This window comes from Mustela erminea, chromosome 1, assembly GCF_009829155.1.
Source record: "Mustela erminea isolate mMusErm1 chromosome 1, mMusErm1.Pri, whole genome shotgun sequence".
NCBI lineage: Eukaryota > Metazoa > Chordata > Mammalia > Carnivora > Mustelidae > Mustela > Mustela erminea.
The window spans coordinates 93,168,097-93,240,185 of NC_045614.1; the positions used below are offsets into that span (position 1 = coordinate 93,168,097).

Genomic DNA, 72,089 nt, shown 5'->3' on the forward strand with positions numbered 1-72,089 from the left:
AATAAAAGAAATAAAAACAGTAGAATTAGACAAGCTAGTAATATAGAGAACTGTGGCTACAGAATGAGAGAATAAGCATGTCTAAAATAAAGCAATAAAAGATGGAAATTTCAGAAAAGATAAAAACAAGATACTAAATTTTTAAAAGAATTAAAAGGAACTTCTGGAAATGGAAAATATCATTTAATCTACAATTTTTAAATGTGTTAAACAACAAATAAGACACAGAAAAAATTAGTTAACTGGAAGACAAGCCTAAAGAAATCACCCAGAACAGCACAGAGGGACTGACAAGTGGAACTATCAGAAGTTAAAAGAAATGGAGATAAATTGAGAAGACCTAACACAGCTCTAAGAAGAGAAGTATACCTGAAAGGAGAGTATGGCAAAAAGGCAATACTCAAGGAGATCATGGTTTTAAAAGGTCTAGAACTGATTAAACACATTAAGCCTCAGATTCAGGAAGCATAATTCATCTCAAGCAAAATTTTTAAAAAATGAATCTATAGGCAGACACATCAAATAGAAAGCAAGTAGAACAAAATAAATAAAGATCTTAAGACAACCAGAAAGAGAAGACAGGTCATCTCACAAAAGCAAGTAAAAATACTCTGACATTTCCCAAAAGCAACAATAGAAGAGACAATAGATAGCATCTTCAAAGTTCTAGAGGAAAAATAACTATCAATCTAACATTTTGGACCATGTTAAATTTTGTCAACGCCCTTTAACCGAAGACCTCAGGGAACACATAAGCAGTTAAGCACACTGGGTTTATTACTTACTGAAGGAAGGGGGAAAGATAAGTGTGTTTCAGTAAGAGAGCACTAGAAATAATCTATCACAGGATTTAGGCTTTGGTTGGGTAATTTTGGAGAGGTTCTAAGGAACCAGAGGACTCGTTCTGAATGGGGTGTTATCAGAAAATAAAGCTTAGCTATAAGCATCAGATCAGTTTGTAATAATACGGTGGCCAGACTGTGAAGTCAGATCAGTCCCAGAAGTCAGAAGCTGCTTTTTCTTTTTTTTCTCAACTTCCATTCACAAATGAGGGTGAAATAAATAAGGATGAATTAGAGAGTCTGCCACTCACAATCCCTCAATGAAGGTAATTCTAAAGGGTATAACTGTGGGAGGTAGGAAATTGAACCCAGAAGGAACGGGATTTAAGAAAACAGTGAGCAAAGGAATTGATAAGCATGGCTATAAATCAAAACTCACATTAACAGTATGAAGCAATAATAATAAGTGATAGGAGGGGTTAAAAAATAAATAAAGTTCAACCACAATACTGAAAAATATGTAAAATCAGGGGGACTAGCACGCCAAAAGCATTCTATGAGCCTTGTATCAAGGAAGAAGGTAGCAATTCTGATTAACTATAAGGTTTTGCTAAAGCAAGAATGCATGTTAAAATTTAAAAGTAACCACTAAAAGTACTGAAATAGACAATTTGAATTTGGTAGGAGAAGGAATGAAAAAATTCAACACTAAATAAGAAAAACAAGGGAAACTGATGCCAAAAAATGGGATAAATAGTATGTAAAAATATATCCTAATATATCAGTCATGATACAGATGTAATCAGATTTCATTTATCAGCTAAAGGGCAAAAATTACCAAAGTGGATTTTTTAATGAGCTCTGTGTTTTCAAGTGGCACACAAAACATAAGGACAAGAAGTTTGGAAGTTTTTAAAAGGATAGAAGTGAGCAAATATCATACTACCAAAAGGAAGCTGATGTCTCTGTATAACCATCATTCTCAGAAGTATCTATGCCCTCTCTCCTCATCCCTGTCACTGCCTACTGCTCCATTTTATTGTTTCTGAGTTCAGAGCAGTTCTTTCTACCCATTATAACATGCCCTCAAATGGCCTCTCCAGACCCTTTTATACAATGACCTTTTAATTCCAGAAACAACCACCAATAAATTCCTGAACCCTTAAAAAAGAATACTTTACTGGTTGGAATGAAGGTTTAAGACATCAGAAATATGTGAAGCCTCTGATGAACTAAAGAAGATTGTGACTGTGTTTCATGTTCATGATAATGACATTAAGTCATCAAGAAAAGTTTAAATGATGAAAATCTCCCCATCAGAGGAATCCCATGTTGGACACAAATGGACTGGCACAATTCCGTAATTCCTGTTCCACAATTCCACATTTGATAGGAATGAGCCTGCCATGCTCATTCACTGGCTAGGACCAATACAGGAGAGGCATGGACTCAGTATTTATGGGGCAGCAGCTGGAGGTGGTCAATCAACTATATTCCCTGAAGTAAGTTCACATGAAAAAAATCTGAATGGCATGTCCCATGGCCACCATGGTTCCTGACTTATACCACTCCATGGTCCTCCTAATTCTCTATAAGACAAAACTTAGAAGAGGCAGGTTAATGGAATAAACCATAGCCCCCAACATTGCATCCTGAAGGAGGGCACCCCCTCTAGTCTACTAACTCTGGATTTATAGGAACTGAGCTCATCTATTCACACATACAGAGTTCATCACTCATCTATACTCCCCACAACAGGTTCGCTTGAAGGAGATCCAAGTGGTACACCTCCATGACCACCACCCACAAAGAAAGACCAATAGGGATTTAAAGAAGTCTTTAGGTAAACACCTAAAAACTATTTTTTAGTTTTTCCAACTATCTCTTGCTGCATAACAAATTACCCAAAACCTTAGTGGATTGACACAAGAAATATTTTATTATATTTAATGATTCTGAAGTTTAGGGATCTGGGCAGGGTTTCCTGGGTTGATCCTTCCTTCCACAGGCATTGACAGGTCTCTGGGTGGTGTCAGCTGGAGAAGGTCCTGGAGGGTCCAAGACGGTTTACTCACATTCCCTGCCACTTTGATGTAGATGGATGGAAATGGGCTTAGCCAGGACTACTAACCTGAGGGTGAACACAGGGCCAATCCCACAGGATGCTCCAGAGTAGTATGACTTATATGGTAGCTCGGGACTCCAGTGAACAGGGAAGAAAATACATGGCCCTTTCTGAGCTAGCCTCAGAAGTCACAGCATATCTACCACTGTACTCCGTAAGTTGAAGCAACTTGGCTAAAAAGGAAGGGAACGTGGAACCCATCTTTTAAGAGGAAGAGAGCCAAACAATTTGTAACCTATCACAAGGCTAAACTTACAGTTAGCTAGAGTTATTTCTTACTCAGAACACCTCAATTGCCAACACTGCCAGGAATAAAGTGTGTCACAATAATTTACAATACCTATAATTGCACAAGGCAAGAACAAAAGTATCTATTAAGTGAAAGCATGAATTAATGTTTACTATAATCTGGAAGATAAGAAAGGAATTAGCTGGAGACACTGATGCCTGCCCCTTTCATGACAAGAAACCCCTCCACCCCTTCCCCTGGTCCCGAGGGAAGGAGAGACTTGTCATACCTGGCATCATCCCAATATAGCCTGCCCTATCACACATCTCCCTTAGAAAACAGAGCTGCAGTACACTCAGGGTCTAAGCCCCTTCTGCGATTGTGTGCACAGTACAAACACAAATACAGCATGAGCCTCGGACTCCCAGTCCTCTCTCAGGAAAGGGTGCAGTCTTCAGTGACTCCAGTATTGCTTTTGAAGTACTCTTCAAATTAGCAGTCTCTTAATAATTTGAATAATTATTTAAATTATTATTTATTATTCCTGGGAAATAGGTCCTATCACCCAAAAGGCAACTGGAAAATGGGGGTGGGGAATGTTCTGGTTGTCACAATGACTAGAGGCACAACCAGCATTTCGGGTAGGTCTGGGTTGCCAAATGTCCTGCAATGCCTGGGGCAGTCCTGCACAAGAAGAGCTACTTTGCCCAAAAGGCAGATGATTCTCCCTCAGAGAAGCACCTTCTGATCTCCCACAAAGTTCTCATGGTGGGGCAGTGGGGTTGCTGTGGGGGAGATGAGAACCTCAAAATCAGCCAGTTTCCAGGTTTTTCCACTGTCTGTTCTGCCTATGGTTGACTGTGTTCAGGGAGTACATGTTCCACATTAGTATTTCTTCCCCTTTCCATCTTCAAAATGATACCAGTATGGAGATGTTAGGGATGACTCAACCTGTTGGTATATGGGAGAAGAGACATCTAAGTGAATATGCGTGAAAAACCTTGCAGGCCTTCACATGTGAACATGTCTTCATGTTGCCCTTATTGTGAATGTAGCTAAGTTGCATGTGTGTGGCTCCTCCAGGAATTGGGTGGAGGTAGTCTACTTGCCAGGTGATCCCCGGGAGGAGGATCCATTTCCTGATCTCAGGAAAATGAGGAAAGTCAATATAAGGGTGTGTTATTGAGGAAGGTCCTGAAGCCAGAGGCTCCATTCTGCCAGGACCATTTGAGAACTGCATAGAATCACCTTCTAGAATTGTCCCCCTGAAGAACACTGGGCTAGGTGTTTTTCCACCAGCTCCCATCACCAACTGATGCCCCCAAAGGCATTAACTCACCTCACTCTTGAGGCAGAGCATCAGGATGGCCATCAGAGAGGATCCTGGGGCAAAAAAAAGAAAAACTCAAAACTTGAGCTTGAAGAGGGAGGCTGTTAGTAGGAGGTCAGTGAGGTCACAGAGAAATGTCCACTGTGGCCTTGGGAAAAATTAGAGGTGGGCTGACCACAGCCACCATTTGCATAGCATAGAGCTGTAATTTCAAAATAATTTCCCCTTAAAAACTAGAAGATGATACCATTGACTTTGAGCTTCCAAGATTAGCAAAGAGGTATAATGCCCACCTGAAACTTGTTCCTTTATAGGTAAACTATTCTTTTTCTCTCCAGAAGCTTTCAGCATTTTCTTTTATTCTTGAGATCCTACAATTTTGCCAGTATCAAGTTGTGAGTTTTTGATCATTCATTTTGCATGGAGCCCTTTCTATCTGAATACTCATGAGTTTTTTCATTTCTCATGTTGTCTTTTTATTCCTTCTCTTCCACACTCTCCAGTCTCTCTTTTTCTTGTTCCTTTTTTCTTTTCTTTTTTTTTTTAACTCTCTAATTCATGAATTCATTCTTTATCAGTGTCCATTCCACTCTTCAGCACATGTATTCAATGTTCAAAAATACGTGGCAATCACGGAATCCTAATTAATTCTTCTTGATATCACTTGTTCTTAATTGATGGAGTACCAGCCCCTCGTATCTGATTAACTACACTTCTCTCATTTTTTTTTTTTAAGATTTTATTTATTTATGACAGAGAGAGATAGCGAGAGAGGGAATCCAAGCACAGAGGAGCTGGAGAGGGAGAAGCAGGCTCTCTGCTGAGCAGGAAGCCTAATACAGGGCTCGATCCCAGGACACTGGGATTACAACCTGAGCCAAAGGCAGACTCTTTTAAGACAGAGCCACCCAGGTGCCCCTTAACTACACTTTTCTTAAAGTTATTTCTCCCTTCCCAAAGACATTAGTTCTTTTATTTGTTGACTTTGGTTCTTCTTTTTAATGATGATTGTTTTCTTAAATGTTTGGACATTCTTAACTACTGTTTGCACTTGAATTTAAAACTCCTATTTGCCTGAATATGTAAGTACCCATTCCAGCTGCCTTGGGTGAGACGGGAGGGGTGTGGGGGAGAGAGAGAGAGAAGGCAGGAATTGCAAGCTAATAGCTCTCTCACCTTCCCTCCACCCACGAATGTAAGTCATCTGAAGTCACTGCTTCCCTGCTCGGACTCAACGATCCATTGGAGTTTCCTGGGTCAGGACTCCTTCTGCATCAAGACAGCTGTGTTCAGAGTTTATTCTAGCAGCAAATGCATGAATCAGGCACCCTCTTTTTTTCTGTCTTTTCTCCTTAGATGTCTGGGGTAACTTCCAGCTCTGTTCTGCCTCTCTGGGTTGTCGCTCCTCTTTTGGAGGTTTTATCCTACATCTAAACATCACCCATGCTCTCTGTTCAGTAGGTATGGGGAAGGAAAGGGACCTGGTAGGTTCTGCTGTTCCAAATACTAAGTTTTATTAATTAAGCTGGCAGTTGCCCCAAAGCCCCTCCTGATCACTATTTGTTGTTGTTTGAGCTTTAAATATTTCTGGAATTTGTATTACTTCCACAGTAGTTTCCTATTGTCCGTGTTGGGGGCTGTGGTTTTTTCTTTCCCTTATGTTTCTGTAGTCTGATCCCATCTGCTTTCCGTCTCCCAGGAATTTCTCAGAATCTGTCTAGGGATAGATCCCTTTCTTGTTTCACAGGGCTATCATGAATTCCTTTACCTCCTCCTCCTTTCATCCATGTATCTTATTAACCTTCACAATGATTCAAAGACGGAGGGAGTTACTATTACCTTATTTTTCAGAAAACTGAGTTTGGACAGGCTGACTTCTCTAAAGGGTCACAGCTTAGCATTGGGACCCTGGTTCATGAAACTCCCCACAGTGTACAAGTATTCTCTCCATTTGTCAAAGACCTTCTCTGTGTTTGCCTACTGGTTCCCTCCAGCTTGTGACCGGAGAGGTCCTTGAGGGCCCTCGTTGTGTCCCCTGCAGCACCTGCACAGTGCAGACAGCACCAAATACCAGGAGCACAGGCCAACAGCAACTTGCCCAAGTTCACATTAACTATGAAGTAGCAGGTCAGGATTTGAACCCAGAAAGTCAAGCGTGGAGGCTGGCCCCTAAAACCACCTTCTACTCAGATCTGAGGTGTCACTCACCAGCTTCTTCCCAGCACCCCCCTTCTGAGAGGAAGGCATATCACTAGGCTAATGGCCAATTTATGCCTCAGAAAGACTCCCCTTAGGGGGCTTCCACTGCTGTATTTCATTACAAGCATCATGACACTATCTGACTCTTAAAATCAAGACCAAGTATTACTTTGATGAAACAAAAGGAGAGAAGCAAAAAGAAAAGAATACCAAACATGAGCTGTTGGAGCTATCAACAGACTACGCAGGTACAACAGAGAACGGGAACATGCAAAGTGGTAGGGGCCATGTCTAAGTGCAGAAGGGAGTAGGAAAAATGGACAAAGCAAGACTAATCCATGAGGAAGCAAGCAGCTGTGGTTCGTGATCTGCCACTAATGACAGCATCACCTTCACAAGTGGACCTCTGGGACCTTCTGTTTTTCTATTTGTCAGATAAAGGCACTGCTCAGGTCCCTCTAATGTTGACATTCAAAGATTCTAAATAAACAGTAAATTCACCTCTAACAGAACTAAAAAATGAATTTATGAATATTTCTGGCCCCTCTTTCTTATATTTGTCTTGCTTGTCTTTCAGAGCTCTGAGTGCTCCTCCAATCCCACCCCTGTTATTCTTTGCCTCACACTTTTGTCCTGAGCCTGCAAACCCAGGCATAGCTTTCTTGTGTAAACAGCATTAAAGTTTCTACATCCAGATCCTTCCCTTTCTCAGGCTGCACCATCCCCTTTCTGACCACTTGTCTACCCTCCCCCTACACACACCCATTTGGAGCCAGGCCAATTGTATTTGTTACTCTTAAGACTCTGTGTAAGTATCATTTCCTCCAGGAAGACCTCTCTGATATCCTTCTGCAGGCTGAGTGAGACATCCCCCTTTTGTACTCCTCTCTGCTGCGCAGTAGCAACCCATGATACACCACATTAATCTAATTAAGACCTAACATCCAGAAAACTGAATATAAGCTCTGTTTTTACAGATGTGGAAACTAAGTCTCAGCAGGACAGAGGAATCCACTTGAAACTGCTAGGAGTCCAACCTGGTGCCACGCCATCTTTTTCAACATCCACTTCATAAGGCTGGGTCATAATTGGGGCGATGCCCCAATACCCCATGTTGGGGTGGCAGTCTTACAAAGGCCAGTGCATAGGTCATGGCAGCTAGAACAAAGCCAGGCTGGGGTACTGATGCAGGGAGCACTCAGGCCCTTGTCCCATTCTGAATGGGGAGGGGAGAACAGGGGCTGCCTGCATGCAAGTCCCACTTCCTAGGCACTGAGCTTATGTGTGACTGGCTTCTAACAATACAGGCAAAACTGGTACACAGACATCTAAGGTGTTCGTTGTTTCTTCTTCTGGTTCTTGAGGTACCAAATCACTTGGCCTATGGATCTCACACATGGTCTTGGGGGATTAACTAATGACTGGGCTGTTGCCGTGTTGATCTGTAGGTTGAAGAGTTCCACTAGAGTCTCTCCCACTCAGGACCACCAAATATAAATTAATGTAATCAGACCAGAAATATATGGCTTTCAGCCAAATGCTACTACGAAACACCCAGAGCAAAAAGTAATGTAACAAGCTTTTCCCAGTAAATTATGGAGATAGAAATAGAGCAAAATAAGTGCAAGTTTCTAAGTAAAGGACTAGGCAAAAGTTTTAGAGCAATTTTAAAAAATAGAAGCATTAGGACTATATATCTCTGTCATTTTAACTAATGTTTAGTTTAGAATTTAAGAAGTAAAGCAAATGGGTTTTCTAGTAAGTACCTTACCCTATCTGAAGATGCAATAAGAATTAAAGGTATAAATATATTATTTAAATTTGGAGAGGCTAAGACCATGGGCTCTGGAGTCAGGTTGCTTGGGTATAAATCCTGACCTTAATTCATGTGTCTATACCTCAGTTTTTCTCAACTATAAAATGGAAATAAGGGTATCTACCTACAAGATTGTGTAAAGAATAAATGAATTATGCCCACTGGAAGAAATCTTGGCATATGGTAAATACTCAATATATGCTAGTTATTAGTTACTAGGCATTCTTATTGGCAATTGAATATAATTATTAGAATAAATTAAATATTTATATTTATACTTAATTTTTAACTCTCCAAAATACTTTGTTTAATAAAATTGGCAACTTACTTTTTAAACTGTGATGGCAACTTGATTATAAAAACTCAAGTCCACAAGCAGAATTTCTAATTCTCAAGGAAACCTGTTTTGCTCTTAAGATCTTTCAACTGCTGGGAAGAGGACCATCAAGATCATCAAAAATTACCTCCTTTGCTTAAAGTCAACTTTAGTCAAATCTCCTTTACTTAAAGGATTGTAAATGTTAACCATATCTACAAAATACCTTCATAGCGAAACCTAGATTAGTTCAGTCAAAAATTAGGTACTATCACCTAGTCAAACTGACACATAAAACTAACCATTAAGTTTGAGGAAGAGAAGCTGAGTTGGAGGAATGAAAGTATATCCTAAGCAAAGGTATAGTGTGTGTAAAGGCACAGAGAAGCAATAGAACTAACCGTAGGTGTTGGGATGTTTGTGTGTGTGTGTGTGTGTGTGTGTGTGTGTGTGTGTGTGTGTGTGTGTCCTGGTAGAAGAGAAGAGGGATACAGAAGATGAGTCTACAGAGGTAGACAAGTAGAACCAGCTTACAGAGGGGTCTTTGCCTGCCATGCTGAGGAGATTTACCTTACACTATGGCCCAAATCAGGTTGATCATCAGAATCATCTAGAATCTGCTAGGCACCATTTTAGAAAGGCAGATTCTTTGGCCCCCTCCCAGACCCAATTAATCAGATTAAGCCTGAAGTTTATTTTATTAAAAAGCCGTGTTTTTGTCCTCCAATCTGATGAGCAAATTTGAGAGTCCCTTCTTCAGGCATTGGAAGTCACTTTACTGTTAAATGACAAGCTCCAAATTTTGTCATGTAACTACCTTCCTGGCTTAAGTGTTGTGATTTTCACATGAATAGGATAACTTTTCCATGGCAGCTCCAAACATTTATAAAGGTAGAATGTGCCTGGGAAAAACTTGGCTGAGATCCTGTCTGGTATGCTTATCTTAGCAGACACAGCCTAATTGGGATCAGAAGGGCCATGGAGCTGGGAGGCAGAGGGATGGAGTTCTCTGTCACTGTCAGCTCCATTTCCATGGAGATCTATTCATTCATGGAGCCCTCATTTAAGGCTTACAGAGTACCCCGTCCATGCCAGACTCAGTGGGGGACAGCAAGACAGCTGAAGCCAGCTTACAATTTTGCAGACACCTGTATCTGAAACATACAGTTTTGAAAAGAGCAGAACACAGAGCTCTTTTAAGGCAATATTTAAGACAAGCGTGAAGCAAGATGGTACAGACACAAGGCTTACAAGTCAAAGACCTAAGCTTGTTTAACACGGCAATGCACACAAAGTGCCTAATACACACCTGGCTCATAGGCAGCATTCAATGAAAGTCAGTGCCTCATCTTCCTGAGTTGTTATTAATGCCAACACTCCCTTTTCAGTAGTCATAGTCCTTGGGGTCCTGGAATAAATTTTAGAAAGGAAAAGCATGTCTGGCCTCTAGAATCATAGGAAATCTTATTAATATCATGGTGTTCATCTGGCTGACAGAGAAGACAGGGCACTACCTGTATGTAGTTTAGCTCCAAAATAGATATTACAAATAAGGTTCACATAGGAAATAGAAACACCCTTTCCTGGCGATCAGGCTTGTCAGTCCTCTCTCAATTGAAACCCCTTCAAGCACAACCAGGGAAACTCATGGCTCATCACTGCCACTTCTACTCCAACAAAAAGTGTTTTTCTGGGGGAGAGCCTCCTTGTTTGTGTACCTTCAATACCTTGTGATGCTCAGTACTAGAGCTCTAACATCCAGACTCACATTTGTCCTGCATGTCAACTAGGAGAAGAGTTACACTTCTCAGAGAATAGGCTAAAGTTTTTCCACGGGTGGTTTTTAAGATGGCAATAAAGTGCAGGAGCCAAGGATGGAAGTTGGTGTAAGCCTGCCTCAGCTCTGATCCCAGACACATCCAGGCCCAGGGTTACTCTTCCAACTCTAAAGGGAACTGAGGCCCTAAGCTGCAAAGTGACCCAATGGTATATCTCTGAATTTCTACCCCTTCATCTCCCGTGCTTAGTCCTACCACCACGTAACTAGGAAGGTCTTCACTCCTCTGTTACTGGGCAGACCAAGCATCACCTTCTCAGCCAACTGGTTTGCAGGCCCAAGACCTATACTAGCCAACCCCCATCATGTTCATGTTTACCCACCCCTCTACATAGTTGCAGTTCTCTGAGGATCCAACACAGTGAGTTGGAATCGAAAAAAAATATCTTAGAGTCCAAGGACTGAATTAAATGATTACAAATCAAGAAATGATGTCTGCTAAAATCTGACATGTAAGGAAAGAAGAGAATAAAATCTTAATAAATTTAAAATCTTGATAAATTCTAGATTGTTACTCCTGGAGAGATACACCTTGAAACACAGGAGAAGTCCCTCAGGGTGATATGTAGACATTTTGCTAAGAGGTACCCAAGCTTTGGGACGCCTGGGTGGCTCAGTTGGTTGGACGACTGCCTTCGGCTCAGGTCATGATCCCAGAATCCCCGGATGGAGTCCCGGGATCGAGTCCCGCATGGGGCTCCCAGCTCCATGGGGAGTCTGCTTCTCCCTCTGACCTTCTCCTCGCTCATGCTCTCTCTCACTGTCTCTCTCTCAAATAAATAAAAATAATAAAAAAAAAAATCTTAAAAAAAAAAAAGAGGTACCCAAGCTTTGCCTGAAGGCTGACCAAAAAGAGGACTCAGATGCTAGGCCTCTAGCACAAACCTCAAGTACAAGCTCATGTGAAACACATTCTCTTCTCAGTGAAGCAGCTCCCTCAGTGGTGTGAGTCAAGGCCTGCTCCCTGAGAAAAGCTGAGAAACATTTACTTTGAAGGGAACATAACTGGCCAACAACAAAGCTGTGGCCACCACAGAATACAGCTGGGTCCTATATTATGAGGAGTGTGTCCCTTAGCTGGGCCTCACCAGAATTCCAGGCTTTATCTTAAATCCACATTAGATTGATACTTAAAGAGACATCTGCTTCTGTCGTAGCACTGCAACACTCCTGCCAAGAACAACTGAAAAAAAAAGGGGGAGAGGAGTTCGGGGGGGGAGAAAAATCTGTTTTAAGGCACCAGAGACCCATCATACCCTAGGACTTAAAGGCCCAAGATCCTAGAATAAAGGGAAAATCACCAAGGTGAGTCCTAATATTCTATCCTGCTTTTCCCCTCAAGGCACTTGCCACTTCTTAAGTGATGCTGCAGGTCAAGCAGAAAGCAGCTGCTAAGTACTAGACAACCTGAACAGAGCCTTATGTGGTGTCATGGACATGGGGGAATAAAACTGGGGTTCAGGAATACCAAGACAGCCAGGACATCCGATTCCAGAAACCCAGAGAGAAAAGAAATGCAGAGTGAAGCCAACATCAGGCACAACTTTTCCACTCACGGCTTTGCTGCTTCCTGAAGAAGAGAAACTGGGCACTGAAAGAGGCTACAAAGCTGTGTAGAGCTCTGGGCAAGCTCATCAAGCAGAGAGAGGGAGGGAGATCAAGTACCAGGATCTCTGCACAGAGGAAGCTCCATTCAGTTGAGATATATAAAGGGCTAAGTCCAAGGATTCAATCCAGTCAGGATTAAGGTGTGCGGTGGCTTGGTTTCAGTCTTCCACCTTGGCAAAAGAAGAATTAGTAATCTAAAAGATGAATCCATTGAAAATATTCAGACAGAAACACAGAGAAATATAAATAGAAAATACAGAAAAAAATGAAATAAATATTCATTATCAGCACACTAACAGAATAAAAGAAAGCAATATTGGGATGCCTAGGGACTTCTGCCTTCATCTTAGATCATGATCCCAGGGTCCTGGGATCGAGTCCCACATCAGGTGCCTCGCTCAGCAGGGGGCCTGCTTCTCCCTCTCCCTCTGCCTGCCATTCCCCCAGCTTTGTGTGCTCTCTCTCACTCTGACAAATAAATGAATAAAATCTTTTAAAAGATCACTATAATCATCTGAACAGATACAAAAAAGCATTTGAAAAAATTGAACACTAATTCATGAGTAAATAAAAAGAAACAGACCCTTAAAGTATATCCTAAAGATCTATTGATAGAACTACCTCATTCTTCTTAACCTCTGTATAATTTTCATTGTACAGCTTTAATCTCAGTTTATGCATAAACTCCCCTATTGTACATTTAGGTTCTTTGCAGTATTATAACAAACAATACTACAATTACCATAATTGTATATGCCCTTTCTGTGCACATGAATGTCCATCTGGGGTATAAACCAAGAAATGAAAAAGCTAGATCAGAATGTGGCCATTTTTTTTCTTTACTAGATATTGTCAGATTGTTTTCCAAAATTCCCTAAAAGAGCAGGTCAATTTCATCTCAGTACTCTTCAGTGAAAATATTCCAAATCATTTCTCTTCTCCACCACGTAGAGACTTGGAATATTTAACTTTCCATGAACGCCTTGTCTAGACTTCAGCTCCTAAACCATAAATGCTACGTCTGTTATTTTTCTGTATCACACACAGCAACTAGCACTCATATAGTTATTTAATAAATACAGGTGTTTGTTGAATCAATGAGCAGATACGTTTTGTGTTAATAGTAAAAATAAGTTGGGGAAATAATCATTGTGATTATAGCAACACACAGTAAACATCAAATAAGGATGACAGTGCACAGACCAATTACTATGGGAAGAGCTCTAGGCAGTGGACATGTTTCTCTAGCCCAAATGACACAGTAATGGTGGTCATTAACTGGGAGCACAAAACGATTGGCTAAGTGCCAGTCCTCTTCAGCAGCAATATGTTACCAGTGAGAGATGGTGAAAATTGCACTAGGGAGGGGAAGATGGTTCCATTCCACATTAATGGCACTTTCAATGTTCTGATGATACACAAATATGACACATAAAGCATTGCAAAGCGAGGACAGTGGTAAGAGAAAGACTTGAGCTTGCCTCTGCTTGAGTCATCTTAAGAAGCAGTGTATTAGAACTTGATGACCAGTCTGGCTTGCTTTATGCCTAGACAGGTAGGGCTTGGACCCATTACAGTTCTCCAAAGCGGCCTCCAAAAGCCCACCATCAAATCCACCTCATCCTAATAACACTGATTCTCAGAAGCCTTAGTCTCAAAGGTGAAATAAACACTAACCATTAAAGCAAAAGAAATGTTACTGTCTCAGTTCCACAAGTGTCCATTCCTTCCAAGTTTTTCTAATCATTTTCTCATTAGCCTCACTCTCAATCTCACCATCATTAGTATTCTGCTTATGTAACATCACTCACTGAGCACCTTCCAGACTCCTTCTCACCAGCATGCACAATACATTCCAATTATGTAATTATGCCATTGTAATCAAATCATTAAGATTCATATTAAACATGTATTAAAGTTCACAAGGAAAAAATGAGCATCAGACATAGGCACCAAGAGGAAAGAAAACACACAAACATGCTTGTAATTGCAACTTGCTTTCAATGAGTCTATGACTACAGATTTAGGGTCTTCGAAGGATTTTATAACTGAGAGGAGATGGTTGATTTTTTTTTTCTTTTTTAAGATTTATTTATTTATTTGTGCAGGGGGAGAGAGAAAAGAGCAAGCATGGGGCTCCCCAGGGTTGCTAATTTCTAAAAATGAAAAGCAGAAATTCTCCCCCCCACCCTTATGACTCAAGTAAATTAATCCCTTGATTATATAATGGATTGTAAGAAAAAGCTCAAGATGAGTTGAATACATTTGGGGCACACATGCACATGTGCATGTACGTATACACACACACACACACTCACACACACACACACACACACACACACACACTCACACACACAGAGTGAATAAAACAAAAGGACTGTCCAAGAGACTTGCAATCACTCACTGGCCTGGAAAAAATAATACCATATCGATGAAAAGCCTCAAATGACTAACTGATTTGAATGGTGTATGACACCTACGTCAACTTAGACATACAAGATAAGACTTAGTGATGTTGGTTATTTACTATTGAAGATGGTTCATACAGCACTACCAGCTGATAACACACAGATGACCACAGTGTCTTGAGTCAGACATGTAAGCCCAGTGGTAGGGCCCATGATTGTCACCTCCTATTAGAGAGCCTCAGTGAAGAGGGGCTTTAAAATAATAGTACTACTACCTAGGTCCTACCCAGACCTACTAAATCAGAAACCTGGTATATAGCTACAAACCTGTTCTAACAGGCCAAGTCCTGCTAGAGATTCTTGAGTGTACTAAAGTTTGAGGATTATACCTACAAGCCTGGACAACAGAGAGAAGGCACATTTAAGGAGCATTAACCATGCTGTGGCCACTAGGCTAGACCATGCAAATGATTCAGAACACTCCTGTTAGAATACCGTTATTTTGTCTGCCTAGGATCTCTCTGAGGAACCATCCCTGTACCCTAAATAATCCTTGTGTTTCAAGTGGTACTGACACCACCTGCCCATAGCCCCCACCAGGTCAATCAGGGAATCTCAGATCCTGGCCACAGTCATAGGCACACGGCCAAGCTTCCTGATAGAAGCCAGGACTTTGGGTGAAATTGCTAGAAAGAGGCACCTGGGTGACTCAGTAGGTTAACTGTCTGCCTTCAGCTCAGGTCATGATCCCGGGATCCTGGAATCAAGCCCCACATCAGGCTCCTTGCTCAGTCTGCTTCCCCCTCTCCCTCTGCACCCTTGTTCATGCTCTATCTTTCTAATAAATAGAAAAACTCACTCCCTCTAATAAATAAATAAATTATTTTAAAAAAGAAGAGGCATTCTGTTGCTGTAATAACCAGCTATGAAAATAACATAAGCCAAGAACAATAGGTGACCATCTTTCCACCACATGGAGAGTCTGTTTAAGAATGAGGCCAACTCTGATGACAAAATGAGCCAAGAGATAGAGAAAAACAGAGTCCTGATGATGCTATTTGAATCTCTGCATCCAGGCTTACCAAAGTCCACCTATATTCCTCATAGTTACTAAACATGGGCCAATACATTCCCTGGGCCTTTTTTAAATGCTCTTCTGAATTGTTTTTCTTTTCTTTTCTTTTCTTTTTTTTTAAGATTTTATTTATTTAGAGAGAGAGAGAAAGAGAGAGCACAAGCAGTAGGGAAGGGCAGAGGCAGTGGGAGAAGCAGGCTTCCCCAAGAGCAGGGAGCCTGATGTGGGACTTGATCCCAAGACCCTGGGATCATGACCCAAACTAAAGGCAGACACTTCACCAACTAAGCCTCCCAGATGCCCTCGAATTGTTTTTCTTTCTTTTACAACCAAAAGGGTCCTAACAAATATGGGTAAGTCAGTACTAGGAGTGGGATATAATGAGTAACAGATCTACATGCAAGTGGCTGGATTTAGGTGGACTGAGAGGCAATAAGGATTCCCTCTCCCCATATTCAAGTTGGTAATCCTTTTTATGGGATTGCAAAAGAGCTGGTTAAACTGTCACGTTATATTTTTGGATTCAGCTTAGAAGAAAAAAAAAATCACGATGTTAGAGTGAGTTGTTATTTTAGTAGAGCAGAAAGGGAAGGCGATAGAACCTTGCTCAGAGACAGTGGCCAGCAATTTAAAAGGGCTAAGATCAGATATCATCTTCCCAATGCTAAAGCTAGTGTAAGAAAAGGTAGTTAAGTGGGAAGCAGAGAAATGATTAAGATCGAGATCCAGAAGAAACCACGAAAGAAGATCCAGAAGAAACCACGAAACATGAATGAAAGTGGAGTGAGCCTAAAGGCCCAGGCCCCTTCCTACACCTCTTATAGGTCACCTGCTGCTCAAAAAATACAAATTACCCCCATTGTAAAGAGCTTCAGAGTGAAGGCACATTAGCCTTGCCTCAACCCGTTGTTTGAAAGGACAAGATGGAAGCAGTTAACCCAGGGCTAGGAGCTTGCACAGAGCTCTTGAGCCTGTTGCTAAGAGACAGATACTATAAAAACAGGGTCAAAATTCATGGACCATGACTCCATAAGATCTCTGGCTTTGGTTAATATCCCTTGAAGGTTCTGGAAAGCTAACTGACTGGCTAATTGGTCCAACTTCCAATTCCTGAAAAAAAGGCCTGTGATTACTCAGTCCCTAAGGTCAACCCCAGTTCTCCAGACACCCTACAACAGGAAGTAAGCTATGACAATAAATACAAGTCCTGGGGGGAAAAAAAAAACACAACAACATCCCACGTCCATCTCATATGTGGTAATAGAGAACAGAAGATACAGGGAATGCTTCTGAAACAGAACAAGGATAGAGCCATTTCTTCCCAACAGAGAACTCCCTCCACTATCACATAGGGCATCCTGATGGCGCACCCAGGAGGGTATGGGACATGACGTTCACTAGTGCCAACAGCATTTTTTCCCCTATTCCCTATTTTCCTTTTCCAAAAAGAAGTATCTTATTGTGGCTATATTCATTTGCCTCCACATTTCCTTCCTGGTATGCTGGGAGTGATTAAATGTATGATTTGGCCTTTGTTTGCATCTGAAGAGACAGCACATCACACAGACACAGCAAAGGGAGGATACAGGTTAGGACTGATATATAAATGGGGCTACAAGAGATCTGTAATACATTATTTCTTTTTTAAAAAATCGTAGGAAAAAAATGGGGGGGATTTCTTTGTTCATAGTAAAAAATTAAATGTATTGGTTCACAGAGAGTCCATATGGAATACTTTTAGTATTTTACTGGTTTAAGAGTCAGACCTAGATTTAAATCAAGTCGTTTGCCTTCCCTCCCACATAAAAGGAAACCACTTTTCTTAGATTGACATGTTTTTTTCTGTTTTTATTCTTTTACTACCTTTGCGCATGATCATAAATAATATATAATATTTATTTATATTTTTAAAATTTACATAAGTGGTATGCTATACTTAGCCTTGAAAAACTTGGCTTTCTCACTTAACATCATGTTTTTAAGATTTATACATTTGGATATGTTCATTCATTTTAATGAATTGATAGTATTCTAATATATGAATAAATCATCCTTTACTTATTCATTCCCATTCTGATTCACTATTTGGATTTTTTTTTTAGTCATCATTATAATTTGCTTTTATAAGCACTAAGGCAGTTAAGATCTTTGGGCACATCTCATATACATGTGACAATTTTCTAGAGCATATACCTATACATGAGCTTTCTGGGTATAGTGTTGGCTCATCTTCAGATGTAGTAGATCTTGCTAAATTGCTCCCTGGTGTAGTTTTACCATTTGACATTCTTGCCAGTAGTGAACAAGGATTCCTGTTTGTGATATCTCCTGACCCTGATGTGTGATGGTTTGATTCATGAGGCTTGTCTGTTTTTTATTGTGAGCCTCTCTTCATCAGGGGTAATAGGTCTATGGAATTCTGTATGCCCTGGATTGTGAAAGGATTCCTGCTGAGAAGTTTTATATTTGCTTTTACTGGAGCCTATAGGGTTTCAATGGTCCTTGACCGGGTTTATGATAAATTCTTGGGTGTCCCACACCAGACAGGTAGTGTAAATTTGGATCACATACCTCTACATAGTTCAGGCCTAGAGATTAGGTTTCTCAAATAATTTTTTTTTTCCTTCTGCCTAAATCTCTGAGCAATTGACAAGCTTCCATTTGCTTCCCCTGGCCAATGGATGCGATTTTCTGGTCCACATTTTGTGAGTGGGCAGCTCTATGACTTTCCAGGACATATATAGGATTCCTCCTGCCTCTATTTCCTATGATCTGGAGGCCACATAACTGTTCCTCACAGGGACACTACAAGCCCAGCTCAAGTGTCCTGTTGATGCTAAACGCCCATGAGTCCCCTGCATCAGCTCTCCCTCACCCACCCACTACAAAAGCATCCATTTTCCTCTCCCTCCCTTACACCTGAGATGATCTTTTCTTTCTTTCAAGCTTGGCAATGCTATTTTACCAAAAGTCCAAAAGTACATTTTCCTTTTATCTGGCATGTCTATATATTTGAAATTAAAGGGGAATGATCACACCAATTACCTTAGTCTGTCACATTACTTAGAGTCCTTCGAGGTAATTAAGATCACTTTCTACTTTAAAACTCTACAATTTTAATTAAGTACTCTATAAGAGACAAGAAAAAGAAGAGACACATTATGTAGGAAGATCTAAAGAACCATATACATATGGTCATAAATAATGCCTAGTTTTCCTTAATATTCCACTCTTGTCATCCATCACTTACTCTGACTCTGAGAGTCAGCCATTGATTATAAGCTCAATCTTAACTCAGAAATTTTCCCAGGGTGCAACTATATGATTGTTCAATCTCTGGAACTCCAGAGTGAAAGCTATCAACTTGTGCTCAAGTTACCTGCCCCACCTAAATACACATGCGCACCTAGTCAGGAATGGTCAGTGAGTAGGGAAATGCTTTATTCCAATTCCTCCATACAGGATCTTATCTTCCCCTGCAAACAGTATTCATCTTAGTTCAGTGAAGCTGCCACAGGCAACTTCCCACTCTGTCCTCCCCTGCCTCACTGATCATACCAAAACAAAGCTTGAAAACACAGGCCCGATCTGCAGAGATTCTTTAGTGAGGATTTTGACTGCTAACTTACCCTGATTCCTCCTTGTCCCTCCTTCTCTTTCTGTAACAGTTGCTCACAGGCCTGTCATTTCCCCAACAAGCTGTAAGTCCCTTCATGGTAGCAGTTATATCTATATACCCAATACCTGTCACAGTGGCTAATACAGTTAAAAACATAGCTCCTCCTTGACTTATCATGGGTTACATCTCAGTAAACTCATAATTGAAACAATTTAAGTCAAAAGTGCATTTAGTATACCTCACCTACCGAACATCATAGCTTACCCTAGCCTATCTTAAATGTGTTCAGAATGCTTTCATTAGCCTACAGTTGGGCAAAATCCTCTAACACAAAGCCTATTTTACAATAAAGCACTGAATATCTCACGTAGTCTACTGAGCACTGTATTGGAAGTGAGAGCAGAATGGTTATATGGGTGCAAATGGTTCTAAGTATATAATGGTTGTTCACCTCACAACTGCATGGAAGCAACAGTTCAGTAGTGTTGCCCAGCATCACAAAAGACTGTCCTACCACATATCATTAGTCCACAAAAAGATCAAAATTCAAAATTGGAAGTATAATTTCTACTGAATGAATGAACCATTTTCATACTATGGTAAAGTAAAAAAACCCTAGGTCAAATCATCATAAGCTGGGGACTGTGTACTCGATAAATTATTCTTGGATATATTATAGTCATTCAGACACCATCACTTATGGGGATCCACTTTCTCAATCCCCCTCCTTGGACCCAGGGTGGCCCACAACGCTTCTTCTCATCATTACCTAGCTGTCCTCAACAGCTCCCAAACTTCAGCAAGGGTGAAGGGCTGATGACCAGCTCTTTTTAAGGTATCTGCTACATCATGGGGACAGCTCACAAGATAAATGAAGCTTCTTTGGTTTCAAACTGCAGGCAAATGATAAGAAATGTGTAATGGGAGGATATTCCCCATTATAAGGGATATGAGAAGCCCACCTTTGTGGGAGGAGCAAAAACAAGTAAGAGAATCCAGTGAGGGTATATGGTGTGCCCTCTAAGATGACTGGTGAAGACTCAGTGGGCACATGTGCTTTTAGAACCCAACTTCAGGGGTGTCTGGGTGGCTCAGCCAGTTAGATGTCTGACTCTTGGTTTCACCTCAGGTCATGATCTCATGGGTCGTGAGACTGAGCCCCATTTTGGGCTCCATGCTCAGCGGGAGTCTGCCTCACTCCACTTCCACACTCTCTCTCAAATAAATAAATAAATCTTAAAAAATAAATAAATAAAAGGGCCCAACCTCAAATGATGAATTAGAACCCCTAAAATGCCCATGGGTTTTGTCTGGTTATCTAGCTTCTGGAAATAAAATCTAATAAAATAATGCAAAATAAGTGTGGGTGGGAACATAACCTTGAACAGTATCATTTGAATGACATAGTGAAAATTTTTCAATTGCAAACAATCTAAATATCAAAACAATCAAGGAATGGTTATGTAACTGTTTTCTCCACTGAAGGAAACCACACAGTCATTAAAAACTATGGCTATAAAAATCACACAGCACACTGAAAAATGCTCATGGCTAAATGTTAAGTGAAAAAAGAAGAGAAAAATCTTGCATATTCAGTAGGCTTACAACTAGATTTTAAAAGTGGGTGCTTTAGCAAAGAGACTAGTAGGAAATACACCAACTTGTTAACAGCAATTTTGTTACATTACTAGTATTGTGGAGTTTTTTTTTTCTTTTCCTTCATTCCAACGTTTTTGTAATGTGGTTCTATTATCTTTGTAATAATCTACATTACACATAAATGTTCAATTTTTTTTTTAAATTAGGAAACGATTCAATGCTTGTGAAGTGTTCGTCTGTCCTCACTCACTCCTTTATTTATGTCCTTCCTTTCTTCCTCTTTCTTTCCTTTTCTCTTTCTTTAATGGGGCAAAGAGTTAACAAACTCATTGTTAACAAATTGAGTTTAAGATATTGGATATCTTAAAGATAAACATAAAGATAAACAAACAAATTGAGTTTAAGATATTGGAAGAATATTCTATTTTATTAAACGAGTAAACTTTTGAAGTAATTCTTTTTCCTTTTTCTATTAGCAAAGGTAGAGAAGGAAGTTAGAGAGAAACAGGCACTGAAAGAACCAGTGGCAAAACTGTTCAGGGAGGTGGCCAGTGCACACAGGTACAATCAGTGAGTTTAGGGAAAAGCAGCAATCAGCAGCCTGGGGAACCAAGTTTCATGGGCATGCAAGAAGATGGCAAAAGTTAATTTGGGAAAGTGAAGGGCAAACATGGGCTAATCAGTGCTGAACAACTGGGCAAAATGCTATTTACAAAACACTACAGATGCCTTCCTGCTTTATTTAACAAGAGTACCAAAAAAGCCCACTGAATTTTGCTAGATTGTTGTTGGCAGTGAATATGGATTAAAGGATGAAGCAGGGATTGATTGTTGTCTCCTGTGAGCCTCAGGCTTGTACACATGAACTGTTCCCAGACATTTAGTTCAATCTTTGGTCATCAGTCGGGCCATGCACACACCTGGAAACTGATGTCTGATTAACCGCTCCCTTGTGGTGCTCCCACAAGCTCAGCCTGGATGCTTGGCAGGCCCACAACTAAACCCTGGTTTAGTTAAAGATTAACTCTTTCCTACTCATCTGCCTATCAACCACCCGTATCCCCTATTCAGCTCCATACCCTTGTAGCCTTCCTGAAAGCTCTGCAAGAGAAAAGACCCTAAAATGGCATTTAGGGCCATGTTTGGGACAGTCAGGCAGAGGTCATCATCTGGCGATAAAAAGGCAGAACTCTAATGAACTGCCAGAGCAGCTTAGATCATGACCATGAAGTCTGGTAGACTTGTATTACCTGGGAAGTGCAGAGCTGAAGACTGTCCTGGAAGGAGTCACTATAATGGATACGTCGGAGCCAGGGATTACAAGTACATAGAAAAGCTTGGAACAGAAGTTATTCTGACAGCTATCAGGGGCCTCTGCTACGTCTAAGTTAATGCTTTCCAGCCCTAACCTCTTATACTGTTTTTTGTTTTTGTATTTAAAACAACATATATAAACACATATAAAGGCACTTTATAGTGGAGCCATATTTCTTGGATAAACAAGGTAATCTTAACAGAACATTTAATCCTCCAACACTTAGCACCTGCCTTCCTTGTCTTCACGATGCTGGTTGATCAGTGCTCCTGACCATAGTCCAGACACTAAAGGGCTGAGCACAGACCTGTGCATGGTGTTGATTGGAAAATCCCCCATGAAGGTCGGTTCTCTCTGAGGGAGTCCATGATGTGAGCCGGCATAGAAAGGGCAAGAGGCAAAGAAGCATCATCTCAGAGTCACGGTGCCTGAAAATGTATTAGGTGTCAGGGAGAGAGCAATAACCCAGAAAGGTGATAGTCAAGGTGGCTCTGGCTCCATCTTACTCATCCAAGTCTGACCAGGATAAGATGGTGCCTTAGACAGGACTTCTCTTCCTTCCGTCACCCTTCTGGATCCTTCTTATATATATAGCTGTTCCTCTCTACCTTTTCCAGGCAGGAGATCGCCCACCAAAGGCAGCCACCAACAAATGACCTGTGTAGTGTAGACTTTAGCGAGAACTACTCTAATGGTGTTTTTCAAAGAGGATGTTTCTTAAAGATCCATGGGTATCACTCAAATTTATTTTAGATGGTGCACAGTAAACAATACTACTGGTTTACATGTTAATTTTAATATCAGTTAGATATAATAAAATAAAAGCTGCAGAGCAAACTTGTGATTTCATCACTCTTACTGGTTAAGAAAAACTAAGATTATCAGTTAAAATTAAAATAATTTAAAAGAAAGTGTTAAGTAATATTACTGGTGATATTCCAACACAACAAATACCATTAAAAAGTGGGACTTGAAAACCAAAAGTTGGGAAACACTCTGTGGTTTACCTCTTTTAGGAAACTGTACATTTAGCCTAAGTCAGGTGTAGGATGGAAGGATTTGTCCCCTGTTAATTCACATCAAGCAATCTAGGAAGGTGGACTTACGAGAGGGCAGTGCCCACAGACCAGAGCCCACACTGCTGAGAGGGAAGGTTATCCTTGTTTCTGCAGCACAATGATTGGGAGTTCTGCCAAGAATGAAACAGACTATCCTGCAGCTGTTACTTCATTTGTATGAGTAATATGAAAAACGCAGCACAATTTAATATGCCATCTAATACTTTTATTCTTATCTCACCAGTAGGGCAGGTGGTAGCATACATGTTTGATTATTACAGGGGGAGGGCCCCAAGAAATGATGTTAGCTGCTATCTGAGCTGAGTAAAATGATCTGAGCACAGATATTATTTTATAAAGGCAATCTCACTTGTATCTTCGCCAGTGAGATCTTAATCACAGCACGCAATGGGAGTGGATACCTCCTTTCCTGGTTATCTGGGTGCAGGATGACAGCATCCCCATCACTGGGAGAATGGTTATCTGTTATTTCACTTGTGAGAGACCAACGAGAACATTATCGGGGCATTTGTAACCAAACGTGTACAGCTCAGAGTGATAAAAGAGGAAGGAGGCGGCTCATCTCCAAGGATATGGAGATAATGCCACTTGCAGGGGGAGGAGATGGATGGCATTGTTGAAAGTGGTTTCAAATATTGGGAACTCACTAGGAATCTCTCACAGCAGCTCAAATTTTGGCTCAGAAAAAGAAAGAAATAAATAAGAGGACCTGGGTGAAGAAAGGAAGCCTGGATGAGAGAGTGATCATCTCAACTCCTTCGACCTTAAGAGAAATGTGGTTAAATAAATCTTCCATGACTCTCGGTATCTGAAGATGAACTACAGCAACCTTCAAACTACTGAGGGACACAAATAATATTTCCCCCTATTCTCGGGCTTATTTATCTTTTCTTATTTTCTTTTCTTTTCTTTTTAAACAACCAGGATCTCAAAAAAAAAAAAAAAAAAAAAAAAACGCTTCAACAAATAAAGCTGCTAAGATGTTAACAACAACAAAAAAATCAGGAAACAAATTCTTCATTGTAAAAGACAGGCTGAAAGAACCTCACTTCTGTAATACTGAGCATTAACCCAAAAACAGCCCGTATCTCTAATTTATAAGAATAACCACCTCAGGTTAAAGAGTCAAACTCTACAGCAGCATTTCTGTTCACTCTTACTGCCTTTGACTTATGACCGCTTTTGCTTGTGGCTGGGGAAATCACTGCTTTCTCCCTCATGAGAATAAAGTCTACAATGTTAATGCTCTAACCTGTTCTTTCTCCCTCCCCCACTCCCACCACTGCCACCCCCCCTTTCTCCCTTCCACCCTCCTTCTCTCCATTTTTTTTTTTTAAACTTCACTTCTACCTCAATAGAAGCATTAACTGTGTAACAATTCAAACAAAAGAGAAACATACAAAAATGCTAGCTTCCTCTTGCCCTCAGATTCAACCCCTGAAGTAATCAATGTCAGTAGTTTGAGGTATTTGTTTCCATAACTCCTTCTAGGCTTTCTGTGGATCCTTTTCAGGAAATAGATATAAATCTAAGTCATGCTTTTTAATGGCTTTATAATATTCCATATTGTAAGTTACTCAGCCATTCCTGAACTGATAAACATCCACATTCCCCAAGTCCTCGTCCCTATTTTATAAAAGCACTGCTATCATAGGTACTTTTGTATATTTCTTACTATGTACCAGCACTTTTACTTTTCTGAAATTGTGGAATTATTGATCAAAAGACATGTACTTTTTTATTTTTTAATTATGTTGAAATTACTTCTCAAAAATGTTGTAACTACTCACATTCCTACAAAGAGTGAATGAAAGACCCCATTTCCCCACACCACCCCAAGCTTTCACAATTCTTAATTATTTTATGTTTTGCTGATCAATTGAGAGAAGATGGTATCCCACTTTTTTAATTTGCACTTTCCAGATTTCCAGTGGGGCTTTACATCTTTCACATGTTTACTTAACATGTTTGTTTCCTTGGGTATGACTTGCCTTTGCCCTTCCTTCCAATGGCTGTATGCCTTTTTCTTAACATTCAGTAGAGTCCTTGAGATACTAATCCTTTCTCTATCACATGGGTTGTGGGTTTTTACCCCCCAATGTTTTGTTGTCTTTAGATCTTGTTTATGGTACCATATGACATACAAAAGTTTTAAATATTTATCTCATCAAATATGTCAATGTTTTCTTCTTTGGATTTTGGGTTTCCTATCTTATTTTAGAAGATCTTCTCCACCTCAAAAAGTATGTGTTTTTCTAACACTTTGTTTTTCCTTTTTTAATTCTTAATGTTACTTTGATAAATCCATATAATAAATAGGATATACCTTGTCAGGTATCAGTTACTTTACTTTTGAAGACACAATCTTCTTATCACTCTAGCATTATCTGGTCCTTTTAGGCCCAAACAAGTGATCTTTCCTTCTCTCAAATGAATAAATAAATAAATAAATAAATAAGAAGAAGAAGAAAGAAAGAAAAGGAAAAGAAATTACAAGTAAAACAACTGAACTAAATAAAGTATACAACCTTTAATGAAGGTGTAAGAGGTAGCATCAAAAATAGAGAAAGCAAATAATCAAGAATCCAGGAAGGTGATACTCAGCCTCCAAACAGTTTTATACCTGATTCATGTCTGCATCCCCATAGGACCTCTCCCAGGTAGTTGGACAAATTAAACACTTTAACAAGTGTATTTTTACGGGTTGGATGGCTGGCTGGCTAGAAGGATGAATGGGTTTCAAACACACATTAACAAATATATAGCCAACTTGAAAACTAACCAGGACTCAATATGAGGGAATTAATGATCAGAATTAAACTCCTACAGATAGAGTCTATATGCAAATGGTAGTTTACATTTCATTCAACTGTATAATGAAATATATCTCTCAGTTTACTCACAGAGTGATTAAATTGATTTCAAAGACATTTTTCCAGCTTCAAGTGCCAATCAAAGAACTCTTAAGTAGTAATTATCTGAGGCAGAAACCACTGAAACCAAAGGCGATCTACTTATCCCTATCTGATCACTGGATGGCAAAACTTAGCTGCTCCTGATGTGATTTTCATGACAATAATTAACAACCATGAACTTACAGATGACAAAGAGCTCTCTACATGTTACCACATCTGATTCTCACACTTATACTACAGATAAAGAAACTGAGTTCCAAAGAACTTAAGTGAACAGCCTGAAAAATTAAACCAAGAGTCAAATGAAGGGTTCTCCCCCTCTAAATCCCATTCTGTTGTCAATAGAGCAAATGTATTCACCACCACCACTACTCTCATTTCCTAGCAAAGGCAGAAAGTAAGATTACGTGATTATTGTCCCCCAAAGGGGCAGTTTTTACCTTCCAAGTATCTGCACTTGAGAACTCTTTTCTTTTTCATGTTTCATAAAACCCATAGACTATCTTTATTCTGCACCAGATTCTTCATCTTCTCAGAGACAAGCATAGTTGGATTTTAAGCAGCAGAGATTTGTGCTAAGGCAACGGATCATAAGCTATGGTTACCCCTCCACAGCAGGGGAGGAGGGGAGAGGCTGAACCCAATCAAGTGAGGGATTCTTTTGAACAGAACTGTAGCAAATAAGAATGTCCATCCGCAAACTTCATGTGTGGAAAATTACGATTCTTTTCCATCAATGAGCTTTAAGCAGGATGGGGGGGGGGTGCCTATGCTGGCATCTGCGGAGACATCTGGCTCCTTCAGGTTCGGAGGTTCAGGCCATGTAGGTCATCACTGGGCCATTCTTCACTTCCCGCACAAGGCTCCTCTGAGGTCCCAGCACCCCTGCCACATCCACTTCATAGTGATGCTCAGGACACTCTGTGTGGCCCTGTCCCACCCTACCTCTGTCTTTTGCAGCTCTGAGGACCCTCATGGAAGGATGCTTTCTGCCAGCTGCCCTAGGCCCTTTTCAACCCACCCCACAGCTGTTTTTGGTCTGGGGTTTTGCTTTTCCCTGGTTCCTGTCCAGGAAAGAAAATCCCTAGACCAGTAGCTCTCAACCAGGATAAGTCCCATTCCCCATGGGGTCTTTTGGAAATGTGTGGGTGTATTAATTGGTTGTCACAATCATGGGAGTTATATTACCCGTGAATTTCATTTTACTTCAAGATAGTAAAGAGGACTTCACAAGATATTTACTACACAAAGGAGTTGTTAAGTTTTAATAGGGCTGAGGATAACTGTCTTCAACTGTCTTTCCTTCTCTTCCCAGAATAATCTGAGGAAGGGTGACCACAGAGCCCTATGTTCCTAGTACCCCTACCATCCCATCCCTTCTCCTCCCCTTCTGACATCCCCTTCCCCTAGGAAAACACCATCTAATCCAAGGGTTCAGAAAACCTGTCTGTAACTCCCTCTGACTTCTCTATTCCCCGGGCCCTTCATAGTCTCAAGGTTTTTAGCCAAAGCCCGGCCAAGGCTTCTGTTGTTACCTCCCTTCTCGGAGGCAAGGATGCTACCCAGACAGAAGAAGGGTCACCAGATAAGGAATGTACTAGGGAAAACACATCTGCTAGTATTTCCGAACTTTCTCCCACCACATAATCAAGAAAGATTTGCTTACTTAGTAGTCATTTGAACCAGCCTCCAGAATGGATTTGTGACCTCATCACAGCCACAGCAGAAAACAGGAGGGGTGGGAGAGAGGCTTTTAGGAAGCTGTTAGATGGACCTCACTATAGCTAAGCTGCAACACCATCAAAATACAGCAGACCCCTAAGCAGAAGTGTTCCAGTCAACCATCTGGCTTCCATCTTCCTACTTCTCCACCAAGAGAGTTCTTACTCACCTTCGGGACCTTGCCCCCAGATTCCCCTGATCTACTTGGGCAGAACCAACTTCTCCTGTTTCTGCACTCCCATGGCACATTTTACAGATTTCAGTCCTAATATGCTACATGGCATAAGAGGTCACCTCTGCATATCTCTCACTAGACAAGGAAGAGTCCTTGTCATATTCACCAGAATTTCACCAGAATTTGACACTGTGCCTCCAGTTCACCCAAGGGAAAAAAAAACAAAAAATCAACATATTGCCATAAGACAGCTCTGCACCCATCCAAAAACCATGTTTCTTAGTATTTCTACCACGTAAATCCGATTGAGTCCCATCCACAGGGATTGGTGGGAACTTACAAAGGACCTCTCTCCAGCTTCTCAGCATTGCCCTGGAAGTCCTGTGAGAGGTTATGCAGCCCAGAGCAATTGGATCCCCTGTCTTCCATTCACAGGAGACAGAGCCAGCTAATTATAGAGCCCAGTCAGAATAAAAGAAAAATGCAGATCTGTGGTTCAACAGTGACAAAGAATTTCAAGACAGTATCAGCAGAGCATTAAAGCAAGTGCAACTGCACAGGCCACAGGCCCATGGAGTCAGTCCAGCCAGTGGACGTCTCTCCCATGCTCCCAGCCCCATGGCACACGTTGTCTTTTTGGTAGCCTGTGACATCCCTGACTCCTTGACGAACTTTCCTACCCCTACTCCTACCCCTACCCCTGCACGGGATACCATGTAAACAGGGGCCGGGTGTCTGCCACACAAACAAGCCTTATCTCCCCCCTTGCAGAATGAACCCTTCCCTTTCCAGGCTCCCAGAGATCTTTCACCCTCATAGATCAGGCTCCCCCAGCTCAAAGCCAACCTCACCTTCTCCCCTTCAGGTACTTGTTCTGATGAGCCTATTCTTCTGAACAAAGGTCCGGGATGGGAAGTTTTCCTCATAGGACCCTGGCACAGAAAGAAGCAATGCAAGAAGATCCTAGACTTAGGATCCCAAGCCAGGGGACAAGGCAGGCAATCCGGCCTCATTGTCCCTTAACAACAGGGAGCTGTGGGTTTGAAGAATGCACACTCCCATCTAAAGAGATAGCCACAGCACCATGCTGGTAAGCATTTAACAATAGGCTCTCTGAGAGAAACAGGAAAAAACAAAACTGACTTGTAGCATTTGCTAGTGTTCGTGGTATAAATATTCCCACTACAGCTGATCTCAGTGATCTCAAGCTACCACTGCAGAGTTGGGAAGCTGTGCACATGCTCGCTCTCTCACAGGCTGGCAGGAGCCAGTGCCAGCACGCACCAAAGAAAGGGCACCCGCCCAGTACTGCCACGTGGGCACAGTTGGCAGATCCTCTGAACTTTCAGAAAGACTGGAAACTAGATTTTCATGTCTAATGCCTCCATTGCTAAATATTGGCTACTAATTCAAACCTTTTCAATATACTCTGGAAGTCAAAGCTATGCAGGCCAAGCGAGCGTCCTGAGTTTGGAATCCTGACCCGGCCAGAGAGCTCATATTGGTAATGAGATGCAGAGGGAAATCTCACCTCTTAGTCCTTCGTATCTCCTACATCGTGCAAATAACACATTAACATTTCAGATTACCCTACCCTACTAGCCTCTCTCATGCATTCACCCATCAGCCTCACAGAACATTCTGAGGCTTGTGACTGCTCAGCCAGAACCATTTCCAGTTACTACACTGAAAGATGCAGAGCTGCTCGCTACAGCAGCACATTCCCTGACATTGGAATGAAGGAGCTCAGAGAGAGACACCAGCTCTTTGGTATCTTCCCAGTGATATCTATAATATCGGCGAAGTATAAAAGTAATTGATAATAATGACTGATGGTGATGATCAAGGATAATGACGTACTTTTAAAAGCACAAGGCTGCAGGTTTGCTGGGTGCAGTTTTTCCCTTTTCCTCCTCTCCTGTTCTTCTTGGTGATACTTCATGTATATTCCATGTCACTCAGCAGCTACAGGAGACGGATGACTATGGGAGCAAAAGATAACAGGCGGAAGTAGTGAGAATTTTCTCTTGCCTGCAGCAGACAGCTGAATACATTTTTCAAGCCCGAAACATCGTAAGAACAGAATGATTTTTTAAATGCCCTTTCTTTTATTTTCATTCATTTGCTTTTTGTGGTTTTTTTTTAATTGCTCATTTTGCTTAAGGAGCCTCAAGGCAGGAGCACAGGGAAGTACCATTAATTAAAATATTTAAAATTATAGCAGTGGTAACAATGCTCGCGAATAAGCTCAGGCAGCATAGACAGCAAACACAATTATTATCCATAATAGCAGCCAAGTCATCACTACTGTGCTCTACTCAGAGACAATGCCTCCTTCCCAGAGTGCTAAGTGACTATGACAATGAGTAAATCATGACTACCTAAAATGAGACTGGATGGGATCTCTGGGGCACTCTTGATCTGTCCACAAACCTTGCCATTCCTCCTCCCTTAACGTCATTCCACATGAGGGTTTTCTAGGTGGAAAACTGCTGCATGGCAGCCACTTCCCCCGCTTTTCTCCAGGAATCTAGAGGGGATGCTCAGCAGTGAATCAGCCAGGGCCCAGTGTGCCAGCTGGTACCCCATAAACAAGTCAGTGCTTCTCCTGCACCTGAAGACCCCTCCGTAGGAAATTATTCCCATTAAATATAAGCCCACTAGAGTAGAAATGGTAATAATTTACATTAAAGCTTTTAAACGCAGGAATACATAGAGAATAACCAATACTATTTCAAATGAGAATTCCTCATCCATTCATTCACTCAGGACTTATTGAGCACCCACCATGTGGCAGATTCTGGGCCATGTCTTCTTGTAGGCACCACAGAGACAATGAGATGGGAGAGCTGGTCCATATCTCTAGTGACCTCAGAGTTTATCAGGACAGATCCAGACAGTGACAATGCAGTGAGGGATGGGTGACAAGGGAGCAAAGCAGAGAGGCACCCAACCCACTGGGGGAGAGAAAAGGAGGGACCATGGAGTGCTTCTCAAAGGAGGCAATATCTAACTTGAATTCTAAAGGTACTCACAAAAAATGCTACTGGTCCCCCTCCCATATCTCCTTGGCACTTTACTTTTCCCTGCAGGACCAGCTTCCAATTGCCAACTGCCAGCTCCTACAACTCTGGGGCCAAGGGCTTCTTCTCTCTACCATATAAGCTCTGCGTGCTCGAGTGCCAGGCCAGCATGCCAGAGAATTAACTCCTCCTGAGAGCAGCCCTCAACCAGTGACAGAAGGAAATTGGTGGAATCTCATCTCTCAGGTAAGGTAACTCAGAGCCCAGTTCTTCACTGCTCTATACTACTTCTCAGAGTTCTCCAGAGGGATTAGCCAGTCGCCTGTTCAGGTAACTTGGCTTGACTGCCTTTACTTCCCTACGTCTTACCAATGCACTTCCCCCATGTCCAGTATCTCACAGGACCGTCATCTAAATCATCTATTTGGACCAAAATTCCTTGTCTCAAGGAGTGTGTTAGCCTATCTCAAACTAAGATAGTGCTCCCCATGCAGGGAACAACGTGAGAAAAGAACAGACAGAAGCAGGATGTAGTTATGAACTGCCAATAAGTTACTGGGGTCGGGCAGAAGCAAGAAGTGAGTGAAAAAGAAGCAAGTTCCTGCAGTGGTGATGGCCACGATTACACAAACCTCTCTTAAGGTCTTTCTCAGTTTGAGCCTTTTCACAAGGAACTCTCATACACACATGTTTAGATTAAGTACACAAAGTTACTCACTTGGTCCCTTATGCCATACTGGCTCTCATCTTGGCTCCCCCTTCTCATTTTATCTTATCTCAATTAAGTGATCTGGCCTCAAACACTCTGTCCAGACACAACTGCCTAGAAGCCCTGTAGGAGCCCCAGTTGTCTCAGTCCCCAAACCACTGGCCTAACAACAGTGTCTGTGACCACCAATCTCCAAGATGGCTCCAAACAACCCCTAGCCCACCCCAACATTCACAGCTTTACATAATCCCCTCCCACTTTGTTCCAGGGTTGGTCTGTATGACCAAGAAAATGTGGGCAAAGTGACAGCATGTGCCTTTCAAGGCTAGATCATCAAAGACATTGTGGTTTCTCCCTTGCTCCTTGGATCACTTCCTCCAGCAGAAGCTAGCTACCACATTGGGAAGACTCTTATGCAGCTCTTTGGTGAAGTCCCTATGGTAAGGAATGGAGGCTTCCTTCCTACAGGAAGCAAAAACCTGAAGCCTCCAGCCAACAACCAGGGGAGGAAGATATCTTGGAAGCAGGTCCTTCAGCCCCAAGCAAGTTTCTGAAATACTGCAGTCCCAGGCAACTTCTTGATTGCTACTGGAAGAGAGACTCTGAGCTAGAAACACATATAATCCACTCCCAGACTCCTGAGTCTCAGGACCTGGGCAAGATAACACTTATTGTTTTAAGCCACTAAGTTTTGGGGTAAATTGTTATGATGAAGGAGCAGAAGGCAAGCTGAGGGCAAAGCACAAGCAGACACCCAGCAAGCTCCCACCGCGCTCCCTGGTGGGGTACGTGTGACATTCCTCAGGTTCTCCTGGCTGCCCAAAAGCTAAGGGAAGGGAAAAACAAATGGTTAACTGAGAGAGATCGCATTCCTACAAGACAGGAGTCTCAATCCGTTTACAGATGTCTTCGTGATTTCCAAGAAAAAAAGCATTCTTGTCAATAGCCTAACTTCCAGAGACCCACAGATTCAATTTCCTGGAGCCCTAAAATCACCCTCCCCTCTGTGAGTGATGTGGGAAACAGAGGCAGAAGGGAATGTAAACAAAATTAGATTTCTTTATGATCTGCAGCACACTGAAAAGGACTTGGGATGGGAAGAAAGTAAGGAAACAAGGTAAGCTTGACAAGAGCTAGGCCTCCAGCATCCGGAGTCTTCTTTAGCATATGAATGTCCTCTTGGACAGCTCCCTTCTCCTTACCTCCCCCAACTCCCAAACAATCGGCCCTTTCTCATAACAGCCCCCTCCCAGTGCAGCAGCTCTTTCTGCCCAAGGGTCCTGTCCCCATGCTTTAACAAAATCACTTTCTGCACCAAAGAGTCTCAAGAATTCTTTGGCTCTGGACCTCACCAACATTCTAAAACTGTATCAGTTATACAGCAATAGATAACTAATACAGTGTCATATCCCTACTCCACATCCAACCTAGCCCCACCTCTCAGTCAAGACAAAAAGAGAGGAAAAGATTACAGCAGGAGATGAGGAACATCCAAGAGATGATAGGAAGTGGACAGTTGGAGATAAGAGCCTGGTATCTGTGCAGGTTAAACACTTGGTTGGAGCCCCAATATGTAGTAATGAGTAGTCAGGATATGGGCAGTCAGCGAAGACCCTGTTATGAAGGAAAAGGCCCAAGAAGTGCGTATGTGGTATATTTGTTTAAATTCTTCCTCCATAAATACTGGTAGAGTCAGTCAGTGTTAACAGCTGGGTTACAAGGAAGCAAACATGTGGCAGGTTTTCCTACTTCAAAGATGAAAAACCTGAAAGTCCCAATGGGGCCTGTATTAGTTACTACCAGTTGCTGCATAAAGACTTATACCATTACTTAATGGCTTAAAATAATAAACATTTAATATTCTCTCACACAGTTTTCATGAGTCTGGAATATAGAAGCCACTCAGATGGGTGGTTCTGGTAATATTTACAAGAACAATTATCATAATATTGTTTAAAATAGCAAAATAGTTATCATATTAAATTTTAAATATTATATTAATAAAAATGATCAAAATGTGCAACAACAGGAAACAGGAAAAAAAACTATGCCATCTACTGAAACTGAGGTTAAAAAAACCTCTTAGTAACATGGTAACTATTCGTAATGTCATCAAAAAAGCATGATGTAAAATTACAGAGTAGAATTCCAATTTTATTAAAATGTTCAAATTATATTAAAAGAATTCCATGTGCCAAAATGGTAATTGTAGTTATATTAAGTTATATTAAGTTAAGTAACAAACTACCCCAAAAATTAGTGACTTCAAACAAGAACCAGGTATTCGTTCATGACTCTGGCCAGTTTTTCTGCTGGTCTCTCCTGAGGTCTTTCCTGACCAGCAGCAATCACCTGGTGGCACGACTGAGGCTGGACATCAAAGGGGGCTTCTGACACCTGTCTGGTGCCCCAGATAGGATGGCTAGAACAGCCAGAGGTTGCCTGAACTTCCATCTCTCTCTGTCTGTCTCTCTCTCCAACAGAGCAGCCAGATCTTTTCACGTGGTAGTTCAGCATTCCCAAGAAGAAGTGTTCCAAAAGAATAACCCTGAATATGCAAGCATTTGTTAAATCTGTGCTAGTGTTACATTTGCTAATATCCCATTAGCCACAGATAGTCACATGGTGTATTAGGGCTATCCGAAAAAACAGAACCAACAGGATTTGTGTGTGTACACACCTTCTCATGTGCATGCACCTGCACACACACATGCCTGAAGCCTTAGGCTAGGCTGAAAGCTAAGGTAAGAGTGGCTGCTACAGTCTTGAGTCTGAATTCCACAAAGCAGCAGACTGGAAACTCAGGCAGCGTTTCCATGTTGTGATCTTGAAGGGAATTTCTTCTTCAGAAAACCTTAGTCTTTGTTCTTAAGGCCTGTAACCAATTAGATGAGGCCCACCCGCAATATAAAGAGTAATCTGCTATACTCAAAGTCTGATCTGATTTAAATATTAATCATATCTTTGAAAAAAATACCTTCACAGCCTCACCAAGATTTATTTTTTTTTAAGATTTTATTTATTTATTTGACAGAGAGAGAGAGAGATTACAAGTAGGCAGAGCAGCAGGCAGAGAAAAAGGGGGAAGCAGGCTACCTGCTGAGCAGAGAGCCTGATGTGGGGCTCAATCCTAGGACCCTAAGATCATGACCTGAGCCGAAGGCAGAGTCTTAACCCACTGAGCCACCCAGGCAACCCCAAGACTTATGTCTGACCAAACAACTAGGCACCACAGCCTAGCCAAGGTGACAAATAAAATTAACGATCACACATGACCAAGCCTAGTGTCAGTGTGTGAAAGGTCTACACAAAGGCATTAATACCCAGAAACAATGCTCATTGGCAACCACCAAGAGAACAGGCCATTTAGATACATCTAAATGTATCTGGATTGGGTTGGCTGGGTGGCTCAGTGGGTTAAGCCTCTGCCTTCGGCTCAGGTCATGATCCCAGCGTCCTGGGATGGAGTCCCATATTGGGCTCTCTGCTCAGCAGGAAACCTACTTCTCCCTCCCCCACTCCCCCTGCTTATGTTCCCTCTCTCGCTGTGTCTCTCTCTGTCAAATAAATAAATAAAATCTTCTAAAAATAAATAAATAAATAAATGTATCTGGAAGGCAGGTTTTTTCCTTTTCTTATCTGTATGTTTCAAATTTTCTGCAAAGAGCATATATAACATTTGGAAAAATAATAAATGTTATATAATAATTCATATTTATTATTTTAAAATGTGAGACATACAGAAAAGTATAAAAAATAAATCAACAAATCATTAGGAATCTCATCAATCAAAAATAATCAGTGTTGAGGCAGCTGGGTGGCTCAGTGGGTTAAGCCTCTGCCTTTGGCTCAGGTCATGGTCTCAGGGTTCTAGGATCCAGCCCCACATAGGGCTCTCTGCTCAGCACGGAGCCTGCTCCTCCCTCTCTCTGCCTGTCTTTCTGCCTGCTTGTGATCTCTCTGTCAAATAAATAAATAAAATCTTAAAAAAAGAAATAATCAGTGTTAATATTTTGTGATCACCCTTGCACCTTTATTTATATTTATACAGATGTTAGGAAAGAGAAAAAAGGAAAGATGGGGAGAGAGACAGCCAGAGATTTCCAAAAATGAGATAATTGTATATAAATGAAAATTTGTGATTTAATTTGTAAATTTAGTAATTTTCTTAAACTTAACAAAAGAGGAAGAAACTGGAGAAAATTTGAAATATCTATAGTACCTCAAATGTTTTTTCACCCCTGAGAGATATTAACTTCTTAAAAATTATCCTAAGGTTAGGGACATCTGGGCGGCTCAGTCAGGTAAGCATCGGACTCTTGCTTTCAACTCAGGTCATGATCTCAGGGTCGTGGGATGGAGCCCCAGCGATCTGGCTCCATGCTCAATGGGAAGTCTGCTTGGGATTGTCTTTTCCCTTCTCCCTCTGCCCCTCCCCCTGCATACATGCACTCTCATTCTCTCTCTCTCTCTCTCTCTCTCTTTCTCTCTCTAAAATAAATAAATAAATCTTTTTTAAAAATTAAGGTTAAAGAAAATTTTTAAATCGTATGAAAACCATTAATAGATTACAGCCTTATTTTTAAACTAGAATTTAAAATGATATAGACTAAATCACTGCTCCTAACAGCGTGGCGATGATAATACTCTCACACTTCCTCCAGCTTTCCCTTCCCTGCTCCAACTTGCAACTTCCGCTGTTCAGTCTGGCTTTACCAGGCCTAAGTCTGTAATAGCAGCATTCTATTCCATTCTATGCCACTGCTCACCTGACCAAACCTGATCCCATTACCAAAGAGCTCTGGCTTCATGCAAGCAGATAAAGTGAGGGCTCATACCCAGCTGCAACTTCATATTTAAGGCTGCATTGTATATGGGCATCTCCTTGGCTGCACAGACTTTCCTTAGGTCTCACTTTCTAAACCTCGGAACTTTATACACATTGCTCCATCATCTTTGAAAGTTACTATGGCGTCTCGGAGAACAACCTAATCTTTCCCACTGGCAGGGACTAATCTGTGCCTAGATACCCGAAGAATTCTTTCTTTACAAGTGCAATAATTTAACCTAGAAAAATTCCTAATGAGGGTCATTCTCTATCTGTTTGTCCTGGCATGTGGTACACCACATGCACCAGATCTGCAGATTTGCATGTTCTCTGAATTCTTCCTCTTTGTTGCATTGTCTATGACAGGGACGCCCATTACCTTATTCTGAATCATCTTTGCCTCACTTCCTCTTTTAATTATTTAATCTTTTTCCTCTTCCCTCTGTATTCAGTATGATCATCTCCGGCTTTCCCTTCACTCCATTAATTCAGTTTTTAGCTATGTCTATTCTATTCCTTGCTATTTTATGTTACTTTATTTGAATTCATCTCCCAGGTCTGCGGTCTCCTTTTATAACTCATTCTGTAGTTTTATCCTCTCATCTTTCAGCTCTTGTTTTATCACATTTACATTCCTACTAATTTATTCTCTAAAGGAAAACATTCATGTGGAAGCTACTTCTATCCCCTGATTTATGTTTCTTCCAGATCTCACCTGACTTTTCCATATCCACACCTGACTTTCTGCCTAACTGACTTTTCAGTTTGCCTTGTTGTTCTGTCATTTCTTTTCATCTTCTTAGGCTTAATGTGAGCAGGTATCCATAATGCTCTTCCCTCCTTACTGGGGCCAGTTTGCCTTCACCCACTCTGAGTTTTGTTTTGAGGCCTGGGTCTTGTTGATCGAGCCACTTTTCTGCAGCCTGAGAGAGGACAGATCTCAGCCAGGAATGAACCCGGCCTTTGGTAAAAGATCTGTGTTCTGAGGTTTCCTCTGAGAGCACTAAATGCCTATGACCAGGGCCCACTCCCCATAGCTGAGAGCAGGGCTAAGTCCTATGGACTGTGATTCATCCTCCAGCCTAACCCAATGTCTTAGGAAATAACAAGCCCTCTACCAACACCACCTCTGGAATTTGCAAACTGATAACCACCTTTCCAGAAAACAACTGGCAATGAGAATCAAGACCTTATATATCAAGACCTATACTTAAAATATTGATCCAGGATCTCTTTTGAGATTCTAGCTGGGAAAAGAAAAAGAAGGAAAACAAAGATTCATTTGCAAAGAAATTCTTTGGAGCATTATGTATAATAACAATAAACTGGAAACAATTTAAATGTTCAACATCAAGGCATGTTGTAGTAAAAGCTGCAGCAAATAAAAATAAGGTTTATGAAGAGCTTTAAAGATAAGATTAGATGTTTCCGGTATAATATTAAGTAAAAAAAAAAAAAAAAAAAAAAAGTTAAAAATCCAACCTGTGTTTTCAAAATGCTTAAGAACCATACCTAGGAGAAACCAATAGATTCAAAACTCCAGGAAGGTAAGAACCATGACTGTTTTGTTCACGTCTATATAACCAGAACCTAACATAGTGCTTGGCATATAACCGAGGCACAATGAATATGTATGAATAAATTAATAAATTAATTCAGGAAAAGAAATTTATCTCAGGATTCAATAGCAAGAATAGTTGTTTCTCAATGGCTTTGATTTTACAGATCTCTGATCATGCTCTGACTAGTAAAACTATAACACATTTGGTTAACTGAGATAGAGGCTTTCACAAAACACATTTTATATATCACTATCTCATTTCCTCTACCCTTATTTTTTCTTTGACAGGAATTCTTTAAACAGTTTCAGAGGTATAATTTGCATACCATATAACTGACCCACTATAAGCATATAATTCAATAATATTTAATAACTTCATAGAATTATGCAACCATCACTACCATCTGGCTTAAGAACATTTTCATTACTCAGAGAACCTCCTTCAAACTCATTTGTAATCAATCCCCATTCCACCTTCAATTCCAGATAACCACTGATCAGCCTTCTGCCTATATAAATTTGCCTAACTGGACATTTCATATGAATGAAATCATACAACATGAAGTCCTTGGCAACTGGCTTCTTTCACTTTCACTTAACATCTACGTGATAGCGTACAACATAACATCCACATTGTAGGTCATTTCTTTTCATTGCTGAATAGTATGCCACTGTATGAATATACCACTTCTGTTTAACCATTCCTTGATAACCAGTTGATAGACATTTGGATTGTTTCCAGTTTGAGGCTATTTTATGAATAATATTGCTATAAACATTCTCATATGAGTCTTTGTGTACACACATGTTTTCATTTCCTAGAAATAGAAATGAGGGTCACAGAGTAAAAAAAATTTTTTTAATCTTTTAAAAGCTGAAGCATTTTCCGCAGTTGCTATACCATTTGAAATCTCCACCAGCAATGTATGAGGGTTCTAGTTTCTCCACATCCTGGCCAACACTTCATATCATCTGCTTTCTTAATTTTAGCTGTTCTAGTAATGCTGTACAAGTATCACATTGTGTTTCTAATTTGTGCTTCCCTAATTAATAATGTTGATAATCTTTTCTTGCATTTCAGAGCTACATGTATGTACTATTTAGTGAAGTACCTATTAAAGTGTTTTGGCCATTTTTTAATTGGCTTGTCTGCTCATTACTGAGTTTTAAGAGTTCTTTACATATTCTGGATATAAGTCCTTTATCAAATATATATTATGCAAATACTTTCTCCAAGTCTGTAGTTTGTCCTTGAATTTTCTTAATGGTATCTTTTGAAATGGAAAAAGTTTTAGTTTTAATGAAATCCAATTTTTCATTTTTGTTCTTTTTTGCCTTGAGCTTTTGATATGATATCTAAGGACTCTTTGCCTAACTTAATATCACAAAAATGTTCTATGTTCTTCTAGAAGTTTTCCAGCTTATCTCTTACATTCAGGTCTTTGATCATTTCAGTTACTTTTTGTGTATGATGTAAAGTAAATGTCTAAGCTCATTTTTATTTTTCCAGATGGTTATTCAGTTGTCCCAGCACCATTTGGTAAAAAGATTATTCTTCTTCCCATTAAATTATCTTAACACCTTTTTTGAAAAATCGATTGGCTAGAAACGTACAGAGACTCAGTTCTATCCCACTGATCTATATACCTATAGTTATATCAGTGCCACAGTATTCTGATTACTATAACTATATATTAAGTTTACAAATCAACTCCTACAATCTGGTTCTTCTTTTTTTTTTTTTCAAAATTGTATTTCCATATACATTTTAGGATTAGCTGGTCAATTTCCCCATAATTCTGCTGGCTTATTGAGACTGCATTAAATCCATAGGTTAATTAGGGGAGAATTAAGATATTAACAATCTTGAGTCCTCCAATTCCTAAACATGGAATTTTTCTCCATTTATTTAGATATAATTTAATTTCTCTAAGAAGTGTTTTGTAGTTTTCATTGAACAAATATTACACTCCTTTGCTAAATGTATTCCTAAGTATTTTATCCTCTTTGGTTCTTTCATGAAAGATATTATGATTTTCATTTTTTGGATTGTTAGTTGCTAAGATATATAGAAACATAGTTAACTTTTATATATTGATCTTATATCCTGCAACCTTGCTAAACCTTTATCAGTTTTAGTAGTTTCTGTGTGGATTCCTTAGGATTTTCTATATATGAGATCATACCATCTATGACTAAAGACAATTTTACTTCTAACTTTCCAATCTAGATGCCTTCATTCACTTACTCACTCATTCATTTGTTCATTCATTTTTGCCTTATTATACTAGTTAAGACCTCCAGTACAACACTGAACACACATAGCAAGAGTGGACATCCTTTCCTTATTCTCAATTTTATGGGGAAGGAATTCAGCCTTTCAGAATTTAATATGGAGTTAGCTGTAAGTTTTTTATAGATTCCCATTAGAAGGTGGAGGAAGTTCCCTTACTTTGTGTAGTATTTTGATCACGAAAGGGTGAATTTTTGTCAAATGATATTTCCACCTCTGTTGAGATAATCATCTAGTTTTTGCCTTGTATTCTATTACTATCATGTATTCCATTAATGGATTTTTAGCTGTTAAACAAACTTTGCATACCTTAGAAAAACGCTATCTGATCATGATGTATAATACTTTTTATATACTGCTGAAATTAGTTTGCTAACATTTTGCTTCAAAGTTTTTATTTATGTTCACAAGGGATAGAAGCCCTTTCTTTTTATGTCTCTCTGGCTTCAGTATAAAGGTAAGATCTGGTCTCCAGAAAGGAATTCACCCTGCCAACAACTTGAGACTCATATTAGACTTCTGATCTCCAGAACTATAAGTTAAATGAAATGATGTTTTTTAGGCCACTAGACTTGTAGAAACTTGTTATAGAAGCAATAGAAAACCAATACAGATTTTCTCAACTTCTTTAATCTTCTCAAAGAACCAACTTTTTGTTTCATCTACTTTTTATGTTCTCTTTTTAAAAAGATTTTATTTATTTGAGAGAGAGACTGAGAGAACGAGTGGGAGGAGGGGCAAAGGGAGAAACAGAATCTCTGCAGAGTAGGAAGCTGGACACAGGACTGGATCCCAGGCTCTTGGGATCATGTCCTGAGCCAGTGGCAAATGCTTAACTGATTGCATCACCCAGGCGTCCCATTTACTTTTTATTTTCTATTCCATTGGTTTTCACTTTGCCCTTTATTACTTATTCCCTTCTGTTTGCTTTGGGTTTAGTTTTACTCTACCTTTTTTCTAATTTCTTAACTGAGAAGCTTAGGTTATTGACTTAAGACCTTTCTTCCCCTTCGATATAGGCATTTAGAGCTAGATATTTCTCTGTAAGTGCTGCTTTATTTTCATACTATAAACCTTGATACATTGTCTTTCTATTTTCATTCATTTCAAGATTCTTTCTAACGTCCTTTTCAGATTGCTTTTTTGACCAATGGGTTATGTAGGAGTATGTCATTTAATTTTCAAACATTTACCATTTGCCAGAGCTCTTCCTTTCTTTCTGTGAATTCAAGTTGCTCTCTGCTGTCACTTCCTTTCAGCCCAAAGGATTTCTTTTAGTATTTCTTGTAAGGCAGGTTTGCTAGCAACAAATTCTCTCAGTATTTGTTTATCTGGGAATGTTTTTATTCCACCTTCATTTTTGAAGAATACTTTTGTTTGCTTTAGAAACTTTTTCTTTCAATATTTTGAAAATGTCATTCCACTATCTTCAGACTCCATTGTTTCTGATGAAGTTAGTGTTCGTATTGCTTCTCTGTACATGAGAAATTGCTTTTCTGTTTTTGTTTTCAATATTTTCTCTTTTCTTTGGCTTTCAACAGTAATACAATGATGTGTCTATTTGTGTATTTCTTTGCTTTTCTTATGCTTGGGTTTTACCAAGCTTTTTGAAACCGTAAATTAATGTTTTTCATCAAATTCAGGAAGTTTTTTATCATTATTTCCTCTCTTTCTGAGATAACCATTACATGTATGTTGATACACTTGATGTTGGCTCACAGGTCATAGAGTTTGTATTCATTCCTCTTTGACCTTTTTTCTCCCTGCTAATTAGTTTGGGTAATTTCTTTCTATTTACCTCCAATGTGCAGATTCATTCTTCCACTATTTAGTCACTCTAGTGAACTTTCATTTAAGTTATTATACTTTCAAATAAAAATTTTTTTTAAGATTTTATTTATTTATTTGACAGAGATCACAAGCAGGCAGAGAGGCAGGCAGAGAGAGAGAGAGAGAGGGAAGCAGGCTCCCTGCTGAGCAGAAAGCCCGATGTGGGACTCGATCCCAGGACCCTGAGATCATGACCTGAGCCGAAGGCAGCGGCTTAACCCACTGAGCCACCCAGGCGTCCCATCAAATAAAAATTTTTTAATTGCCATTTTTTTCTTAAGATTCAGTTTTCACTAAATCCTGTTATTCTACTTTTGTCTACTTCTTTAAGTGTGATTTCTTTTAGTTATTTTAAAGTACTTAAAACACCTAATCTGAAGTTTTCATCTATCAAATCCAGCATCTAGAGAAACTCAGTTTCTATTGGCTGCTTTATTTTTCTATGCCATAAGTCAGATTTTCTTGATTATTGGCATGTATCATAATTTTTTTATGAATCTTGGACATTTTAAATCATATATTCTCACAACCCTAGATTCTGATCTCCCCTCAACCCTAAAGATTACTGTTGCTACCGCTGATTTGTCTGATTCTCTGTTGAGTAACTTGCCTAGCCTAGGTCTGTGAAGTCTGTCTTCTCCATAGTGTCTGGCTTCTGATGTCTCTGCCCAGTTTTGTTCCGACGTTTTTATTTCATTTTTTTTTAAATTTTTTTTTTTTATTTCCAGCATAACAGTATTCATTATTTTTGCACCACACCCCGTGCTCCATGCAATCCGTGCCCTCTATAATACCCACCACCTGGTACCCCAACCTCCCACCCCCCGTCCCTTCAAAACCCTCAGATTGTTTTTCAGAGTCCATAGTCTCTCATGGTTCACCTCCCCTTCCAATTTCCCCCAACTCCCTTCTCCACTCTAAGTCCCCATGTCCTCCATGCTATTTGTTATGTTCCACAAATAAGTGAAACCATATGATAATTTACTCTCTCTTTCTAAAGTTCATTCTGATGTCTGTTCAACCACGGATTAATTACAGGTTGTGCTCATATACCTTGAGCCAGGAAAGCTTCCATTCTCTGCTGATGGATCGGTGTGTGAGTCCTGAATTCAAAATTCAGGACATTTTCAAGTCTCTCCTGGAGTTTACTTCCTGCCAGGCCCTCTCAGGTTGTCTCACGTACTCCTCAGTACATGAGCCCAGGCGCTATCGGTCAGGAATGTGCAGATGGCTTAGGCTCACTCCCGTTTCTTCTGTTCATATGCACAGCCTCAATCAACCCAGGGTATGCAGAGAACATATCAAGCTTATTATGGTTGTCTCACTCCCAGAAACTCCCGTTAAATTTCTAATAAGTATGTTAGTTCACTGCATGTCCCAAAGAGACCCACAAACTTAGACTATCAAAGCCACTAGCCTTCCCTGTTTTCTTACTGCCAAGATCACCACTTTAATTGACAATGGTCCAAATCAAGCAAGCCTCTTCTGGAAGTGGCAACAAACAGCTAGTTTTTATGGCCTTCCCTACGTACATTTAGTAAACTATTTGTAGATGTAGAGGAGTGATGGGAGCAGCCCCACGCAAGGTTACCACAGACTACAATTCTTAACCCAAACTTCAATCATTTTCATGAATAAATGCTTTTCTCTATTACCAGTAAGCTAAATGGTTGTTTTTTGATAGTGCTACCCAGTTTTATAGTTGCTTGGTGGGGAGGAGGGAACTTTTTTTTCACACAGGCATGTGAAAGGTGAATCAGGAAAACTTCTAAAAATCAGTTTTGTGTTTTGTGTTCTTTTTCTTCACCAAGTCATATCAAATCCCTTCTCTAACAAGGCAAAAAAGAAAGAAACAAACAAGCGGGAACAAGAAAGTAAAGTGAGAACGAATTCCCAAAGTAAGAATATAAGCAAAAATATTTTAAAGGAGACTTCACTGGCTTTTCCTGCCCTTTTTTATATTTTCATTTTCCATTTTGTAATTTTAGCTGTATATTTTTTATAATTTGATTTTCAAAGAGCTAGCTAATAAATGTTACATGGTTCAAAAATTAACCTGAAAATTGATGTATATAGTCTCTCAGTCCTTTAACCCATTCATCTACTTCTCAACCCCATTCTTCCATGGGCCATTTATTTCATTTTTATTTTTATTTTGTATTTATTTATTGTGTGCACTGCCTGAGTATCTTTATGCAAATCAAGCATATATAAAGATATATTTTTGTTTATCTCCTTTTTTTAAATAGGAGTCAAAACCTAATATACACACTGCTCTGCTCTGGCTTTTTTTCACTTCATAATCAACCCTGGAAAGCTTTCCATATGCTGCCAGTTTCCTCATGGTTTTGTATAGTTGTGTTGGATTCCATTATAGAAGTAACATGATTTATTTGACCAGTCCATTACTGATGAATCATACACAGGAAGTCTCTGCCCACAGTCTAGGTGAAGCTAGGGAAAAGCCCTTCTCCTTTCAATGCTCCTCTAAGCCATTTTTCAACTAGCTGGAGAAGAGGGGCTGTCACTCCCTCCAGCCCTTTTCCCAGTCAGGTTACCCTAGCTCCAAGTGCGACGGACCATCAGTTAGAATATGATCAGTGGAGAATTTCCACCTGGGGAGCCAAGCCAAATTTGATCTCACTCAGCTCCTGCATACACCTATGGATATGTTTCCTGACTCCCAGTTGTAAAATAAGGTTCTTACTACACGGGAAGAACGCATGCTAAGACTTGAAACTTTACAATAATAATTTTTAAAAGTATACACTCAATCTCTGAAGTTGTAAGCTGAAGGTTAAGCTAGGAGTCTTATAGCAAAGGTGTTTTAGGGAACCTGATACTACTTCCTTCTCTAAGAACTTATGCCATAGTTACTATTGAGGGGAAGGCTTGGATCAGTGGGCTACTATTTTAGCAACACATGCCTTTGGTCATACCCTCCTCAGTCTGATCCAAGAATGGATGACCAACACCAAGGAGCACAAAGTTTTGACTAGCCAGGGATAAATAGATTTTTCTCAATCAATAATTTATTCCAGAAGACACAGAGCACATAAGGATATAGGGGGCACTTGAACTGAAAAGTGATGGACAACATGGCTGGAGAAGTCACCTGCCCAGAAGCAACATTTATGAGCCTAAATTGAAGAAAAATCCCTCTCCTTGACTGCAACCTAAGGCCAACTCTCCCATCTGGATCAACTTCAAAGCCCTTCTGCATTAACTGAGGCCACAAATGACCCCACTGCTCAAAGCAAACGGCATTTGTATGGCCAGCAATGTCACAAGCTATCATCAAACAGTATTTGTTCTGAGTAGCAAGATCCCAGCATGGAAAGGTCCCCTTAGGTGCAGCCAATATCCGCCAACCCACCCCCCAAAACACCCCCTGACCAAACCCGTCCTCCTCTGCCCTTCAACGGTCTCTCCTTTTTGCACTCCTTTAATTGGACTTGTTTTTGAAGCCCATAGAATTTATTATTCAGAAAACAACCTTCTCTGCAATATCAACCTTAATTAACTGTGTTCTTTTTCTATCGCCTCCCACCCTCCACTTCATGCATTTGAATTAAGGCACTCCAGAGCCCCTGGCCAGCACCCCTCCCCCATCACAGACCCATCAGTGTCTACCAGCCAACCATGACCAGATAAGGGAAAATGGAATTCCTTATCTCTGCCTGCCAATGTGAAAGGGTCAAGGTTACCAAGGAGAGACCTTCCAAAATGAAGGAGAGGAAGAAAGAAGCCAAGCCTCTCTGGTTTCCATGGAAACAGGAGGTTGAATCATGGCGCATCCCCGAGAGCCTGGCCTGCTTAGCTCTGCTGACATCTTTCCACTTCATTAGCCTCTTTATCAAGTGATTCTGCATAGGACCAAGTGTATTTTGGTGTCAGGGTGCACTGTAGATGATTCAAAAACAGAATGACCTTTGCCGCAGATCCCCAGTGCCTTGGAGAGACACAGACATCTGCTCCCCTCCTCCTCTCAGTCCTCTTTAGGGCTCCGCTCACTCCTCACTCTAGTCAAAGCGCCAGCCAGCACCATGAGGCCTCGGCTGGGAGGTACCCCTATCCAGCAGCCCAGGAAGCCAGGACCCCAGCTGTCAGGGATGCCCAGCACCCGAGCCAGGAGGAAGATTAATGACTTTGCCCACAGAAAACGGATAAAACGGCCCCAAAAAGACAATAAACAAGGGGCCGACTGCGAGGAAAGCTCTGACAGTAACAAATACTGACTGACATGGCATTGTGTTCTCTTTCTAGATGGCTCTGAGCCGCCAGTGGAAACACAGATTCATTTAATAAGCGCTTCAGTGAGACAAAGGGGCCTTTAGGGGTTAGGATTGATCTCCACCGTGTGCATGTGCACACCAACATTTTGTGCGTGAAAAGGAATGTCCGCATTTGGTATCTGTCCCTTTGGAAATCCAAGGAGCGTGCTGTAATTTCCCAATCTTGTCTCCACGCTTCAGCAAATTTGTCACTAGTAGGTTCTCTCAGCCATGAAAATTCTCCTGCAACCAAGAGCCCAGGGCTGAAAGGAAATCAGTTAGGGGACTTAAAACACCTTTGATAAGTTTGACCTCTCTTTCAAGAACCTTACATTTTGGGATGCTGTTCCTCTTATACACAGGCTGCAGTGACCTTTACAGGAAGCCTGTTTGGCCAAGGAGCAGGCAAAGAAAGCCAGGAGCCGCAGGAAGGAGGCTGACAAGGGGATGCCGGGAGGCCTAGGAGCTGCCTTCCTTGTATTTTGCTTTCTTTTTTCCAAAGCAACTCACAAAGGCTGTGTCATGGAGGCCAGGGAATCTGGGTCCATATCCTGTGTCAACACCAACTCCATGTGCTCTTAAAGAAGAGGTCGTTTGATCTCTCTGGGCATCAGAATGCCATCAGAAAAATGGGATGACTAGACCTGAAAACTCCTCAGATCTCTTCTAGCTCTGTCGTGGGAGTCAGCCCTAATGTGATCCTGCCGCCTCTCACACACACACCCCAGCCTGGCTTCCTAAGCCTTTTCCCAAATCAATCCCATTCCTTCCACACTATCTCCACCCTCACCTCCCTAGCTTTGAGCCTGGCCAAAGCCTTCACATCTCCTGCTGGACTAGCACCATTACTCCCAACTGGGCCCACAGCCTTGCTCTCCTCCCATTCATTCTCCAGAGCAGCAATTCTCGGGGTACAGTCCTAGACCAGCACCATCAGCAGTACCTGGGAACTTGTTAGAAATCCAAATTCTCAGGCCCTATCCCAAATCAGAAATTCCAGGCTGGGGCCCAAAGATCTGACTCCTCCAGATCAGAATAGTAAAACCTTCTTTGACCTGACCCCTCTGGAACTTTCCAGGTCCTTGTCTGACTACTACTTTCCTTGGAAAATATTTACTGTCTAGCAACACATACTTGTTATTGTCAGATACACTGTGCTGTGTCACACCCCTGATCCAGAAGCCACTCCTTCTAGCTGGGATGTTCCTTATGGCCGATCCTCACTTCACAGGGCTAAGTCCTTATCAAACTTGAATTCAGTGCAGATGACACCCCTCCAAAAAGACTTTCCAACTTCCCCCACCCCCAAAGCTAGGAGCAACACCCCTCCTTGTATTCCCAGCATTCCTTATGTATACCTCCACTTTGTATATCTCACCTTGTGTGGCAGGCGGGATTCTAAGATGTCCTATAAGATCTCCCATCCAACTCCTACCTGCCCCCCTCCAACACCCGTGTACACACCCTCCATAACCTCTGGTATGGCGAATATGATGGGTTTCACTCCCATAATGCTATATTGTATATGCTATATGGTTGATTTTAAAATAGAGGGATTAAGCAGGTAGTCCTAACCTGAACACAAGAGCCCCTTAAAAATAGTTTCCTTGAAAAAGAGAAAGCCAGAGATTCAAAGTGCAAGAGGAATTGAACCCAAAGAAGAGGTTCTACATCTGAGATGGGGGGAGGAGGGCGTATGGCAAAGGCCTAGAAGCAGCCTCTAGGAACTGAGACTAGTCTCCAAATGACAGCCAACATGGGAATGGGAACTCTAGTCCTACAACCTCAAGGAACTATATTCTGCCAACAACAAAGATAAGCGTAGAAGTGGATTTTTTCCCACGGTCTCTCTGAACAGAAACCTAGTCCAGCCAACACCTGGCTTTCAACCTGAGCAGATATATTGTGGACCTCTGACCTACAAAACTGTGAACTAACTTTAAACCACTAAATTTGGGGTACTTCGTTACCTTGCAACAACAACAACAAAATCTAACATAACTTATCATGTAATTGTCGGCTTCACAGCAGCTCCCCCACTGACTGAGCTACTTAAAGCGGAAACTGCCTTATTCATTCATGTCTGCATCACCAGCACCTGTCTTGGGCAAGCCCAGAGCTTTGTAAATGGATGGATGAATGGATCTTAAAGCACTGGATGCCACTGTCCCAGAACTTTCTTTGGGATGAAGACAAAGGAAAAGAATGTTAAAAAATATATATGTAATAAACAATAAAATTGGGATAGAAAAAAATGGGGTTTTGCCACTTTGTTGATTTTTGCAGTATGAAGATGTCTTCATCTGTTAAGAGTCTATCCTCCATTTATGTCTTGCAGTGCAATACCTCATAGCACCAGGAACTAAGGATAGTGCCCTGCTATGACATCTACTATGGTTCTATCTAATGGCCCTTCTCTTCTTTTTGTATACAATACTGGTGGAGTATAGTGACCATCCTCCCACATCAAGCCCAAAGAGGGGCGATTCTGGCCTGTCTCTACTCCCTGGAAGTGCAGAGTGTGGGACCCTCAACCCAGAAGCTAGGGTGAGTGGTATAAAGATGCTGGGACAATCAGGTTTATTCCTAGTAGCTTCAGGGGCATCTAAGGCCTGGTGTCTAATGGAAGGTCAAGTGGCATCGTGGTGCAGCAAATGTTGTACCCTGGCCCAGATGCCCTGTTATTGTTATAACAGGGTTCTGACTCAAGCTCTTGGTTTCTTCCCATATTTCAAGGGTCTCTGGCTACCCATTGAATCTCTAAACCTCTGATAGATTCCTTTCCTGCTTAAAACACCTAGAGTTGGTTTTGTTGTTTGCAACCAAGAACCTAACTGATACAGATTCTGATCATGTTGAAGTGACCCCTGAGCACTTTAAATAGTCCTAAAAGTCTTGGAGACTCTATAAGCTCTCTCTCGACTGTTGGTACCAGTCGAGATTCTTAATTGCAAATAAAAGAATCCTCTGTAGATGATTTAAGTGGAAAAAAATTCATGAAAGGATATTCAGCATCTCTGAGAGGCCCTGAAGTCAGGAACAACAAATAAATTTTGCCACCCTCCAGATTGCTCCCATCGGGTCCTTGCCAGCATCCTCACTGGCACAGAAACCACAGGTTGCAACAAAAGTGCACCCTGTGTTTCTGCCAGAAAGCCTGTCACAGCTACCCTTGGATGCTCAATGTCTTTGCCTAGTCCCTAGACTGAGGGGACCCCTCCTGACACCTGCTTCCTAATATCAGTGGCCTCCTAATTGAAGCCTGGCACAGGAGTCATCTGATTGAGAGGACCTTAATTCAAGGGAAACTGGGAAAGCCCATTTCTGCCTTCTCCCTTGAGAAGGCACAAACTCAGAAGGCAAGAAATTCTCCAAACACAGGAAAAGCATCCAAGAATTCTGGGTGCCCAAGTGCTTGACAGATATCCTCTTGACTCCCAGTATCTTGACTACATCTGTTACAGTGTTAAAAACACCTTGCATCCAAGAAATCCTTCCTAGAGGCTAACCAAACCCACCTGCTACAAAGCACTAATGTAACCAGAGTCCTCTGTATGCTGCCTTCACTGGAACTGTACAAGAGCTCATCACTGTCTTCCAAATATTTGACACTGACCTTATGTCCCCTCTCTGTTTCCTATTATACTGTTTAAGGAGTTAAAAATTATTTTCTCCTTCTCTCTTCCCTAAGATTCCTTGTTGCTTTCATCACCTCTGAAGCCATTCTCTCAGCTACTAGGACTTGTCTTCAATTGCTCTAAAAGCTCCATCCCTTGTACTGCTCTCTACCAGATAACATAGCTACTTTCCTTTTTCTCTCTTCATGCTTTCTCTCCAGTTCAGACCCTTAGCTCCCTGCTCCACTGAACAGCATCCCTCCCCTAAGCTTATACAACTCTGCTAGGTCATGGTGCCCCTGTGGCCAAACTACATAGGAATTTTGCAGTGACTTGTTCTTATGGGGTGCTTAGAGCTAAAAGCACAGCAGCTCTTCCACCCCTTTGTCACTGCATAGTTATAGTGCATACTCAGCTCAGAGGTCCCTGGAATTACAGGGGTTCGAAGAAGATGCAGGGGGGCACACCGCTGCTCTAGAATGAAACCAACTGTGTGACCTCAGGCAAAACACCTTAGCTCTCTGAGCTTCAGATTCCTCATTTGAAAAGTTCAGATACTAATAATATTTGCCTCACCGAACTGTTGTAGGGTTGAAAAGGGTGATACATCTAATGTACATGCACTAAATGCTCAATCTATGCCACCTTATAGGGGTAACTTGGAGACCCAGAGTGATCATGGGTATAAAACACTTGTACACTGGAAAAATCCCATACTAGTATCATAGTTACCAATACCATTTCACAAGCTAAGTTGTCATATAAGGTTGTGGGTACAACCCCGATAAAATGCACTTCCTAGGAGGACTCTAATGGGTTTCCATAAATTGCCCTGAGAAGAAGAATGAATGTGATGGTTAATGGCTTAAGGAATGCTCAGATACCTGGTAAAACATTACTTCTGGGTGTGTCTGTGAGGTGTTTCTGGAAAAGATTAGCATTTGATTGAGGAGACTGTGTAAAGAATGTGGGCAGTCCTCACCGACATGGGTGGGCATCATCCAATCTGCTGAACTGAACAAAAAGGCAAAAGAACCATGAGTTCTCTTTCTTCTTGAGCTACAATGTCTATTTTTTCCTGCCCTCAAACATTAGAGTTTCTCCTTCTCAGGCTTTTGGACACAGAATGAACTATACCATGGGCTTCCCTGATTCTTCATCCTGCAGACAGCAGAAAGTGGACTTCTCAACCTCCATAACCATATTAGCCAATTTCTTTTTTTTTTTTTTTAGATTTTATTTATTTATTTGACAGGGAGAGGCCAAGAGTAGGCAGAGAGAGAGAGAGAGAGGGAAGCAGGCTCCCTGCCAAGCAGAGAGCCCGATGTGGGACTCAATCCCAGGACCCTGAGATCATGACCTGAGCAGAAGGCAGCAGCTTAACCCACTGAGCCACCCAGGTGCCTTTTTTTTTTTTTCATGTTAGCCAATTTCTGTGAGAGAGGTATAGATACAGATACAGATACAGATACATAGCTATCCCACTAGCTCTGTTTCTGTGGAGAACACTAATACAGTGACTATATACCCATTACAGACATTTCCAGAATGGTGGAACTACTCTTGGGATTTATAGAGGCAGGAAGTTGGGGGACAAGACCTTGTCCAAAATAGGCAACGGCAGAGATGGTCCTTGAATCTAGTGTTCTTGACTCAGTCAATATCACCTTGGCAAAACAAGGCTTCCACATTGATCTTTGTGGGCCAGACAGTGCTTCCCACCTCCCCTCACACACCCAGCCAGGTTTCCAAGAGGCACCCAACATCCAGACCACCCAGACCAAAGCTAACCTCCCAGTAACCAGACTTGGTTTTCTGAAACATAATCTGAAGAGTCAAGGAGATGTAGTCAGCAACACTGCCTCCCTTATTCACGTGCCTTTGGTCTGAAATCCCCTGCCCTTGTATTAACCACATTAGGAAATGTTAAAATGGAAAGAGCAATTCAAGAGTAAACTCTGGAACTGTTATTTTGCTGAGAACTAGTCCAGTAGCCCCCGAGTAAGAGCAAAGATGGCAGTTTATATGAGGAATGGGTACAAAGTAGAGTTAAATATAAATTGACAAGAAAGGTCGAAAAATCATACAATACTTATGATACAATAAATAGGATTTCCCCATATTAAAGGCTAAGGTGGGGGCTGCTGGGGGATGTATTAGGCTCCCTAGGGGAAAAGGTTAAAGAGTATCATCCCACAACTGTCCCTCCTTCCAGGCTCAGCCCAGATAGCCCTCACCAGGAAGTCTTCTTGGGCCCTCTATCTGCCTTCAAGGATTTCATAGCATTTTGAGCCTCCCCATCATGACTCTTCTATCTCACTAGTGGTGAGCTCTCTGATGGCAAAACTAGGTCCCCGCTACATCCCCAATAGAGGGTGTGCCTGGATTTATGCCTGGTGCCTCAAGCTGAGTCAACCTGCCTTAAGGTTGACTGCAAGGCACACTTGGAGGAAAGCCCCGTAAGGCAAGACTACTTCTTCTGAGATCTAGGGTCCTACCAATGTTCATAATTCCTTTAAATTCAGAGACCAATCATGTGTGCATCAACTGGGAGATAAGAAGAGAAGCCCTCCTCTCTGGCTAGCCCAGGAGCCAGCACTCAGGAACAGTAGCTTCTTAAACTCTACAGAGGAAGGACAGATAATTACGGCAAGCTATGTGAGGGGCTAGGCCACTTATCGTGGAGCTGATTCTGCATAGCTGGCTCTCAGTTTTTAATGGGATTACATGTTTCAGGTCAATTTTTAATTTTTTTAAAATTTCAAGCTTTTACTTTAATTCTAGTTAACACATAGTGTAATACTGATTTCAGGAACAGAATTTACGGATTCATCAGTTATATATGAAACCCAGTGGTCAACACAAATGCCCTCCTTAATGCCCATCCCCCATCTAGCCCATGCCTTGCCCACATCCAACCCCCCCCAAAATTTGTTCTCTATCATTAAGTCTTTTATGGTTTGCCTCCCTCTTTTTCCTTTTCTTCCTTCCCCTGTATTCACCTGTTTTGTTTGTTAAATTCCACATATGAATGAGATAATATGGTATTTGTCTTTCTCTGACTTATTTCACTTAGTATAATATACAGTAACTCCATCCACATCACTGCAAATGGCAAGATTTCATTCCTTTTGGATGGCTGAGTAATATTCCATAGCGCGCACACACAGCCCACATCTTCTTTATCCATTTATCAGTCAATGGACATTTGGACTCCTTCCACAATTTGGCTATTGTTGATAATGCTGCTATAAATATCCAGGTCAATTTTTAAAACAAAATTTAAAAACTGCTTTTGTTTATATTTAATACAAGAATGAGGTAATATTGGTGGTCCCCCTCAAAGAATATATATATATATATATATATATCCATCTTGGGGATTAAGGTAGTCTGGGAAGCCCCTGGGGATGAAGGGAGGGCTGTGTCCCTGTGTCCCCACTACAGAACTGCCACTTTCAAGGACACCTAACCTAACCTGCTGCTCTCTGATTCGCTGCCTTTTACTTGAGTCAGAAAATGAATTTCCCAGCTCCACTGTGGAAACCCACATCTTTCACCAAGACCTCACAGCAGGACCCAAACAAAGAAAAACCAAAGCAGAAAGAAAACATATCACATCCAAACATGGGCCCTCCTGTGGGCCCTACCATCCACAAGGCCAATTCAGGAAGCTGCTATTGATTTTCCATGGGAAAGAGAACTAGGCAAAGAGAAAGCTTGTGGGGGAGTCAGGCCAGACAGAGACTAATATCTCATCTCTCTGTGTTATCTTTTTCCACAGTTCAAAAATCAATTAGTGATGAATTTCTCTGGAAACTTCTTAAACAATGTTATTTCATTAAAGATCTGTGCAAGCACCATCAGATTTGCTTTCCAGGTGTGAATTAGAAAATTAGCCTTGTCCTTTTAATAATTTCCTCCTTGGTAACGTTACATCAGTCTACACAACGTCTAGTACCAGCTGAGCTGAAGCCAGTGGGAAGCACATAATTCCTTTTCCCCTCCAGTAAAAGAAATAAAAGCAGGCAGGATGGAAAACATGGGTACTTCCTAAAACGGGAGCAGGAGACAAAATAGAGGAGAGCCCTGGAGAGGCCGAGAAGAGCCTGGGAAGATCTTCATAGCTACTGGGAATAACCCGCCAACAAATAGCAAAGGAAAGGGGTGGAGAATGTTAAGGAGGGTGGCAGTACCTGACAAAGGGGCCAAGAGGCAGGCAGAGGGCACAGGGTTGGGGGAGAGGAGCCTGTTGTCCCTGCAATGTGTGCCTAGGGGAAGCCAGCAAAGGTGCTTCTCAGTGTTGTGCAGCTCCCAGCCCAGACCTATCCACCTCTAACCATGGGCAGCAGTGCCACAGGTAACAGGCTGGAGAGGCAAGGGCTGCTCTGTGGGCAAAGAGGACCATCACTGTGGCCAGGCATGAGGCTAGCCTAATACTGCAGCATGCAACTGCCTTATTCCCTGCTTCCCTCAACAGAGGAAGATGAACCCTCATTAATTCAGCCTAATTTGCTAGAAGGCCAACCTAATAGACAGTAGTAAGATGCTCTTAAAGGATTCCATTTTATCACTTTCATTTACACATAGTAAAAAGAACTAAGTCTGCCTTTGATGAATAGATAAAAATGATTAGTAGTTAGCTCATTAAAGCACAATTTAAAAATAACTAACATTTTACCAATTGAACAAAATGACATTAAAACTGTGCCATGCAGAGAAAACAACCAAAGCACCATCCCTGTCTTCAAGGAACGTGCAGTCTGGATAGAAGGTCAGTATCCAGGTCAGTAAATGATTGAAATAGAGTAAAATGTGTTATTAGAGGTCAGCTAAGGGGGTGAGGTGGTAAGAGCACAGAGAAGCAGGACTTTACCCAGACAGAGCAAGCTGGGCGCTAGGAAAGCCTTTTTGGAAGTGCTTCTGGAACTGATTCTTGAAGAACAGCTAGAAGATAGCCAGGTTGTAGGTAGGGGAAGAATCGGGGAGGAAAAAAGGGGGAACCACATGGTCATCCTAGGCATTTGTATAGTAGTCTATGGTTTGCAAAGCTCATAGTTTACTTAGATTTTCTCATTTTTTTACTTAGAACAGCCCTCTGAGAGAAGTGCTCTTATTTCACCCTTTTGTAGATGAAGACAGAGTCCAAATGACTCCCCCAACCCAGCTGGTAAAAGAGGAAGGAACCAAGGAATGTAATCAAGTCCCCTCCACTCCAGACTCCGCACCCTGTCAGAAATCTGATGAAAACCACAGACCCTCTTCTCAGAAAAAAATGCACATATGCTCACACTCACACACAAAAAATTCATATACGATTGGATGGCACTCAGAAACCCTCTAAAGCTGGGATCAGCCCAAGGATCCCAGCGAAGAGCTCCCTTCTCTGAGCAGAGCTGGTCTGTGCTTATGCTGTAGTCACCCCACACTGTTCAGAGAGAAATGCAGACTTCTGGGCCACTGTAATGATTCTACTTTCAAGCAAGTAAACAGTCACTCTTCATCTGAATCTATTTAACCTACTGCTGATGAGCCTTGTGTGCTCAGATCAAGCAGAGTAAACCTTCAGCTCCACCACAATGGAACCATCTCAGATTCTAAAGACTTGGAGTCACATCTTAGGCTGACTGTGTCCACCCAAAATGAATTCTGTCTGCTGGGGCCTTGGGGATCCAGAGCCAGGCTCACATTTTGTGGGGAGGCTCTGGGTATGAGGGCGAGTGAGTGGTCAGGCTGACAGGGCTGGAACTCAATGAGATAGGCAGAGAGACATCTGAGGAAGGAAGCCCTCCGGTTCCTTCTCTAACCTCTAGGTCTTACAATATCATAAGCAGTTTCAGGGCTGAACTCCCAAGCTCTAAAACCTTGCTGGAAACAATTCTCTCAGCAGCAGAAGAGAATTTTGAGTGTAACCACCCCCCAACCACCTCCGACTGTGAACAGCAACCTCCTCACCTTGACTGCAGGATCAGGGCAGGGGGCACCTCTTCTTGCTCACCCCATATGCGCACTGTGGCATGGTGCCTGGCCCACAGCAGGGGGCTACTAAATATATACTGAAGTGATACATGAATGATGTTCCATACCGCCCCATCATTGATTCAAGAAAATCTCTGGAAGTGACAAAAAGGAAAAGGATTTTAAAAAATCTCCTCCCCCTGCAGGTTTCATGTCTCTACAGCACATTTTCAGAGGCCCCTCTCCCTTACCTGGGTATCCACAGACACGATGCGCTAGTGGACTTGTGCATGCACCAGCTGCCTTGCCGCAGGACAGCCCTCTGCCCACAGCTAGCAATGTCCCCGTGGGCCATGTCCAGGCTCCCAGGAGGCCAAATGCGCACCCTTGTGGCTTCTGGGGAACCAGCAGCCAGCAGGCCCCACCTACAGCCCTCCTCCCCTAGGGTGAGGACACTAACTGAGAAACTGCAGAATTTAAATGATCCCACAGGAAGGAAATCAACATCTCTTAGAGAACAAATTCTAGGACTGGAGTAGAAACTGAACATTCTGGAAGCGATAATTGGTCTCATTTATCTAAATTTAGAAGGTCTGGAAAGGGAAAGAGTAACTATTAAGACAAGTTATTTAGAAGATAAGCCTTTAATCAAAGAGATGAGTCAAACCCAAATTCAAACCAAAATCCTGCTCAAATCAGGGGTTTGAAATATAAGTTCCTTTGGGGATAAAAGTCAGATCTTATTTAACTTGAAAATGAATAAGAACTTTCACAAAAAGAATAAACTCTAGCAACAAAAATAGGCCATCTGATAACTATGATAACCACCCAAAATCATTAATTGTAAATCAGAAATATTTTCAACATAATAGATACACTGAGAGACTGGCTGAGCACTGAAAGTTCACAGTGCTTTGAAATCACCTGTGAAATTGATACAGATCAAGTGGGTTAGGTATTCACTGCCTTGTGCTCACTATTGGTGCCATCCAGCTTGCCCTGGATGACCTTGGTCATGCCTCACCCTCCCTGGTAGGCTCTTCTTTTACCCTCCCCCAGTCTCTTCAACAGCAAAATAGAATTGATAAGCACTCATTTCTCTCCCATCTTCAGTTCAATTCAACAAACATTTCTCGAATGCCAATTCTGTGCCTGTAGGTCCTGTAGGTGAAAAATTAATAAGACACTGTCCCTATTGTGCTAGAAACCCATAGGTGATTTTTAAGAATGAAGGTAGAGAGATGTCCAGGGTGCTGAAGTAAGGAATCCAGCATAAGGGCTAAACAGGAGTTGGCAGGTAAAGAGAGGAGAACATTCTACTCAGAGGAAACATCAGAAGCAGGACAGAGAGATGGGACATACTCTAGAGCCTGCAAGGAGCATAGGAAACTTGGTCATCTCAGACCCCAAAGGCAGAACTGCAGGGAGGCTGTGAGATCTGGGCTAAGCATGTGAACTCTATCCTATGGGAGGAGGAGAACCATTTTAAAGTTTCCACTGTGAAAGTGACTTAGTCATTTGGGCATTTTGAAACAACCATTTTTCCATGAAAAGATGTTATGAAGAAAAAAATGGGGGAAAAAATGGGATAAACACATTAACTTTAAAAAACAATGAAGGTCATTATGAAATCTGCTATACACGTGACCTCACTTAGGGACAATGATCCCTATTAATAATGGCTCAGAGCACACCCAGTAGAGGTAGTTTGGAGAACTCATGAAGAAGCTGAGGTCCTCCCAACATTTTCATCCTCACCCCAACTTGTAGCCAATGCAGACCCACTGCAGACTTGCAGACTCCCACCTAGATTTTCTTTGTTGGATCTGGATGCTCGCTGTGGCTCCCTGCATGTACCTTCATACTAAGTTAACCATCTGGCAATCTGTGCCTCATGTAGTTCATAGGGAAAACTCAGCATTCTCCACCAGGTCTTAGCTCAGCCTCATTGAGTTCAGAAGGATAATACTCTTCAGGTCTTTTCAAAGACACCTGAACTGGGTGGGTCTGGAAACTATGAGAGTCAAGGTCCTGGTCTGGCATGGACACATCTGGCTGGACAGATCTCCAGAAGGACCTGGCTATCTACCTGTTTCAATGAAATTTTAAGTTCTGTATTAGTCATTGTTTCTACCGGTGGAGCTTCTGGAATTGTACTTTTTTCTAAATATAAAATTTAGCTTCTGAATGTTGCAAAATCTCTCTATATATCTTACTTTATCCCTCCTTATTTTTCTTCATAACACTTACCACAATCTAATGATATTACATATCTGTATGTTTGCTATCTATCAAACTGTATAAGAAGAAAAGATTCTTTCTGTTCATTGCAATATCCTCAGAGCATAGAACAGTGTCTAGTCAAGGTAAAACCTCAGTAAATATATGTGAGATAAATAAATGAAGGACCATAGTACTAATGACAATAATGTTATCTTCCACTAGCAGTTTTGATCTTTTCTTAACTGCTCACTCTTCCACAGAATGAAGTAATAGTACAGATTAGGGAGAAGCATGAATGACTGACAGATTTAGTCATTATATTCATTTCATTAACTCAAAAAACATTTCTAGAGAATTGATATATATGCCAGGCATTTAAAATATCTTCAAAATTTGTGTACAGCTTTAAAAAAAAAAAAGATACTCAGATGGTTTCAAACAAAGGGAAAGAATATTTGGGAAATCTGTAGCCTTCAAAATAGGAGGTCCAGATCTCATGCATCCCAGAATGTGAAGGGATTTCACCAAAATTACTTACTCAACCACAATAGCAGATGTGGGAAAGAAAGATGAAAGCTATCGATTGCCATAAATAGCTCTCAAAATCCTTTCTTTCGTAACATCAATCATTTCAAAATAACCGAAAAATTAGGAGAAAGTCCCTAGTCAGTAGAGAGGATACAGTGACTTTTAAAGAACTAAAATGCCAGCAGAATTGGGAGTTTTCAACCTGAATACCAAATAGAAAGGTGGTGGGAATACTATTGATAGAATGCATGCAACTATAAGAAAAGCATTTGATATAGTGGTATAAAGTGTTACACTCAAAATTAATTCAAATTGGCTTAGTAAGGAGCGCTGCCACATAAATTTAAAACTGGCTCAAAGTCTGCAAACAAAGGGTGATGACAAATGGAAATATATGGAGTTGGGGGGGAAGTAGGGTGCACAGGGGTCATCTTTATTAATGATCTGAAAGAGGGAGAATAAACAGCATGTTAATGAAACTTGCAAATGATGCTAATTTGGGAGGTGTTGCTCTGATCATTGTGGACCGAGAGAGAATGTAAATGAACCTTAAGTGGTAATAAATATGAGAGGAAACAACACAATGAAATTCAAGTGGGAAAACACAAACCATGCCCCATGCAATAACTCGCCCACTCCCACCCCAGGGCCCTTTGCCCCTCACATTTGTGGGATGGGGCTGGGGAGGAAAAGAGTGTAACCCTGAATCAGAAACGTTTAATCTAAGTGTTCTTCACTTGTGTAATTTTCCTTCACCTGTCCTTTAAATTTCCACAAAAGGCTGTTCCCGGATTCAGAGCAAGAATGGTACTCGCCCTTGGATGATGGGGCTCCATAAATTACAGTGCAAGAGAAGCTGTTAAAACAAAACAAGCAAATAATGAAGGGAATGGGAAAACTGATTTATGAGAAATGACCCAACGGGGTAGACTTTTGTTAATTGATGGCTAAGGAGTAACATGATAATCACCTGCTGAGCTCTCTTCATGACAAATAACCCCTTGGTTGGAAATATTTAGTAGCAGACAAGGAACTTCATTCTGCCTGGCAGACAGTGCCTCCCTCTCCCTTGGGGTTGCCACTTTCCTAATGAGGTTCACTAGTGAAGTTCTGATGAGCTTCCTCTTAAGCAGCCTGCCTTCTGGGTCCTCCACACCCACCCCTGCCCCCACCATTCCTACAGGTCATGCCATCCTCACTTCTGCTCCTGACTTGACAGCATGAACACAGAGGCCAGCAGGAGCTCAAGGAGGGCACAGACACAGTAAGAGTGCACACACATCTCTACAAAAAGGCAGGTGGGGGAGGCAAGGTATCAGGATGCTCTCTTCTCAAACAAGCCCCCTCACACGCCAAGAAAACGAATATAACTCTATGCAAACAGATGATTGTACGCAAATGTGAGTTCTGACACTATGCTTACTTCCTCAGCAGGTCCAGCCACGCAGATTTCTGAGTTCAGCCAGAGAACTGCTAGGCTGCCCTAGTGACCTAGTGGCTCTTTGCGCATGGAAACTGTTAACACAATGTCTCAAGTTCCAGTTCAACTCCCAATCCTAGGAAGTTCAAGTGGACGGATGCTTAGAACCTGTTGTCTCACTTCCTTATTTTACACATGAGGACTTAGAACTTAATAAAAGTTTGTTGAACATGTTTGCCCAAAGAGAGGCTGCCTGAGGTCACCATATTGTTTTAGCAAGAACAGTAGTAGCTTAATACATCTCTCAACCCCTGTTAACCTTCAAAATAAAAGTAACTTTGCCAGCAAAAAATGGATTTATTTGGGAATAGCAGAGGGTTGTAATTTAGGATGTGCAAGCTGTGACAAAAACCAGAGGCAAGACCAACAAACAAAGGAAGGAGGGGAAGATTATTTTACAGAGGAGGAGGAGGAAGGTGGGAGAATTGTTTTAAATGAAAGTCTACTGGAAAAAAGCAAGAGTTCAGGGGGATGAAGCTTTCTTCCTGGCTGAGGGACAAGAGTAGCTGATTTCTTATAGAAGATTAAATAGGTATCTTTTCCTGTTTGGGCCTTATCATTGATCATTCTTTCCTGTTGCCTCTTCTGTTGGGGTCTGTAATTGACAATTCTTTCTGTAATTGACAATTCTTTCTGTAATTGACATTAAAGGGTACCCGCTTCCCATTCTGGCCTCAGGACTCCACTCCAGTGTTTCACTTTATTAATTTCTCACACCACATTTTGAAGAAGAGAAACTGAAGCCAGACAAGTGAAATCTTTGCTCAGGGCCACAAAGCCAAGGTCCTCTGAGACCCAAGCAATGGCCCTTCCTCTAATCTTCCTACCTCTAGAAACTTGGAAACACTGGGAACTTCTGTTACAGTAGGGAGGGAACTTTCCCAGGAACTGAAGCAGAGATCTCAAACCTGAGATTTTTAGACAACTGCTAGATGGGATATCAGCAGCTTTGGTCATTTTTTTCATACACCAACACTAGCACCCACAAAGGCAAGCACCATGCCCCTCTCTTCCCTACCTTGGCTGCACCTTCTGTCATCTTGCCTCTCCTTGATCTGGTCTTCTGAGTCATGATGCATGTTCAGAGAACACAAGACCAAGAGATATAACTCCCCACGCTTAAGCTAGCACCACTGAACATTCAAACAGGTACCCCTTTAGCAGATTCTCCCAGCCACCCTATGAAGCAAACAGGATAGTTGTTAATAACCATCTCCATTTATTTAGCCAACAAGTATTTACTGGGCACCTACCTACAATGTGCCACTATTGGGGACAGGCAATAAATGAAATAAGGTCCCCAAAATCATTCCATGTGGAGGGAGGTGAGACAAGCAGAAAATAAGTGCACAATAGAGAAGAATGAAGAAGGTTTCAGATGATAGTTAAGTACAATGAAGAAAACAAACTAGAAGAATGAGGTGGAAAATGACCAAGCAGAGGAAAGGGCAGCTTCTTCAGGAAGGAGGTCAGAGAAGCCCCTCTGAGGAAGTAGCATCTAGCAATGCCTGCATGAGGAGAAAACACAGGCCGTGCACACATCAGGAGATGATATGTTCTGAGAAAGGAAACAGGAAGAACAAAGGCCCCAGGACTAAAATAACAAAGGAGATGTCCCAGTGACAGACGTCACTGAGAAGTGGGCAGAGGCCAAACCATGAAAGAAAGTGTAGGACCTGGCAAGGAGTCTGAACTTCATTCTAAGGACTGAAAGGAGGAATGAATGACAGCCTAGCACTCAGAGGGGCTTTTTAGTGTCCCAAAACATCACTCATCTAGGCAATGGCCCAGACAGAACCCAAGCCCAGCACTTCTCTTATATAATTTCTAAGGGACTGATGAAAGCAAGGAACCTTGGCCCTGCCTCAATATCCTTGCACTCCCTCTCCTAAACCCTTTTGCTGGGCTAGGCAGCAAGAGGGGTGCTTCCTGACCTATGCCATAAAACCTCAAAAGAGGCTGTCTCCAAACCAGGCAGGACTGTATCCTTCATAGCTCCCACTAAAACAAAATGAAAGGCGAGGTAACTGAATGTGTATCACTCGCTAAGCAATAGACCAGACTCTCAGTAAGTTCTAAAAGAAGTCAATGTTTGCATTTCAGGGACCACCCACCACCACGCCTACATAATCCTTTCATACCACTGACACCACAACAGGTCAAATGTGACAGTTAAATGTAGCTCTCAAACTGATGGGGAGATACAGGGAACATGGAAGGGGTCTACTGGTTCAGAGATGCCTGCCTCACTAAGACTCTGCCCCTAATTGGCTGGGTCCTACAAACCGAACCAGAGGCAGCCCCTGCCATGATTCATCTTTGCCTGCTCCCACCCTCCATCCTTCCTCCTGTAATAAGGTCAGAGCCCCACGGGTTGCACTGCAATCAGCACAGAAAAGCCAGTGGGGGCCATGACCCCTATTCTCAGATTGTTGCCCAGGACAAGACTCCTACTGTCCAGCTCTCAGCTTCCTGCCCATTCCTGCCTGCCTCTCAGATTCTAAGACTCTCTACTAGATGCAAACTTCTTCCTTGTTTGTGTCATTCAGAATCCCTCCTCTAGCTTCTAGGCCTTAGCCCAGCGACTCCACTCTCTCAATTATGGACAAAGGAGCTTCTTCCCAGGGCCCTGTGCTCAAGCCCACAGGCTCCCTTAGCCACCCTGCCAGGGGACACACCTCCCTAGCACCATCTGCCTTGGGTATGGCCCCCACCTCATCAGAGGGTCACTGACAATTGTCTCACAGAATCATTATGAAGATTAAAGGAGATATGTATGCAAGGCATTTCAAACACACGTTGTAAATAACCTTTTTATTTCCTTTCCATCTTGATTTCATTAAATGCTTTCTCCAGTTCCCTCTTCTGCTCTTTCCAGCACTCTTGGTCCTCTTTTCCCATGTGCTGTACTATCACTGTGACAGCACCTATCTCCTTGCACCCTCAGACTTGACATTAAGGACAGCCCATGGTTCCTCTGTGTCCTGGGTCCAGCAAAGGTCCTGGCACTGGATGGTATTCAACAAGAAAAGGACAGCTCTTTCTTATGTTTGTTCTGCTTCCCATTTGCTTCCCCATTCATCATGCCAAAGGAAGATGCAGGTCACCAGGAAGAAAGGAAACCCGATATTTTGGTGATGTATCTTCAGTACAGGTGAGACACTGTACTTTCTAGATACTTTCACACATTTTCTCTTGCTCTGTGTTGGGGCCTGGGACTGGTGACCAATGACTTCATTACAGTCCCAGACCTAGAGAAGGTCAAAACCTACAACGTGACCACACTAGATGCATGGACAACAAAGGCCCTTCTGGCAGGCACAGATCTCAATCTACAGATTCACAGATATAGAAAATCATACTCTATTTACTGCAATTTAATTTAATTTCTAGCTTTTCTACCCAGTTAGTCAGATTAGTTTAAATTTTGCTGCAAGGGACACATTAACCCTGTAATCTCAGTGACTTAACCCCACATTGGCTCACCTCTCATTTATGCTACATGCCTAGCACAGGTGAACAGGGAGAGTGTGCTCCCCGTAGTCCCTCAGGGACCCAGGCTGTGGAAGGTATGTCATGGGACACTTATCATCTCAACACGTGGCAGAAGAAGAAGCTGGAGGGTCATAGATGGGTTTTCCTCCACTTCAGTATAGAAGTGACTCATGTCACTTCTACTCGCAGCTCATTGGGCTAGTTATTTGTCCAACCTTAAACACAAGAAGCTTGAAAATGTGGTCTTCCTATGTGCTCAGATAGAAAAAAATAAGATGTGGCTTCTCAAACACAAAGTAAACCTCAGTCCCCAGAACTATTTTCCGGTCCCCTAGGTTGTGACACATGTTATTTCTAAATTCTTATCCCATGGCCAAGACACTGAAGTGGGAGAGTCCTACCTGACCACTGGCCATCTGTATATAATCTGTTACTAGTGACATGGCTGCTGTCCCTGTCCATGTGGCTCCTTCAACACCTACAGCTATTTCTGTTTTATGCATGGTAGGTGAGCCTTTTTCTGAAATGTGGCCAGTGGCCCAATCTATACCACAGAGTTGCTTTTGCTGAGTCTCACAGTCTGCCCAAAGCATGGCCAGGAAGCTGATTTCTTTGTTGTCTGGGCTCCAAAATCTCTTTCTCTCCTATTCTTACTAGCCTGAGGAACTAAGTTCTAGATCAAGATTGGGGTGGGATTTTCTCCCTGAATGTTTTTCTGGAAACTTTTAAGCTATCCTCTACCTTTAAGAATTAGGCCTCTAGAACAAAGTTCTAGAAGAAACTGTTCTGCCTTTTACTCTGCCCTATGCATTCCTTGAGGCAATGAACACAGAGCAAGTATGAATAGGGAGAAGGAACAGGGGATAATACAAAAAGGAAAACAAAGGCATGGATTAGAGTGTCAAAACCTTATCCAGACACACACAAATAGCACTCTCTTGGGCTAGGAAAAGAGAAACACTGCCCAGAAAGACAGACTCAGTTTTAGGAAAGCCTGCCCCTAGGCCTTCTCAGTCTACCAGTGGCCAAAGGCACATTTCAGCATGCAGATTCCAGGGCATCTTGAACCCACAAATACTGTGGGCTCAAAGCTCTCCGTCATCAAGGAATAGAACACAGAACACACAACACAACCCCATAAGCTTAAAACCAGGAGCACAAATTCTGATTCTTCAAGGAGCATCACCAGCAGCAGAAATCTCCACACACGAATCTCAGGAGTATGAACTCTGGTCCTCTGCTCAGAAAGGGGAGGTTTTAGCTGAAACACACAGCTTTGGAAACCCAAAGGGGTCTGACAAGGAGCTACTAGGACACATGAGACAAGGCACAGAGTCGGAGGAGAAGGAATGGCAGCCAGAAAATCTGTGCCCTCTTAGTCGCAAACAGTAGCACTCCTTCTAGAGGAAAATGATGCCTCCTGTTCACTGTGTTCAGTGGCTGCCCATCAGAGAGCCTTTCTGATACTGAATTCTTCCTGCATGCCTAGAAAAGGGATAACTAAATGCATTGCCACTGAGGTATTTTGGCTAAATCTAGTCCGTTATCCTCAAAGGGATTCAATTTCTTTAAAATTCACCTTGGATGGCTTAAATTCCCATCTCTGTTTTATAGTTGACATTGGGCTCTGGGTGTGGCGATGGCTTTTAATGTCGCTTTGTTTATTTTAAACTCACCACTGGCTTTCATGAGGATTTAAATCGAATCACTCTGCCCAGCAGTGCTCCTCTTTATTGTTTAAAAGCTGATCACATCTCTTTCTGAAAAGCGCAGCGTACTTGTTACCTTGCAACGAAGCAGCCACAATTTACTGGGCTAAAAATCAATATATGATTGAATCCAACTCGTGCTCCTCTCTGGAATTCTTATAGCCTCTCAACTGATGGCCCCACATCACTGTCCCACCCAAGCATTTACCTTCAAAATCTGGAGGGAAAAAGAATCCATTTTCCAATGAATAAAAAGAACACTAAAGGAATGATTTTAAACACCAAAGAGAGATTCAGCATTACTTGGGAGCTGAGCAGACAATCCTTGGGCCAGAAAATAAATGACAAGTTTCAAACCAAACCAGAGGTCTATTCTGTAATGCTCAGCTGGCTGGAAGGAGTCGCTGACTGGAACCAACGATGAATTTGCCTTAATGGTGTTTTATCACTTCTATCTGTTTTTAAATATATGATCTGGAAGAGCTAGCAACCATTCTATGGAGACATTCTTCTAGAACCCACCTGGTATAGAAGGTGAAGCTGTGAGAACTGCCGCTGTCTTCCCCAGCCATGGATTTCAGAACATGACCCAAGTGAAAAATATGACGCACCTGGGGTCCTTTCTGTTGGCCATTACTGTCAAACCGCCTACCTCACGGAACATAACCACAGTGCGGCCAGAACACGGACCCACACAGGAGTTGACTTAAAACAGAGGACCGTGGCCCCAAAAGCACCAGTGAGTTGTCTGAGCTGCCCGCCAGTATCAACCAATCAGGATGAGGCCCTTCTGACCAATCAGGGGGAGGCCTTTCTGACCAGTCTGACCAGTCGTGATGAGCCCCTTCTAACCAATCAAACTGAAGCACTTTCCCACCTTTTTTTTTTTTTTTTAAGTCTCCTGTTGGTCCAGAGCGGGAACCCGAGTGGGAAGTTTACATAGGCAGGGCTTCCTCTCTGTTCCCAGGGGTCAATCCAACTATTCTCTGCTGGTTCTGCGTTCCCCTTCAGCTGCAGCCCCAGTAAAGCTTTGCCTATGCCGCTGACTTTTGAGTCTGGCGTCCTAGAACCCGACTCCGGTAACAAAAGGATTAGGCTGTCATAATCTGAGTAACCCCACATCGGGAGACAGCCCTGAAGTCTGTCAGATTCACTTGTCTTCAGTCCCATTTTCACTGAATGGGTGGGGAAGTGGGGGGGGTTGTAATAGAAGAGCAGAACTACAGAGCTGCCAGATAGGATTTTTTTTTTTTTTTTTTTTTTTTTTTTTTAAGGTGGGTTGCCAAGCAGAGGAAAATGTTTTGCGCTATCTCCCCCTGTGTAGGACGGGAGTTGTGAGGTCAGCTAGGAAGAGTAGGGAGTGTTTTTAAAGAACATTGAACCAGCTGTGCTTTATTTCTCATTAATAAAAGAGCCAAAAGGGAAGACAGAAAAAGCATGAGGAAAGTTCTTGAAGAGTCCTGACTTTTTTTTTTTTTTTAAGATTTTTTTTGTTTATTTATTTGACAGACAGAGATGACAAGTAGGCAGAGAGGCAGGCAGAGAGAGAAAGAGGGTAAGCAGGCTCCCCGCCGAGCAGAGAGCCTGATGCAGGACTCCATCCCAGGACCCTGGGATCATGACCCCGGCCGAAGGCAGAGGCTCTACCCACTGAGCCACCCAGGTGCCCCTGGCCTCAAGTCCTGACTTTTGAATGGGTGTGTTATGGTTGGGGGCAGGCAGAAGGAGAAGAATTTAACTCAGGTTTACAAACAAGATTAAAGTCCAAATAACCAGAGTGTTCAGTAAATGACATGATCAAAGTGTGGATACTGATGCTGTCTAACTCTTACGTGGTATTTATGTCAATTATGCCCGATATAACTGTTGTTTATAATTTTTCACTTTTTTCTTTCTTTTTTTTAACATATATAAATAGGTGCTTTACCTAGAATAAGCATATCTGAAATGCAGTATTCAATGCTCAAAGAGGACATTAAGACTTGCACTGCCTAGGGATAGATAACCATATGGAGATGATTACTTCAAATTGCCTATTGGTCACCCAAGTGAGATAGATAGATCGGGACAGAAAATGGTGGGCACTGTAAGCCACACAGAGGAGTCAAAGAAGCAGGGAGACATTGGGAGCTTTGAGGGTAATGAAATTTATGTAAGAGAAAAAATGATCTGACAGTTAAAAAGTCAACTACAAATATTCAGATTTCAAACACTACAGTTGACTCCATGAAAGGAATGATCATCCTTTCTGACACCAACACTAAAGAGGGTTTATATTTATGGTGGCAATTGAGCAAGCACTGAACACCTCTCTTCATTATCTGAATGTGCATAAATGATAGAAATTAAATATTTATAGTTGGTAAATTATATGTATATTATATATGTATATATGACTGGAATATCAACTATATATATATATATATATATATATATATATAGTTGATAAACATGATGCTGTGATAGAAACCTAGGAACAATGCCAACTGTTAAGAGGATCCCTAAACCATAGAAGATAGTAGCCATAGCATATAAGGGGGCCAAAGCCACCTCACTATGACAATACAAGTTTAGAGATAGACCATTATAGGCATGACTCCTGTATGGAGTCAGAAACTAGAGTCACTGAGACTCATATGACAAAGGGGTGGAGCCATGCCTTGCAAAGTCACCCCTATGAAAGACGAATAGAACAGAATTATCCACACAAGTATCCACCACAGTGACCCTTGAAAGCTCTGAACAAGATAAATCCTCCCAAAATTGTCAGGATTAAGAAAACAACACAGGCTTCCCACCCAGAGACTGTAACAACCCCAAATATATGAAAGAGAAATCACCCACAGAGACTAACATAAACCTAAATTTACTACATATATGAGGAATATCAACAGTATGAAGTATAAGGGAGAAAATCAAAGAATTTAAGCTCTTTGGCATGAGAAAATAAATATAATAAAGCATCTCTTATATTTAAAATCCTTAAAGTGATTTTTAAAAATAGCATTTAGAAGAAGAACCAGGATGTTCTGAAATAAGAGCAGATACAAATGAAACAAGAATTAGTGGTTATAAAAAGAAAGCTATTGAAATAAAAACATAATGAAGAAGTTACACTTCCAGCCAAAATGGAGTAGTATGAACCAGATTAACCCTTCTCCAGCTTGAAACAACTAGAAACTAGACAAAATATGTAAAATCTCAGTTTTCTACACATTGGACATCAAGGCAGTGAAAGTCAGTGGTCCCTGTGAGACCATAAAGAAAACAAGAGAAGGGCCATGAGTACCCAAACTTATGCTTTGAGAGCTTCCAGGCTACAGAGCACAAGTGATGCCCACCAGGCTCCTTGAGTTGAGGACACAGAGTTGTAAGTCCTGAAGACGAAGGCAGAGTTTACAATACCAGAGAGAAGAGAGTAGCGAAAAGAGAATGCTGGAGATAGACAGAAGGTTTGCCATGAGTGTTGCCATCAGAGGACTAATCAGCAAATGCATGTGAGGAAACTACCTGAGGCCGGGGAAAGAGTCTTTCAAAAAGGTTAGAGGGGCAGTATTTGGTGGTCACACGGGGCCCAGAAGAGTACCTGAGCAGACCAGCCAGACTGGAAAACCTCACATTTATGAAACGTTGGGTAGAGAACTCAGAAATCTTGCCTTAGCAGTGGGAAAAAATTAGCCATAGGTTAAATGTTGCTCTGGTTTTGTCTGACAAATCTTAAAAGCAAAAACAAGCGAACTGTTTCCAAGTAATTTAACTAAATCTCAGATAAAGCTAAGAATATTTACATAAGTATAAAAATATCAACATCTAACAAGGTAAAATTTACAATGTATAAAATCGGATAAAAAATAACCAACCATGCAAAGCAGCAAGAAAATATAACTTATAATAATGAGAAAAGCAATCAATTGAAATGACCCAGAACTAAAGTAGAATTAACTTAGATGGACATTAAAAGAGTTGTTATAACTGTATTTCACATAACTATATTTCAGAATTGTTAAAATTGTATTTCATATTCAAAAAATCTAAGGAAAAAGTTAAAGGGGGAAGATATTTTAAAAAATCCAAATAAAACTTCTGGAGATGAAAACATCAATGTCTGAGATTTTTTTAAAAATAATAATGCTAGATGGGATTAATAGCAGATTAGATGTGGCAGAAGTAAATATTAATGAACTTGAACATATAGAAATAGAAACTATCCAAAATGAAACCCAGAGAGAAAACTTTATCACTAATCATATTAAATATGGATGGGCTGAAAAACCCAAACAAAGAAAAAGATAGTCAGATCAAATAAAAATATCAAGACCCAACTATAACAGCCTACAAAAAACCTTCTCTGAAAATAAAGACAATTAGGAGCATCTGGGTGGTTCACTCAGTTAATGTCTGACTCTTGGTTTCAACTCTGATCATGACTTCGGAGTCCTGGGATCGAATTGTGCATCAGGTTCTGTGCTCAACGAGCAGTGTGCTGGAGATTCTCTCGCCCTTTCTGTCTCCCTCTACCCTTCCTTCACTCACACTTGCTCTTTCTCTAAAATAAATAAATAAATCTTTAAAAATAAAAATAAAGACAATTAAGTTTAAAAAATTTTAAAAAGGAAAAGGATATACCATACTAACTATAATAAAAAGCAAGCTGGTGTATGATATTCATAGAGCATATTTTAGAGTAAATAATATAACCAGAGATGAGCACAATCATTTTATAATGATAAAGAAGCCAATTCATCAAGAATAAATAACAAGCTGAAACATTTATATGCTTGATAACATAGCTTCAAAGTAGACAAAGCAAAAAATATTGGAAATACAAAAACAAATCAACAAATCCACAAATCGACTCAGAGATTTTCATAGCTTTCCCTCAACAAGAGACAGAAGCAGACAAAACATCAGTAAGGACACAGAGATTTGAACAGTATTATCAACAAACTTGACCTAACTAACGTTTATAGAACCCTCAAACAGCAGCAGAGTACATACTTTCCGAGTTGCATACAAAAAAGTTACCAAGACAGATCATATTATAGGCCATAGACAAGCCTTAAAACATTTGAAACTATTAAAATCATACAATGTGTACTGTCTGAATGTAATGGAATTAAAATAGAAATCTTGGTATCATTAGATTAGGCAAATATTTCTAGGAAAATAGTATATAGTGTAAGATGGAGGGCCAGAGTGAGAATGCTGAAAGGAAGTACTCCCCAGAGATCCTGGTAGAGTGATTGGTGACTGGAAAACTAGAAGCATGACATCATCCTGAGGGGTGTGAAAATTATGAAAGGAGTTTGAGAAAAAAGACAACTTCTGTTTGGGTCAGATTGAGTCTGAGTGAGCATGAAACCTCCTAAAGGCAATAAATACAACCATCAGCCAAAAACTCAGAGGTGAGATCCAGAATTCTAAATTTGAAAGTTATCAGGGTGGTATAAGCTATAGGAACAAGGGATGCTCCACAGGAAAAACAATAGGGAGAAAAGAGAAGTGGGCCAGGGGTGAAGAGTCCAACTATAGTTCTGGTCAAAGAAGCAACTACAAGGATGTAGGCCACATAAGCAGATGGTGATATTGTGAAAGCCAAGGAGAAAGACAAGAGTTTCAAGAAGGAAAATTTGATCAATGGATGGGTCAGTATCAAATAACACAGATCAAGAAAAGTTGTTGGTTTGGGACCAAAGTTCATTAATGTGCTTTCAGGAGATCAGTCTCAACAGAGTGGATAGAAATCTAGAATGCAGAGGAGGGCAAGTGCAAGAGAAAATGAGCCAATGGTATATATAGGTCATCTATCCTGGAAGTTTGGTAATGCCTGGAAGAACCTAGCTGGCCAAACATACCAAGCATCTTGACATCCTTTAAACCCATCAGGCACTTCCACTTTGCACTCTCTTCTCATTGCCTGGGATGTTGTATGGAAACCATGTCTTTCCCTGCTCAGTGAACCTTTCCTATTCTGAGAACAAAACTTCTTTTTTTTTTTTTTCTTTTTGTTAAAAGATTTATTTATTTATTTACTTGACAGAGAGATCACAAGTAGACAGAGAGGCAGGCAGAGAGAGAGAGAAGCAGGCTCCCTGCTGAGCAGAGAGCCCGACATGGGACTCGATCCCAGGACCCCGAGATCATGACCTGAGCCAAAGGCAGCGGCCCAACCCACTGAGCCACCCAGGCGCCCAACAAAACTTCTTTTGATATTATCATGCATCATCTTCCTGGACAGAGCAGGAGTTCAGGAACTGGCATGTGACTACATGAAGAGTCCACTGGCAGATAGATTTAAAAGCTAGAAGAGGACACAGTGACTCTTCTTATGGGATAAAGTAGAACTGAGACAAACAGAAGATGGAGGTGAAGAGACAAAGAGAGAAGAGAGAGATGGAGATAGAGCCAGAAG

General features: G+C 41.4%; 1 long non-coding RNA gene across 1 annotated transcript; it reads right to left on the reverse strand.

Moving 5' to 3' along the window:
• Positions 1-30,015: 30,015 nt before the first annotated feature.
• LOC116584845 lies at positions 30,016-56,588 on the reverse strand. The gene is made up of 3 exons (XR_004283349.1): positions 56,494-56,588; positions 56,240-56,397; positions 30,016-30,114 (listed from the first exon to the last, which is right to left on the reverse strand). It is a non-coding gene; the product is annotated as an uncharacterized LOC116584845 (long non-coding RNA).
• Positions 56,589-72,089: the final 15,501 nt, after the last annotated feature.